Consider the following 72,089-nt stretch of genomic DNA (forward strand, 5'->3'; position numbering starts at 1 on the left):
GAGACACGGCGGAAAGAGGCAGATTAAAGGTCAAAAAGGAGCAAGAAGAGGCAAAATAAAGGTCAGAAACTAGCAAAAAGAGGCAGAATAACGGTCAGAAGGGAGCAGAAAAGCAGAATAAAGGTAATAAATGAGCAGAAAGGCAACATAGAGGTCAGAACCGAGCCACAAGAGGAATAATATAGGTCAGAAGCTAGCAGAAAGAGGCAAAAAAAGGTTAGGAGTGAGCAGAAAGAGGCAAAATAAAGGGCAGAAGGAGTAGAAAGAGGAAAAATAGAGGGCAGGTGTGAGCATCAAGAGGCAAAACAGAGGTTAGAAATGAGCAGCAAGAGGTAGAATAAAGGTCAGGAGTGAGCAGAAAGCGACAAAATAACAGGCAGAACGAGCAGAAAGAGGCAAACTAGAGGGCAGAACAAGCAGAAAGAGGCAAAATAGAGGTCAGGAGCGAGCAGCAAAGAGGGAGAAAAAAGAGCACAAAATGAGCAGGGGGGCACAAACCAGAAGTCAGCAGAGGGTAGTGAACTGCATGCAAGCTGGACAGGAGGGGGAGCTGGCATGAGGACCTGCTCCCGTTTGCCCCCTACTTTTTATGCCATACACCCACTGACAGACCCACTCATACACCAACTCACAGAGCAACTCACACACTCAGGTACACACTCAGAGACTCATGCACCCACTGACAGACACACTCAGGCATTCATGAACCCACTGAATTTCCCTCTGTGAATCAGCTTTGCTGTCACTTCCAAGGCTAGACCCGAACCTAGATGTTGACGATTTCACCTCCCAATGCCTCTCAGTCCTTGCAGTCGAAATCAATAATGTTGCTCCTCTCCAAAGCAAAAAGAAAAGGCCCATTCCCTCAGAACCTTGGTTCAGCAAATCCCTCTATGAAGAAAGGAAGCACGTAAGACTCCTGGAGAAACAATAGAGGCAAGCGCCCTCCACCGATAATTTGGCCACGCTTCGTTGAGCAAGATCCAAGTACCACAAGCACATCTTCCTTGGGAAAGCTTCACGCTTCAGAACCCTCCTTGACTCAGCCAAAAATAGACCCAAAAAACTATTTGATCTCATCAAGAACACTAACTGCTCTCCCCCAACCTCCAAGTTGGAGGATTCTACAAAGAAAGCAGCGGATTTCGCTGTATTCTTTGACGAAAAAGTGAAATCACTTGTGGATCAGGTCGCTCATCCTACCCCTCCAGAAGAGCGCAAATCACTAGCCATTTGGCAGAACTTTGACCCCATCTCTGAAGATGTCCTCCTCAAGTGCATCCTCGAAACAAAGCCCTCCAACCATTCTCTTGACCCCATCCCTAGTGCCATTGCCATTGACTTCTATACCCATTCTCTTCCCTATTGGACCACTCTGGTCAACCTCTCCCTCTGTCAGGGCTCCCTTCCTGTTCCCTTCAAAACTGGGCAGGCCACCCCTCTGCTTAAAAAACCCACTGCTGATGCAAATGACCTCAACAACTTCCACCCCATCACTAACCTACCCTTTCTTGCGAAGATCACAGAAAGATGTGTTGCGAAACAACTCTCTCGTCATATCAAGGACAATGATCTTCTTGACAATTTTCAGTCTGGCTTCATTGCCTACATAATATTTGTTCTTGTGTTTGAGTGTCCTCCATTTATTGCAGTATTATACCTCTACTTGTACTTTGTACTGTTTTGTAACCTGCACACATGTCACTTTTTCCTCCTGTAATGCACCGTTTGCTACCTCTTGTATTTTGTTTGCTCACGATTGTCACTTTTGCCTCATGTAATGTAATGTTTGCTTTTGTAATTTGTTCACTTGTAATGATCTCATGTATCAGTTCTGTTCCTATTGTGAAGCGCTCTGACACCTTCGGGTAAAGTCTGCGCTATATAAAAACGCATAAATAAATAAATAAATTCAAGCAATTATTCACACACTCACAGACCCATTGAGAGGCTTGCACACATATTCACATATGCATTTAGAGACTCACACACTCATGTACCTACTCACAGACCCACACAGAGGCTCATACACCCACTCATAGACCCACTCAAAAACTCTTACATGCTCTCACAAATCTACTCATTCACCCACTCACAGACCCAGTCAGATACTCAAGCATCCACACACAGATCTACTCAGAGAATCATGCACCTACTGGCAGACATACTCAGACACTAAGGAACCCACCCAAAGATCCATTCAAGCAATCATTCATACACCCACAGACCCACGTAGAGACTCACACACACACAGATTCATTCATAGACTCACACACTCATGTACCTACTCACAGACCCACTCACACACTCATGTACCCACTCACAGACCCACTCAGAGACTCACACACCCACTCAGAGACCCACTCAAAGACTCTTACTTGGTCTCACAGATCCACTCATCCACCCACTCACAGACCCACTGAGACACTCGTGTTTCCATTCACAGACCCATTCAGAGACTCATGCACCCACTCACAGATCTACTCAGAAAATGATGAACCCACTCAGTGATCTACTCAGACACTAACCACCCACTCAGAGACTCACACAACCACTCACAGAAGAAACCCTCCACCGACCAGAGCAAACTACAGAACTACCTCCCTATCTCGCTTCTCCTTTTCCCCGCCAAAGTTCTGGAGAGGGCAATCAACCAGCAGCTGTTCACCAAACACCTGGAGAGAAACAACCTGCTACACACCTCCCAATCTGTTTTCCGCACAAACCAAGACTAACCAAGACCACCCTGATCATCGCCACTGACGACAGCCACACCCTACTCGACAGCTGAGAATCGGCAGCCCTGATCCTCCTCGACCTACCCGCAGCATTCTACACCACATCCTATCACACCCTCATCAAGAGACTATGCCAGATTGGTATCCAGGTAGACGCACTCAAAATGATTGCACCATTGCTCACGGGACAAAGGGAGAAAAACCACCTACCCCCTTCTCCTTGGAACCCAAAAGCACCATCTGCAGTGTCCCTCAAACTTCATCCCTCATCCTCTTCAACACCTCCATGACACTACTAGCCGCCATCGTCAGAAACCACGATCTCGACATTAAATCCTGAGCCAACGATCCCCAGCTCATCCACTGTCTCTAAGCAGACCCCACCACCTCAAAGACCAACTTCCACAACTACATGAAGAATGTTGCAGACTGGATGAAGGCAAACTGTCTGAAGCTCAACACCGACAAGACCGAAGTGATGATCTTTGGCAACAATGCCTTCCCCCAAAAAGACACCTAGTGGACTGCTGACCTGGGACCCACTCCCACACTGACAAACTACACCTGCAACCTCGGCATCATCCTGGACAGCAAACTCACCATGAAATGAAAGATTAACACAGTGTCCTTCCCCAATGCTTCCACATGCTACAAAGTCTCTTCACATGGCTCCCCATCGGCATGAAAAAAACGGACATGCACGCCTAAAGTAATGCACTGTAAGCGGGTACCATCACAGAACTCAAGAGAAGACTTTAGACAATACATATCACAGCGGCTATACTTATTCTCAATTTGCCCAAATGGACCCTATCATCACACAACTTAGGAACCTCCACTGGCTCCTTGTTCAGAAGAGATGCCAGTTCAAGATATTAACAAACGCCTACAAAGCCCTCCACGACCAATGACCAGTATACATGAACCACCACTTAAATGTCCACCAACCATCCAGTAACCTTTGCTGCTCCTCCCTCGGATGGACACTGCACATCCACCGAAACCACAAAGGAATCCATTCCTTCTCCTACCTCATCGTGAAGTCCTTGATTGGCCTTCCCCTCCACCCCCGAACATCACCCTTGCTGTCAAATTTCAGGAAGAGACTCAAAGCCTGGCTTTTCAACAGCCCAGAAACAGAGCACCTGGATACCCTTATGGGTGATAAGCTGATCTCTACAACTACTGATTGGTTGATCTGAGAATGAGGGGAACTAGTTCTGGAAGGTGGAGCAATCTCCAAAATCTCCTAAATGTCTTGAGCCTCCTGGGTGAATGACCAGTCGGTGCTGGAAGGCCAAGTTTAGGAATCTAGTTAGCTGGCAGAATAAGATCTTGATGTGGTTAATCTGGTCTCTGTTTCCCCCCACAGAGTGTTTTAAAATGGGATCTTTGCTTTAATAGGAGTGAGTGCAGGGACCTCATGGACAGGCTTATGAGTCCAGTGAAGACTGTGCAAGCCATGTGGTTCTGGGACCCCTGAAGTTTGTTCGCAGACTTCGGAGATAGACCTGGATGAATGGAATTGCAATGACAATGGCATTACAATGGTCTAAGCAGGGAATCAGCAGTGTTAGGATCAAGACAGTATTATGAAGGGTGGTCAGCAGCTAGAGCAAGTTTTCAAGAAGTGACGGAACACTGATTTGGGGTAAGAAGTACAGCTAGGAGTCGAAGAGGATTCCGAGGTCCTGCACTTTCATGTCAGAAATGGGGTTTAACATGTCCCCTCAGACGTACTCTAATCAAAGGCAAATTTAGGGTTTTCCTAGTGTTCGTTGCTTATTTGATTTATTTCCAACTAACGGAGGCAGAAACTATTGGGTATCTGCCGCTGATTGCTTCCTAAGACCAAGTGTAGTCAGTGAGGTCATGAAAGAATTTCGTCATCTTTCTGCATAAAATGAGTCATTTTGATTGGTTGGAGTTGTAAGAGGAATCATTTAATAGCATCCCTTTCAAGCATTGTGCTTCTAACATAGCTACCTACAGGAACTCTTTTATCTGTTCCGTGGGTGCCCCCTGTGATGAGCTAACATTTTGTTAGCCAGCGAGTCGTGCCTGTTGTTGTAGAGGAGATCCTGAGGCTCATCTAAATGTCCTAATTTTACCATGTCCACAGAGTTTGCTCCACAGACATGCAGCTTCAACAGAGACACTGCAGAGACCTGACCTCCTTAAGCCATCAGCATGGCAGGTGGGGGCAATATGGTCAAGGCACACCTAGGTCTCCTACTTGTGCAACCAAGAGCCCTGTTTAGAAATTTGGGACTCCAGAAAGGATGCACAAGACAGACAGTGCTGTAAGACCTTCTCTTTGGTATCTGGCTCTCTGTACTGCTTACAAATCCCTTGACGCTTACAAACTAGAGGGTGATAATGGGACAAAAAAGTTGAGAGAGGGTATTTTACAGTACTTGATCAAAGTTATGAAAGCCTACCAATTTTGTCAAGTTCAAAAGCTGAGCCCACTATTAATGGCCCTGTGGCGAAGTCATGTCCTTGCCTCGTCTCTGCAGAGCTAATCTGCTCTCAACCATGCCCTCTCAATATAATTCTCTCTTGACTAATAGCCCTTCCAATTGGACCGTATCCTGACGATCAAGTTTTGGGTAGATTAAAATCTCCTCAACTACACCATGTCTGTGGAGCTAACTCCCACCCCAAAAACACAATTGTTTTATTATATGATGGCATTTGTAGAGCACTGGTTTACTAGAGTTTCTCTCTGTTATCAATTACAAAACTAATAACAAATACTAAAGTTACAGATATTAACTAAGAGTTAAAAAGGAAAGTTATCAAGGATGTATGAAAACTTGGCAGTGTGGGGGTGCAATGAAGCTTTTTCCACTCCTTTGCTGCTGCCACTAAAAAGGCTCTGTCCCCTTATGCTGCCTGTGGCTTCCATCACAAAGAGCTGTGGCTGAATGGAGCCTGGTCTAGAGTTCTAGCTGTAACATCTCAGGGGATTTCATAATGTTTTTGAGGTTTGGATTGTGGCAGTTGCTGTAGACTATGGCTTAAGTGCCAAATAAAGGAGCTGAAGACCCACCATACCCTCTTGTGTGAGTATTTATCTTGCATATCACACTGGCGACGAGGATGGGATACAAACACATGCATACTTGGATTTTTGGGGATACCTAAAAGGAACTCAACACATGAGCGCAGATGGTGTTTTGAACAGTGTAGATGAAATCTGGAGGTGATGAAGTGGGGAGCAGTACCATAGATAGCCCTGTCAGTTCACAATCGTAAGGTGTCTAAAAAGAACCCTGTTTCTAATGGGCATCCAGGGGAGGCACACAAATATGGATGTAATGTGTTCTAATTGGTTTTGGTTGTCAGAAGCCCCAGGAAAGAGGGGTTACTATAGTTTAGGCAAGACTCAAGAAAAGTAATAACCACTGGGATTCGATGAGTAGTATCAATACATGGTAAAATTTTCTTGAAACGTTTAAGCTGCCGAAAACAAGTACAGGTTACTTTGGAAGTCTAGTATTGCAAAGAGAGATCAACATCTAGATAGATACCTAGATTATGAACTGCTCCATGGCGCAGAAATAGAACTCATTACGTCCTGCCAGTTCAATTTTTTGTTTCTGTTTTTGGGTGATGAGCAGCTCTGTTTTGGAAGAGTTCACCGTTAAAAAGTTTTAAATAATCAAGTGTCGTACTGTTGTTAAAATGAGGAAAAGTAGAATGGGGTGGGAGGTCTGAGAGGTAGACAGGCGAAACATCAACTATGTATCTGCTTATAGCTTAAAAAGGATTCCCATTGAGAGAAGGAGATGAACCAAAGGTTTCATATAGATGTTCTGTGGGCAAAGGGGCTATCCCCTGGGGCCTAGACTTCTTAGACAAGGCTTGAATTTAATGCATGTCTGCCAATTCCGGCTTGTGGTTACATGTTCCAAGCTCATTAAACTCAGAGTTCGTTATTGAAAAGTACAGGAAAAGTCAGTAAATTTTGTATATTATAGGAGTATTAGTGAATTATCACAGAAGGTAATAAAAAACACAAAGATAAAAGTTGATCTTGATTTTTTTTTATTTTGCTTTTCTTTTCTAGTATTTTATTTGTGTTGTGTTAGAAATTGGGTGATTGGTGGACTAGGGGGTGTGCCCTAGTCAAGCAGCAACCACGATCCTAGTCAGGGTAAGGCACAAGCAAACCCCAAATTCACCTGTGCTCAACCCCATTGTAGCTTGGCACAGAGTAGTCCAACTTAACTTAAAGTCAAAATGTAAAGTATTTGTGCAACACCCCAAACAGTAAAAAGAGTGAAAACACCACACAAAATGATCCCAAGCCAGGTTTAGAAGAATAGAGTACTCTTTCATTTATAAAGCAAGATCAAAAAGGCAAAAGTTCAATTAGTAGAACCGGAGATATAAAATGTTAAATTTTTTAGTGGAAATAGCGCCAACAAGCACCAAGCCCCAACTGAGGATATCTGGTCGTACTGGACTTGGATTAGGTCAAAAGTTCAATCTGACTGCTATGGGGAGCAGGCCGGCTAGAGGGACCCAGTTAGTCCCACTGAAAAAGGTACCTTAAATCACAGTTGCAGAGCGTTTCGTAGATCCATGTCGAAGATGTGCCATGCAGCTGAAGCGAAGCGTAGGTTCCAAAATGCGGCATGACTGCGGAGCGAGATCCTGTTGTGTCATTGTCGAGGATCCTAACGGTGGTATGCAAAGTCCGGCATTAGGGATGCGGGGAGCAGCTGGCTATGCGTCAGTTACGAGGAGTCGCGAGGCTGTGATGCATAGTCCATCGTCGTCGAGGCTTCTGTTGATTAGAGGTGTGTGGTCCTGGGATGTGGATGATCTCTACCATCAGAAGATACGTCAGTTCCGAGGACTTTAGGGGAGATCCGAGTCTTTGCAACCAGTCCAATACACGCAGCAGCAGCAATGTGTCAGTTCTGTTCGGGAATGCGCCACTCAGCCAAGGAGATGTGTTGTTTCCGTTGGCAAGCACCTTAGGTCCACTTCCCCAATATATCCCCAATAGGTCCCTCAGGTCCTTGTCCGACTTCCTAATGAACATACCAAGGATAAAGAGATCAAGATGGGGTGGGAGATCCTTCTCACACCTGGTCCCAAAGCTTTGGAACTCAATGACCACAAAACCGAGGCTGGCTAAAGATGAACAGAGTTTCAGGAAAAAACTTAAAACTTGGTTGTTCCCATGATTCCCTACCTCTACCCACTGCCTCCTTTCGGTAGCACTGGGAAGCCCTTGGGTAGCCACGCACTTTATAAATCCCATAAACATAAACGTAAACAAGGGTTCGGGACTGCGGTGGCACCACTTGGCAGGGTAGACTCACAGATGGCAGAGTACAGGTGTAGGTGCAAGGTTGTTGGCAGCTTGCTATGTCCCTGAGACTTTAGATCAAAAGCCTGCCAACTAGCCCTTGGAGTCTCTTTGGGTCTTGGGTTCAAGAGACGCAGGTCCAAACCTTCTCACCCAGGCAAGAGAACAGCAGGCAGAAAGTCAGCACAGCAAAGCAGGAGTCAAGCAGAGTTCAGGCCAGCAGAGTGGCAGTCCTTCAGCTGCACAGTGGTAGAGTTTCCACAGGTCCAGAAGAGTACTGTAGTGGTGATATATTTTATACACAGTGCCTTTGAAGTGCGAATAAGCATCTAAGCATGTCTTTGAAGTGCACAGATGCCCTGCATTGGCTCCAGACAAACTACAGGGGCTTTGCAGCCCTTTGTGTGGAGACCGGACATAGCCTATTTAGGAGTAAGTGGGGCTGGATCTGTTTCTCCTTCTAATCCTGGCAGTGACGGCCCATTTAGTCAAACCTAAGCTTCCATAGTCTTTGACTGTCTAGGAAGAATACACAAAGCCCAAGTGCCAACTATACCTAGTCATGTGACCAGAGAAAGGTTGCAGGCACCAAATGGCTAAGGCAAGAAAATGCCAACTTTTAAAAATAGCATTATCGGAATTGCAATTTAAATTATTATTTTATAATTATTTGCAGCTTATAAAGCACCTGGTTACTCCAATTTGGAGTGTCCCCGCGCTGGACACAGACTAAGCCAGAGTAGGAGAGACTGGGCAATTGGGCAGAGCCTACTATTGGTTAAGTGTTTTCTGACATAGCCAGGTTTTGATGCGTTTACGGAAGGCCAGATCAGAAGGCTCTAATCTGAGATCTACAAAAACTGAAGGATGTGCTGCCAAAGCATTTCCTGTTGTATGAGAGGACCTTAGCCAATCCAGTGCCAGCTGATCTCAGCAGCGCCCAGGATGGTAAGGTTGGATCATCAGGAGCAAGTAATGTTGGCCTTTGTCCTGCAGTATTTTGTGAGCATAACATAGGGCTTTGAAAGATATCCTTTCCTCCATGAGTAGCCAATGGAGAGTTTCCAAGGCCCGTCCTATGGGGGCAAATTTAGGGATATTCAGCAGCATACGAGCTGCTGTTTTTTGTACCCAATGTAACTTGTGTATACACTTCCTGTACGCCACCCGGTACAGGACGTTGCAATAATCTAATCTAGAAGTCACAAGGGCGTCGGTTGGCCTGTGCTCATGACGGAACCGTCCCGTCATGAGTCCATAAGCCCAATAGAACGTTCAGCACAGCGCAGGAATTTGCGCCGCGCTGAAGAGGTTAATAAGATAGAGGATCTTTCTGGTCATTTTTAGGGTCCCAAAGCATGAACCTGTGAGGGTGGAGATTTGGTCCATGAGGGATAAAGTAGAGTCAAGCCAGACTCCCAAGTTTTTTACTTTGCACCTTGGAGTTAGGGGAGATCCCAGATCACTGGGCCACCAGCTTGAGGACCAGACGGATGGTTGTTTGACTACAGCTAAGATGTCAGTTTTGCTGGCATTTAATCTAAGGCAGCTGTTTGTTAGCCAGGTCGGTCAGGCATAGCCTCAAGTCCTCTGTTGCTTGACCATTGTCCTGGGCCAAAGTAATGATCATCTGTGTGTCATCTGCGTATGACAAAGTCTGCACTCTATTCTTTACCACAAGGTCGGTGAGCAGACGCATGTAGAGGTCGAATAGGGTCGGGCTCAAGGCTGATCCTTGAGGTACGACCTGTTTCAACAGTTGAGTGAAAGAAACAAAAGATTGAAGAGTAATTTGGAAAGTACAGTCCTTTAAAAAAATTGGCTAGCCAGCCCAGAGCAGAACCTCCTACCCCTGCATGGTATAACCTATCTAGTAGTAGGCCATGACAAACCATGTCGAAGGCAGCACTCAGGCCGAGCAGAATTAGAGCCACAGTGTGACCATCGTCTGGTGTTTTCTGGATATGCTCAGTTGTGAATAACAGAGCTGACTCTGTGCTAAAGGAGGGTCTAAAGCCTGACTGTGTCTCGTGAAGGAGATTCTACTCCTACACAAACTGCATAAGTTGTTAATTCACACATTTCTCTGCAATTTTAGCAAAAAAAGGCAATTAGCATAATGGGTTTGAGATTTTCCAGTAGAGATGGATCTAGAGAAGGCTTTTTAAAAAATGGAGTCACCATAGTATGTTTCTCTTCGTTGGGAACTAATCCTGTGCAAAAAGATAAGTTTAGTAGCTCTGTAAGTTCTGGTGCAATGACTTCTCTTCCCCGTATTAAGATATACGGGGGACCTGGATCTAGCGGGGATCCTGATTTGCCTTTCAGCATAAGGCTGTTGGTTTCATCCTCCGAGATTGGTCTCAAATAAAAGAGTATGCCTGGAGCATCTACGGGAGAACAGGCAGGACTCGTCCTTCTGAAAGTCCTAATGCTCTCCGGGAACGAGGAGTAGATGGTGGTAATCTTATCAGAAAATGCTAGTGCAATCTGATTGCAGTGATCAACTGATGCTAGAATAAACACTGCTGTGCGCTCTAAGGCGGTTATAGATTTAATAATCTGGAAGAGCTCCCTGGACGAGTGTTTGGATTGCATGATTTTTTTAGCATAAAAATTTGCCCGAGCTCGCCTAAGCTCCTTTTGATCATTTTTTAAGGCGGAAAGATAGACAATTTTGTGGCGCTCATCGTAATTTGTGCACCACATACTTTCTAGCCTTTTACAAGATTTTTTTGTTTCCTGGAGGGCCACAGAGAACCATGGTGCGGAGGAGTTTATCCGCCTACTGGAAGCGGACCTCAGCGGAGCTAGGGAATCTAAGGCTTAGTTGATCCACCCCTTTAGTTGGGTATTTGCAGAAGATGGACAGACTGTAAGTGAAGGTTTTTTTGGTGTAAAACCGCTGGAAATGCTGTAGGAGTAAAACAGGCCCATTTACACGAGCAGCATTTTTGAGATGGTAGCACTGGTTGAGAGGGTTCTGAGATCCCAAACGGGATCAGGTGGTGGTCTGACCAAGCTACTGTTGTGGACGCAGCCATCATTAAAAAATGAAAGTTAATAAAGATAGGGTCCAGTTTATGGCCTAAAGCATGAGTAGGTGCCTCAACCATTTGGGTGAGTTGAAGAAAGCCAAGGTCTTCCACTAAGTCTTTAGCAATAGAACAATACACATTGTCTATATGGTTGTTAGGATCTCCTAATACTAAAACATTTGCATATCGAATTGCATAGTCTGGAATTACATCCATTAGATGTTTTACAAAAGTGGCAGCTGGGCCTGGGGGTCAGAAAATTAAAAAGTCTGCTAGTGTAAGCTGATTGTTCAGGACAAGACTAAAAAAGGTTGCTTCAGAATCAGCAATACTTGTCGGTTTCAGCTTTCATTGCAGGTGGCACATATAAATTATCAACAAATCGATGTGTACAGACTCTGTCACATGCATCAAGGTGCACTATTCTTGCCCATATGGTGCAATGATATTTCACAAGATTTCTAAATCTATTGTTATACGATGTTATCCTTCTAGCTCATTAGCCAGTGCATCAGCAGTAAAGCGATGTGCTCAATAATAATGATAACAATAACAACAGTAACCAAGTTCGTATTGACACATTTCTCGTGTCTTCTGTACTGTACAAGTTATTAATACACTCATAACATTATGAATTTCACATGATGTTTTTCTGTGCCGTGTTCCCAATGCAGTTTGCGAATCCCTTCATCAGGGGCACTCTACAATAACAAATAATACATGATTTTAACTATACTGTGTAAAAAAATATGTCAATTAGTATTGGGTTTGAACACCAAAATCACTTCACAAAACCGTAAAAATAAAAAATAAAAACCTAAAAGACACTTACTTCAAATGTCATAAACAAAGCGCCTAATTATGGTGTCGGGCAGACTTACGTGCACCCACGCACCGTTGCAGGAAAGGAATTGCCCGACCTTAGGTTGGCAGTTCTTATCGCCGTATTACAATATGACCACCCTAACCTTCATTTGTCATTTGGAGCTTCTGCGGCGGGCGGAAAAGGCCCACACCCAAAGCTTCCGTTGACAAATAGAGGTTTGTAAACATCCCTGAACCGTGTGGCACATGGTGCTGAGATGTTGTGGGGGGGCCCCATTGCGGAGGGCCAGGGGAAGTGGGCCCTGCTAAGGGCTCCCAATATCGCTTTCCGACAGCCTTTCCATGCCAGAAAGGACAACATGGATGGCTGGCAGAAACCGAAATCATAATCCCGATGGCGCAGGTGTTGTCAATAACAGATTACGCTGTCTGTTCAACGCATTGACGGGCTCCTTGAGCCGGTCGGAACCATGTTGGAATCCCCCACAGGTTTACCTTCGCCTGCCCTCATCCTAATACGGTGGTAGGATTTTAAACCTACCATGTCAGGTGGAAAGTCTCCGACAGCTGGTTGGAGGCTTTCCGCCCGGCATCATAATTAGACTTAATATTTTTGTAAACAATATTAATGACTCTGATAGCTTGAAAATCAATATTACTTACCTTAAAATCAATATTCTTGACAATGATATTCTTGCAGATATTATTTCCATATCATGATATTTTAGAGACAATATTTTAATTTGGATATTTTGTCTGCATACTGATCTGCTTGCATGCAGAAAATATGTCAAGGGTAGTAAAAAAGTAGCTCCATTAATATTGCCAACATTTCTTTGATATTGGGTAGTGGGTGACGATCCACCCACATAGTCCTCTTTAGAACTATCAAACCAACGCATACTCTTAAGTTGTCATTTGTCTTGTGAATCACAACTGTCTACAACCCTTCTGGTGATTTAGTTTCTTCAATTACACCCTCCCTAACCAAATGTTCCAATTCACTCTTCAAATCATTCCTTACAGACAAAGGAACACTCCTCACCTTGTGTGCCAGAGGAACAGCATTCATTTTCAAAATAATTTTGGGCTCAAAGCCTTTCAACAGACCAAGAGAGCCAGTGAAAAATGTTGGGAATAATTGTTACCATTTGTCAGATTCATATGCATCTGTGATGTCCTCATACCCAATTGCCTGGTTGGGATGATTGGGATCTAATTTCACAAAAAGCTCTCTTTGTTGAGGTCATCCAAGCAAACATGAACATTTCATAATGGCATTAACTGTTGTTTGAATATGCATATCTTTAATTCTAAAGTGGTGATAAAATAGCCAACCACTTCAATAGGTTATTACCATGACCCACCAGTTTGATACCGATGGCTTAAAAAACATACCCCAAAAGGGTACTGGAAATCATCCCTATAAACATGTACTTGGTATCCAAATCTGCTGAAACTTAGTCCCCCCCCAATAAGACAAAGTGGTCCATCTTTCTTAACTTGTCCTACCTCATGCATCTATAACACAAAATGATCAGAACTCGCTCTTTCTTCCACTTCCCTCATTTGTGCACACAATTTAATTTTTCTTTATGTCATGGTGCCTTACCTTTGCACACTCTTACAAAATGTCCTCTTGCTTTTCCATTTATGACATACGTGGCTGATGAATGGCGGGAACATTTTTATTTGTTGCCTCATGCCTATTACGCCCACAACAGAAGCATACATACACATCATTTTTAGTCTGATTCAGACTCCTTGGCACTATCAAATTCACATTCACACTTTCTTGCATTTGGCAACTACCTTTCTTCACACAATCAATAAAACTATTATCCTTGGGAAGGTGCTTGAAACCTTTTAGTAATTTTATTTGCTTTCTTCATAGTTAAATTTGCCTACATTTTAGCACTGTGCCCATGTTTTCATCACACCTGCTTCACATTTAGGTCGCAGGGAATCCACCCCGCGTGCTGCTCCTTATCAAGCACAAATATCGGGAATCCTACAGCATGTGACTTGTTCCACCTCCTCTTGGGGCCCACTCATTGCCACTCAAAATACCTTCAGACCAGGAGGGCAAGAAATGTAACCATATATTTACTGAGCATAGAAAAAGATACATCTTAAAGAGTAGGGAAGCTACCCTTGGATTTATGTCCCCATCATCCCATGACCTAGTAATGCCATCTTACACATGTTGAGTACCACAATTGGACAAATGCCATTAAACATTGGACCTTTGGAACTGCAACGCACATCACTTTCAGAAACGAAAAAAAATTGCACCTCTAGCACACATGTGTACTGCACATAGTACCATCAGCTGAAAGCATTGCATTTTTAATCCTAAACCACAATTCATATGCAAAGTCTTTATCAACGAACTTCAGTATTCCACAGTAAATGATTGACAGTTAGAAATCTACTGACAGTGTACAATATACTCTTCAGCAGACACAGTGCATACAACAAGCAACATCCAGAATATAAAACGCTCAGTGTATAACACACCGCACATAGCTCAATAAAACTTTACTGTGACCGCTTACAAAAGGAGTGATGACAGACACTCCATAATCACACCTTTTAGGAACAGCTTGTCGCCAAATATATGGGGCATGTTCTAATTATAGAGATAGATTAGGGCCCAATTTAGTAAGCATGGTCATGCAGGATTTAACTGAATGCACCTTTGCTGGGGGAGGGGCTTATACCGGAAAGGAAGGAGTCCAAGTTTAAGAGTCCCCATGGTTGGCCCTGGCTCTTGTCATTTTTGAGTTTGATTAAAAATATGTTTCCTCTACTTAACTGTGGTGCAGTGTAAAGATGCCCACTCTTTACATGTTACAAAAACCTAAATACTACTGATACCTGACACATAAAATGAACGTGCACTTTGCACATGAATACTGTTTGTCATTGTGATTTTGACACAGCGTACACTCGATACTGCTGATGCAGTGAGCCTTCACTTAGAGTTTAGGTTTTACATTGAATGTCTTACTAATGTTGAGAGATATGCATTTGATTAACATAAAACTTGCATTTATTAATAAAAGATGTCTCTAAAAGAAAATAATGTTTTTAATAAAGTGACTGAAATGTATTAAAGCATTTACATAATTGTTGCTACTAAAAGAGATTTATGAATAATTACACGTATTATACTGAATAATGAGACGTTTGCAATGTGTAACTCACCTTTTAGACCATCCTTTCATTTCATTGCTGAAGCCTTTCACTTGAATCATAAGTGTGTGTAATTTAGTCTTTATAACTGCTAGAAAGGTCCTCCTTAGCTTCAAATGATCCTTACATTTGAAAGATGTCAGAATAATTTAAATGATAAAGTTTCATCAACGTATACATTATCTTTACATGTATAAACTCTTGAATTCTGTTCTCAAGTACATTTACTGTCAAGCACTTTCATTGCTTGCTCCATGCTTTAATGATCTAAAAATACTAAAGAAATATTTTATACGTATATGTTTAAACGTGCACATGCATGTAAATTGTGCATTATAGAAGTTATAGTCTTAACTTAGCTGCATTACAATAACGGCCTAATTTGTGGTCCCATGAGAATTCATTTCATTCTGCATTTTGCTGACTTGCTTACTTTTCAGGAGTTCCCAACAACTTTTAGTTTGATTTGATACATTTTTGTAACACGTAAAAGATACATGTCTGGCAACTGATTCCTACAACTGGCACATGTAAATACTTTGGGCCAGATGTAGGTCGGTCGGTAACGGCCCAAAATCGGTATTTTCGTCCGTTACCAATCGGTAAATAGGTGATCGCTATGTAGGGGGCATTATTTTATCGAATCGGTAAAATTACCGAATCTGTAATTTTACCGATTCGGTAAAATAAAAAATCGGTAAATTTACCGAATGTGAGCCACCCAGATGTAGGTGGGACTCTTCAGAGTCCCAAAGGCCTTACCGAATCGGTATTTTACCATCAAATCCAATTTGATGGTAAAATACCGATTCTGGTGTGCATGCACATTTGTGCATGCACACCTATGCCATGTGACAGGCAGACCTGCCCTTAGGGCATGTATGCCTGCCACATAGCACCGAGTCTGTTTTGGGGGTGCCAGAGGGTGTCAAAGTGACACCCCCTGCACCCTTGTGAAATTCGGTATTTACCGATTCGGTAAATACCAAAATCCTCCGATTCGGTATTCCAGCACATCTGGAATACCTACATGTCCAACCCATAGATTTACCGATTTTTAATTACCGAATCGGTAAAATTCGGTAATTGAAAATCGGTAAATCTATTTCACCTACATCGGGCCCTTTGTTTTTATTCATGATTGTGGGACCGAAGTGATGTTCCCATGTTTAGTGTGTGAATTTCTTACGATGTTTCAGTCTAAATACCATGTGCAACTATATGGACTTTTGCAACAAATACAATGGATAACTATTGATGACGTATAAAAAGGGGCGTGACAAAGAAATTTGGGGACTATAATTTATCGGTTGCCTAGGATGATGCACACAAATGAAGGGAGATGTGGACGAGAGATGATGAGGGCAGATGATTTCGGACTTTCTTTCTAGACCGCAAGCTGAACTTCTTTAATGAACTCTTTCTGTAAGGTCTTTGCAGAGCCTTCCATTTGGGCTCCAACCCGAACCATTTTCCCCAATGGCCCCAAATTACATGCCTCCTTAAATGGACTCTTAGACACATTTCCCTATGTCATATTAATTAACTGAAGTGTGGATTAGACCAGCACTTCTCGACCCTTTGAAGACTCCTGATTGAGCTTCTGCAATGCTGTTGCTAATACTCCTTGAGCTCTTTTGCCTAATCCCTATTGTCTTGCAGATTTGTGCTAAAAGCAGTTACGTGCCTTAGTTTTTATTAAAGGGGATTAAATTGCTTATACCTAAGATAGACCAAGCTAGATTGTATTCTGAGAATCAGATATCAATGTTGTTATTTTGTATAATGCTAGAGCTGCTTGTTTGTCTGATTCTAGTTCGCTTGAATTTTTTCAGGGGGCTAGGCCTCCCTGTTGCTATACAATATCCATACAGCCTGATTTAGAAAGTAATCAACTTAAACATGATCTCTAATTTGTAATAAACACTATTACATTTGGCTACAAATTACTGGTCCTCACTGTGTGGCCAAGCTGGTTGCACTGTTATTTGGATTTGATTGGACAAGTGATGCTAACTCTCTCTCGCCTCAGTGCGACATCAAAAAAATCCATCTGAGGACCAAGTTAGCAAGTAAGTAAAGAAGTTGTGAATGATCCAGCTGGAAGAATAAAATTCCCTCAAGTAAATTAAAGGGAGTTTTGTGTCCAGTACCACGAGATTGAATTTGCTGGATCAACCGCAAGTATAATCGATTTATATGGCTGCCTAAGTCTCACCAAGGGAGATAGTTGCTGGGCAGCAGTGTAACACTGCATTTCCATGCCAGCAATAGCCCCCAGTCTTCACCTCCTCAAGGTTAGAATGTGAAGAGGTTGCAGAAAACTGGGAATTGCACCATTTGGGCCCCCTTAACTCTTCCTTTTGGTTAGGGTACTTCGGAGATAGGCGCCTGGAGGCTTAATGTCCAGCTGAGATCTTAGTTTAGCCTCTTTGCCGGGTTGCAGCAAAATCCATCCTATCATTTACCCACATTAGGATATGATTAATGTGCATTTTCTTTGTAAATCTTGATGTTCTCAGATGTGTGTACAGTGTTATGAGTTGCAGGCAGAGTTGCAGGGTGATCCAACAGTTTTGGTATTCAATATCTACCAAGAAAATCTCTCCAGAAAAGTGGACTTCCTGACAATACTTCATAAATCGTGTGTCAGGGCCTTGTTGAAAGTGACGGTGTCCCTGTATTCCCTGGGACTGTTGCAATACTGAGCAGTGGGTGGGCTGGCATGTGATATTTCAACCTTCTGTGGGAGCTATGTCCTTCATGATTATGGTATCTAGATGAGGGCTAAGCCCATTTGAAGCCATTTGTACTGCATCAGTTGTATGTAGCCATGATGCTTGTTGGTTACACAGACTGGAAGACAGCTTAGGTTGTATTGTCACTGGCTACTTATGGATTGCTTATTAGTTAACACATTACCTTCTTCAACAAGCCTGCAGCACAATTATCCTTCAACTAAAACTGTCTCTAATTGAATTTGATCTGCATATGTTTTAAGAATTCATGTACTTGTGTTCATGAGTTTGGGTTGGTTGCTTGGCATTGGGATATTAGAGCTATGCTCTTCAATTTGTGTGCTTGAGGTCAAAATCCCATATGTATATACCCTTCAGTTTGAGATGCTTTGGATTTGTCCACACAGAGAACAATTGGTATTCTGACCGGATACCTCTCAGGTAATCAATCAGACTTTAGTGTATTCTCAGAATCACTAAGCATGGAGAACGCAGACCCAGGATGTGGAGTGGTTGACACAAATGAAAAGCAAAACAAAAATCAAGTACCCAGGTTAAAAAAACATTCCTTTGCAATGTAGTTTTGTGTTGGAGGGTTCTACCTGCCACTATGTTAAAATGGGCCAAATGCCCCGTCTTAAATATCATTAATACTGCAACACTGGTCAGTGTAGGTTTTACAGGCCGCTTTATAGGGTCTATCACAAATATTGTTTGGAAAATGTAATGGTATACGGTGTAGCTGAAGTGCACTGATACACTGTCATTTGTGGACATCTGAAGGGATTAAAACGTTTTCGAAGACAGTCTTGCAGGTTCCCGTTGTCACTTATTTTGCCTTATGCCCCTATTTCTCTTTTAACTTCCAAAGAGAACATCTGCTGACTTGAGCAGGATGTTTGCCAAACTAGCTTTCCGTTAGCCTCACTCCACCTGACTGAAGAAATTGTTCATGAAATTGCAAAGCTTGATAGAATGTAAATTGTTCTTGGGTGTGGTAAAGAATTAAGATCCGGTGTTTGGATAGCTTCACACATCAAGAGTCCCTTCAATTTTATGACATAGAACGGGTAGGACAGCGTTGATGCTCAATGGGTCATTTCTGATTTCTCGGAAGGAGTAAAATCAAATGGGGAGGAACCACTTGTATCCCAGAGTCACACCCACTGTTGTTAATTTTTACACCTGTCTTCTCTCCTCCTTATGTGGCAATCCCCCCAAAGAGGTCTGCAGCCCAGGACAATAAACAAGCCACTGGGCTTGAGAAAAAAAGTGACAGTGTTGCAGCCCACCCCCTATTCCTGATCTGCGACTCAGATGCCCCCTTTGTCCAGAGTCACTAGCATCCATTGGGCTTCCACCTTCTGTGAGCCATCACCAGTCCACAAGCTGCACCATTCTTCTGAGCCATGACTGCCTCTGATCACATGTTCATGTTCAAAGCCATCCAGGGGCAGCCGGCACGGATCGGGCGTGGCGGGGAGCGGGATTATGACAAAATAAAAAAACACTGACCTTATCACCCTGTCTCTCCTACACGTTGGCCAGAACAGGAAGCATCCAGGCTCCCCTAAGCCAAACACAATGCTGCAATGCAGCATTGTGATTGGTTTTGAGCATGGTCTGAGCAGGTAAACCACCTTCACCCCACATCTGTGAACCCGGATGCTGTCAGAACGCATTGTTACAACTACCGCGTTGTGACAACGCATTCCATTACTCCGCAAGTTGTTATAACGACTTGCGGAGGGGGGGAGTAGGTGTTGGATTTAAAATCCAACACCTTCCCTAAAGTCCGCACAGACTTGAGTTGGAACAGTAAATTTTACTATTCCAACATCCAGCACCCCCCTCGCAAGTCGTTGTAACGACTTGCGGAGTAATGTGATGCGTTGTCACAATGCGGTCATTGTTACGGCCGAGTTGTGACAGCATGCGGATAATGGTATGCGGAGTGAAGAGGCATATTCGTCTGAGCAACGTGGTTTGGAACTCAGACAGGGGCTGGAAGCCTGGGCATGTTCTCCACTGAGGCTGTAATGCAGCCTGGGTGGACAACATGTAAGGCTCAAGACAGCCAGCCTAAAATTCATGCCCACTCTACAGAGTGTCCACCACTCCTCCCCAGCTCCTTGAGTAGACCAGTCCCACCCCCCCAAGCTCTGCAGCAGGAAAAAACAAAATTATAACATCGAGTAATTATTTTATTTTTCCTTTATTTACACTGCTGCAAAGCAGTGGGGCGACACTCTGCCCCTGAAGTCATCACTGTTATCTCCCCAGAACTGTTCTCATCATACCGGCCCCCTCAAAGCATCCTCTTCCCCAAACAAATCCTTTGCATGACCTGATATCTCACCAGGGTTATATGAAGCATCAAGTCATAATGATCCAGAATCAAAATTGGCCATTACTCAGTGATGGAACCGTGAAAAGGCATTCTTCAGGCAATATTAGGCATGGCCTTTCATCATCCATAGATTTGAAAGAGTCACACATAAACCATGGCAAGTAGGTGTTTTCCTTTGGAAGTGGAGGGGTACAGTCTATATAGACTAGTGTGTATAGGTTTTGGTGGGCTGTCCCCAGGCAGTCGTGTTGCTCTAAATAGAAAGGGAAGATTCCATTAGGGACATCTCGTAAGTGGAAAACCTTCAGCAAAAGAGAAGTTTAAGGTTAATTTTTAAAATCGACAAGACAGACAGTGCTGATCTGGGGGTCCAGGGAGTTCCATGAACCACTGCTTTGCACCTCTATAAATTTGGTGGCATATTTGGTGCATCTCCAATCAAAGCAATTGATTTATTTGGAGGTGCTGGATCCGAGAGAGTGGGAGGAGATATAAAAGTACTCTGCTAGTGCACTCCTGTGTGCCTTTCGCACAGTACTGCAGAATCTTGAATTGGGTTCTCTGCACCACTGGTATCCAGCAAAGTGTTTTCACAGCACTGTGGTGAAGTTTCTTCTAATAAAGGCAGCATCTAGTGAACAAGCTCTGAATACAAACTTCTCTTAGAGGAGGAACATTGAGTTGGGTAACAATTAACATCTGTTATTCAGCGCCAAGATACGCCGTTAGAGGTGTGGTGCACTTTACAAATATACATGTTAAGTTATGTTATGTTATGTTAGGACCAGGTGGACCCTGTAGCAGTTTTTCAAATGAGGGAACGCTAATGCCATGGTCATCCCTTGGGCTGGTCAGGGAAGACGGACTACGCATTTTAGCATCATTCACAGGGAACTGGAATCCCTATTAATGGGTTTGGTTTGGGGTAGGGTAGGATAGGTCTGATTCAAAAATACCCTTGAGATCTTTATTTCGCTGTGATGTGGGTAATTGAACCGAGTTTAGTTTCTAGGATAAATCACTAGGTTCTCGGATTTTGATTTGTTAAAGCAGTGGTATTTCTTCATATAAATCAGATGTCTTTTGGACAGTGGGTGATGCTTATGTGATAGGCTTGATCTTGCCGTAGGTGGATTTGTCGCCCATCAATGTATCTTTGGAATAAGACTTCTTGTAAAGATTTCACCTCTGCCAAGGGTCATATGTATGCACTTAACAGAGCTGGCGACAACAGCGACACTAGGATACTAGAACATGTTTAAGTTAATTCTAGCTTGCTGATGTGGTGGGTGAAAGATGAAAAGTTCTCAACTAATGCCTGATGGATTATTAGCATCAGTTCCTCCTGTTAGTCTGGGAATGTTGCCTTGGTCTCTTGTGTCACAGGACACTGATGAATCCAGATGGATTGAGACTTCTAGGATATCATTCGCTAGTGATACCTGAAGATCCTCTCAGCTTTCGATGAATTTCACCAAGAATGAATCAATACATCAGGCAAAGTCCCACCTTCACTCTATCAGACCCTAAGTTCCTTCTTCCCTTAGGGATGGATTTTATTTAGTTTTTTTTCTCCAAAAATCCTCCATTCTCAGAAGTAACAGTAATATGTTGCATTGCACTTCGGAAAACGAAGAAAAAAGTATGCAAGACCCTCTTTGCTTCTGAAGAAGGGGGCCTCTGTGGAATTTGGAAATGCCTGAAACTTGAATTTTGGTCACACAGTAAGCTCCTGGAATTCCATGAATACTTATAATTGGCTATTAACATCACCGCCCTGGACCTTACTAGGGAAGTAGAAGTTGTGAATGGATATCTGATGAGAGAAAGCATTTCGACTATCCATTGCCTTCTGAAGGGGCGGCATTATGATTATAGGTTGTTGCTAGAGAGTGATACCTATTCGCAGGGATCATTCAGATCTTGGTATCGTCTGGATGCAGAGCTCTAATATAGTATTAATCGAGGATTGTATTACTGAATGGCTCAATGCTTTGACTCTACCTGCTGGCTGAATTTCTTGCTTTAGCTCATGGGTTTGAGGCAGTGTGAGGATTCTTGATGTGAAGGGGGTTTATATATAAGAGCATAGGGTGTTATTGCCGTGTCAGCCAGCAGTGCACGTCTGATTGTTGTTATGTTGTTGAAGAAGAAGAACAGATATTCTTTGTGTTCAGGAGTGGCACAGGGTGTGTACCTTGTGAAAGCAGAATTGCCAACTAATAAGGCTACATCGTTTGTTACACAGTATCAGCCCTCTTCACACAGGCACACCATGAAGAGGCTTCATCACATGGTGGACACCAAGGTGAGATAGCTTGGCTTACAGGGCAGGTTTCCAGCTTATCTGTGCCGGTTCTGCATTGTCCGAAGACATTGCAGGATTTAAAAACTCACCAGGGCATAGCAGATGGGTTTCGATACTTTTGTTTGTGTTGTGCAGTTAGGGAGGATATTTGTTGCTGGTTAGGAAGTGCTGGTGCGGCAAAGCCCTGCCCTTTCCCGTGCCACAAGGACACCCCTCCTTCTCCATCGTAGCATCACACTGTGAAAATAATTACAAGGCTGCCAGTTCTGTAAAGGTCCCTCGTGTGAGCGTCTCAAAAAAGTGCCTATTTGGTGGGTTGCCTTCCTGATACTTGCTGTACACTATTATACATGCCAATAGGCCCGATTCAGGCGGGACACTACCGATTTTTTAAGCCACATATGGCTTTATTTTAGCTGTCTCCCGTCTGAAATTGCAGTTTCTACAATAGAAATCAATGGGGAATTTTCAGTCTCCTAATTTTTTATTTTAAATCTCCCATGTCCCTGTCCTCAAATGTTGGCATGAATGCAGTGTGCTTTTGTGACCTACGTGTTTGCTCTATGGTAGGTACCCATGTGCACCTGGCAGCCAGTTGTGTTCCCCTAAGTCTGTTGTTCTTCCAGTGGCGGCATTCTTAGCTATTTTAATCTCTACAGGTCCACGTGACATTGTGTTTGATGCTCATTGGAGGTGAGAAACGAAAGTGTAAGGAAAGGGGCCTTATTTATGAAGGCCTTGCGTCAGTTTTGCGCCGCCGGTGCGTCACTTTTTGTGACACACCAGCGGTGTAAAAAATGTGCCCTGTTGCGCCATATATAAAAAGTGACGCATCTAGGTAGATTCAGAAAAGGGGGTGGTGATGAACAGAGTGTCTGAATTAAGCAGACCACTCTTACCCAGTCCAAAGATCAGGGCTTGATCCATCACCGTTTTTTAGCTCACTGCCCATCCCAGCTCAGAACTTGGCTATATGCAAATTAGTCTGACCCTGGCCCAGTGCATCATGGGAACAGGGCAGACCAAACTACCAAGCCAATTCTTATACTGGGAAGGAAACAAGCTACCAGGGACCGGTTTCTGGCATTTCAGCCGTCTTCGGCCCGGCTTGCTTGAATCCTGATGGTGCAATGAGCTAGGGACTCACATCTGAGTATACCCTTCCACGCTTATGGTGGACAAAAATGATTCAGAAAAGGGGGTGGTGATGAACAGAGTGTCTGAATTAAGCAGACCACTCTTACCCAGTCCAAAGATCAGGGCTTGATCCATCACCGTTTTTTAGCTCACTGCACCATCCCAGCTCAGAACTTGGCTATATGCAAATTAGTCTGACCCTGGCCCAGTGCATCATGGGAACAGGGCAGACCAAACTACCAAGCCAATTCTTATACTGGGAAGGAAACAAGCTACCGGGGACCGGTTTCTGGCATTTCAGCCGTCTTCAGCCCGGCTTGTCTCCTTTCTGGTGAAGAATTGGCTTGGTAGTTTGGTCTGCCCTGTTCCCATGATGCACTGGGCCAGGGACAGACTAATTTGCATATAGCCAGGTTCTGAGCTGGAATGGTGCAGTGAGCTAAATAACGGTGATGGATCAAGCCCTGATCTTTGGACTGGGTAAGAGTGGTCTGCTTAATTCAGACACTCTGTTCATCACCACCCCCTTTTCTGAATCGTTTTTGGCCACTATAGGTGTGGCAGGGTATACTCAGACATGAGTCCCTTGCTCGCTGCACCATCAGGATTCAAGCAAGCCGGGCCGACGACGGCTGAAATGCCAGAAACCGGTCCCAGGAAGCTTGTCTCCTTTCTGGTGAAGAATTGGCTTGGTAGTTTGGTCTGCCCTGTTCCCATGATGCACTGGGCCAGGGACAGACTAATTTGCATATAGCCAGGTTCTGAGCTGGGATGGTGCAGTGAGCTAAATAACGGTGATGGATCAAGCCCTGATCTTTGGACTGGGTAAGAGTGGTCTGCTTAATTCAGACACTCTGTTCATCACCACCCCCTTTCCTGAATAGCATCTAGGTAGATGCGTCACTTTTTAAAGCCCTGCGCCAAATTATACCTGAGCCGGTAGAATGTATGCACAGGGGGCGTTCCCCCGCAAAAAGCCTCGTAATAGTGACGCAGTGAAATCTATGAGATTTCACTGCGTCACTTTTAGGATGCTGTTGCGTCAAAATCTGGCACCTGCCTCACAGCAGGCGTAAGACTGACACAAGCACTTTCACATGGGGCTTTCCCCATGTAAAAGGATCATTGCTGGAGTTGCGTTACTTTTGTGACACACTCCAGCAATGCGTCACTTTTGCACTTACAGCTACGTCAGAAATACTGACGTATCTGTAACTCCTTGCGACATGATGCGTCATACATTAAATATGACGCATCAGGAATGTCGCAAGGGGTGCGCAGTGAAAAGTGACGGATCGCTGTTTTCACGCAGCGATGCGTCACTTTTCATAAATGAGGCCCAAGAATTTACTGACAGACGCTGCATCTCACCTGCTTTATTTAAAGTTATCTTGGCATGATTTATTTGTGTGTAACAACCTCGAGTTACTTCCAAGCACTTTGTAGTTCTTGTTCACCCTGTCTGTTTCTGTTCTTTCAACCAGAGATTTGAGAGGGAAACATTTATATTTTGCTTTAAGTAACATCAGTGGCCATTAGGAGCTCAAACAATCTTTAAATATTCCTCCTTGATTACAATGCGGTCTGCAGATTATTCTCTCAGACAGGCTCCGAAAAGCCAAGTGATTAATAATTCATGCTTGTACTGGAATCTATCTCAGATAGTGTTTAACAGCAAAGAGAATAATCCTCATGCAATTATGGAATCACGTTCATTTGAGAATTCTAGAGATACAATCATTTCAAAAACCCGTTCAAACGCTAAAATGTGGAAATACTAAACTGTTATCAAGGCAAGATAACTGCCAACGTCTTGAATCAATGCCGGCACTGAAACACTGGTCTGCACGGAAAAGACCAGCAGTCAGTTTCTAAGACATATGTTGCTTAACCCCTTCGATGCTATTGACGGAACGGTTCCGTCATGAGCTTCGGTTGGCCTGTGCTCATGACGGAACCGTTCCGTCATGAGCTCGTTGGCTCATTAGAACGTTCAGCACAGCACAGGAATCTGCGCCGCGCTGAAGGTGTTAAAATTACAGTGCCAAAATATGCTGTTTGAGGGCGCATCATAACCACCAATACCACCAATCAGCCTTCGGGTGCTTGTTGACCTGGTCACCCTTTGTGAATGCCTTGCCGGCACAGACCTGGCCATTTCTGCTTATGTTATATTGATGCGTATATCACACTAATTACTCGAGAGGGTATTAAAGCCTTGGGCAGGTGTGTAAGTATGTGGTCCTCAAGGTGCTTACACAAAGAGCCAAGTCTTCAGCTTCTTGTGGAGCTCAAGACTTGAGGAAGAGACTCTGATGTGTTGAGGGAGGTCATTCCATTTCTTGGGTGCAATATAGGAAAATGAGCAACCTCCAGTTATGCTTTTGCAGATGCTGGGGATGTGTGGGGTAGAGTGTAGGTGTCTGGTGGGTTGATGAAAGTGTATTCGGCTGTTTAGGCATTCTGGCCCTCTATTGTGTAGGGCTTTGCGTGTGCTTGAGAGGTTTGAATTGGCTGCGCTTGTGAATGGGGAGCCAAGGAAGCTTTTTGAGGTGCGATGTGATGTGGGTGCAGCATGGGAGATTGAGTATGAATCTTGCAGTGGTGTTCTGAAAGGTCTGCAGTCTGTGTAGGAGTTGTTTAGGGATTCCGCAGTAGAAAGTGTCGCCATATTCCAGTTGGCTAGTGATGGGTGCTTATGGGGTCTGGTGTTCTGAAGCAACCATTCGAAGATCTTTCATAGAATGCATAGGATATGGACGCAGGAGGTGCACAGTGCCTTGACTTGAGCCATCATGTTGAGTTTGTCATCTGGGATTATCTTAGATTTATTGCGTGGTCTGTGGGTGTGGGTGTTGGTCTAGCTCCGAGGTCCACTAGGTACAGTCCCATATGGAGGTATTGTTGCCGAAGACCAGTACTTCTGTCTTGTTGAAGTTGAGCTGCAGGCAGTTGGTTCATATCCAATCTGCTACCATGGTCATGCAGTTGGTGAAATTGGTCTTGGTGGCTGTTGTCTTGTCTGTCAGGGAGAGGAGGGGTTGGGTGTCATTGATGTAGGATATGGTGGTAATGTCTTTGGTTCGGATGCTGTTGGCGAGTGGCATCATGTATATGTTGAAAAGGGTGGGTGTGGGGGAGGATGCCTGTGGGATTCCACATATCAATCTCTTGGTTTTGGATGTGAAGGGTGGCATCCTGACCCTTTGGTTTCTTCCAGTGAGAAAGGAACAGATCCATTTGAGAACAGATCCTTGTATGCCAATCTTTTGGAGTCTTCTAATGAGTATGTTATGGGAGACAGTGTTGAACATCACAGAGAGGTCAAGCAGAATGAGGGCTGTTGTTTCTCTTCCATCCAGGATGATTCAAAAGTCCTCAGTGGCCGAGATGAGTGATGTTTCTGTACTGTGGTTCTTTCTGAATTGTAATTGGCAAAGAAGATGGCAAAGTTCGAAATGAGTTGCTTGTTGATGCCAGTCCAGGTCATTCAGTCCGGATACTTATACAGTTATGCTGTGTCTGAAGGGTGTCTGTAATAGTTGTATAATACCTGCTGTCTGTCTGTAGTGTCTCTGTTGAACAACCCAAATCTGTGATTAGAGAGTTTTTGAGGTTGTCTGGGCTGTCTGCAAAAGGTTTAAGGCATATTCTTACTACTGATTTTGAGTGGGTTGCCAACAGGTTTTACACCCATTGAGCAGAATGTACTCAGTCAATGTAACAATTCCTCCGACAGCCTGGAGGAGTAGGATCCGTTGGATATAAGCCATCCAACCATCCACCCTGTTTGAACAAATGGTCGGATGCTTTTTTACATCTTGCCTAGAGTCAGCACACATTTGCTGCTCTGCGAGACATTCTGTATTTGTTATGAGGAGTTTGGCCACGCCCACCACTTTTAATTGGTTGCTTTCTGTGCCTTCTAACTACTTTTCTTTTAGTATGGTGAATGGTACCATTTGTCCCTCCTTAAGGTGTGTTTGTGATGCCCATGGTGACTGGCCCTCTTACATGGGTCATTTGGTTTCAGGCCATTTCATACTTGCGGTGCACTCTTTCTCAGCATGTGCTTTTTGGATAGAACACTAGCGATCATGTTTTCAGTCGCTGCATGCCTGTTTGGGTACTGAGTTCCCAAAGAGACCAACACCACCCCTCTCACTCATGACACGCCTCGCGCTCCGCCAACACACCATCCCTTCCCGGCAGCTTGCCCCATGGGCACTCTGTTTTGATACCCAAAACAGCGATCTTTCTCTTCATTCTGCTCTGAAGTCTCTGTGCCATGGCGGTGATGGTTTGAGTGGAGAGCCTGCAGTAGAATTGCGGGCAGCCATGCACAAGCTCCTCTGCAGCTCTGGCCCTCGGAAACATGCATGCCCCTCATCTCAATTTGGTGACAGTTCTCCAACACCACACTGTCCCTGCAGGGCAATGCCAAAACAGACTGTTACAACCCGTGGTTCACTTCCACCTTAGTTCCTATTTTGCACTGTACCTTTTCTGGGTTAACTTTGATACGTATATTCTACCCTGTCCATTTACCTTACTTTCGGGTCTTTTTTTCCTTTTTCTTTCCTTCCTGGTGATTGGTGCTATTTTTGATTTCTGGTTCTGCTTGCAGGGATGTTTTGGGCGCAGCCGCAGTGATGTTCCCCTACGTGGGTAGCGAGTGTTTTGGAGTCACCTACCTGCTCCTCGTTGCTTGGTTTTGTTTCCAGTTCCTGCCCCGGAAGGACTCTTGCCTTCAGCAATCGGCTGATTAAACATTGTTTCTTGCCAGCACCTCCTTGGATTCCTTTTCATTTGATTTGCGGGCAGTTCTTCAATTTCCTTCATGTGCTGTTTTTGGATGTATTTTATCCTTCCTAGGACATGGAAATGGAAGCGGGTGTCGGAGAACACCTGATTTATTGTATTCCTTTTTGTTTTCTTTTGTGTGTTGCAATTATCTACTCAGTGCACTTGATTCTTTTGGATAACCAAAACTAATGACAAATCTGTATTCCTGATTTCTAAATACATTGTCTTTTTTTTTGCCATTGTGTTTTTTCCCGCTCTCCCCCTAATTTTTAACTTCAGCTTTCAAGTCTTGTCTTATGGAACGACTCTGATTCTTTTCACTCCTGGGACAAGAATATTGTGGAATTCTCATCTGGATTTTCCTATGGGACCCGCCTATATTTGTTAAGGGGTGAGCTGAGTGTATACTGATGTCAACAACTGTCTCTATGATTTATGTGTAGATATTTCCTTGACTATATCTGTTCAGGTACTAATCTTTACTCTTCTTTCTTTTTATCCTTAAAACACTTGTGGTTTTGCCTGGCTCCCAAGATACCCCCGGAGAGTGATATCAAGAACCGGCCCGTACCTTTTCCTTGTTCCCTTGTTTACCCGCCTTCCCCCGGTGCATTTTCCGCTCATGTCTGTCTTAGTCCTGGGCATGAAGGATTAAGGCACAGAATGAGTGGTGAGACATTCTTCGTTCCTACAGTACCTGGTTTTCAGGTGATTGGAAGCAGAACAGAAAACCAAGCCCACAAAATTTATACTGCCTGAGTGAAGATGGATCAAGAGGGACCTCTCCCTTTGTCCTTGGCGAAGTGGGGCATGGGGGTGGGACCTACATTCCAGGATCGTGCTATAGCTTTATCCACTATTCAAGCTGAAGTGCAGGACTTAAGGCTGGAGAAACAGGCTTTACCACATGAATTTATTTATAAAGCCAGAGATAATCCCTGGGGGTGGGCTCCTGGTACGAGACTCACGTGTATCTTAAAAAACCTGTGACCTTTCACTATGACAAGACATCTAGTACTGGCAGTGGTTCACCAGTTGCTCTTACAGTCCTGACACCGGTACCAGTACCTTTAGCTGTTCCAGAAAGGTTTTCTGGTGACCGCAATAAATTCAGCATCTTTATGATTCAGTGCCATCTTCATTTTATGTGTAGACCAGCAGCTTTTCAGGATGACTCTGCAAAGGTAGCATTCGTAATCTCATTCCTAGCCGGTACAGCCGTGATGTGGTTGGATCCCTTAGTGGACAACGACGATCCCTTCTCTACAATTTTCCAGCATTTAATGAACAGATGCGTCACTTGTTTGCTAAGCACACATTAATGCATACAGGGTGAAGTAGAGCTTCTTAAACTAAAACAAGGAATGAAGGAGCTGTTGGTGTATATTTCAACCTTCAATCGACTGGTCTCAGAAATCCAGTAGCCCCCAGAAAAGATGACCTCATTATTTTTATCAAGGTCTCTGTGAGGAACTTAAAGACATCCTGTCACAGGTGGTGAATCCTCCTGAAGAGTGTAGGAAGTTTATTGACCTGGTAGTGCAATTGAATCATAGATTGGTTGAGTGCAAGGGTGAAAAAAGCCAGATACACGCTCCTCTGCTGTATATGTTGTCTGGGATCAGAAGGAGGATTTGGGTTCTAAAACTCTACCGGAACCTATGCAAACAGGTGGTGTGCAGGGTCCTTTATCTAAGGAAGAAAAGAATAGGAGATGGATACAGAATCTTTGTTTATATTGTGAGAAAAGCGGACATTATGCCTGCGAATGTCCAGTCAGAACTTCAACTATACCAGCAAGAAAGACGGTGGCTTTCATAGAGCATGGAGATGTAGTGTAGTTCCTATTTTCCCAATAGGCCCTGCGCATTGGAATAACATAAACAGTAGTATCGACGTAGAAGTGCGAATCTTCCAGGCCTCCACTGACTATGCTAAACTTAATTGGGTTTGTTACCAACTAGCTCAGAGGTCACTGGAAACTTTCTTGACTGAATAGGAAGTGATCAGCTTCCCTGGCACAGCCAAGAAGGGATTCAGTTTTCCAACAACCGTGCAACATGACAACTTTGCTCCTCAGATCAGAGTCAATCTCTAGGGTCATGTGAAACAATAGACAGTTATTTTACTCAGTCAGTGGTTGTGCAGTTTAATTTCACAATATGTAGAGAATAGAGAGACGGGTGTTTGTCAATAAAGGGTAACATTTATTGAACAGTCTTTCTTCTCGTACAAGAGAAATGAATTGCCACAATTGCAAGACTTGTTCTTATAAAAAGTACGTACAGTAAGATGAGTATTGCTAAATAATACTGTAAAAGCATTGATATGGTTTCTTAGCCATACAATGGTTTAAAATGAATAAAACATATATACATTCATATATACATTCGGCTAAAATACTCAACTGGTGCTTCTAACTACGCCTACCCCAGTGTACCTGACCTAAGCCTAATACTTGGGAGGGGAGTAAGTAAGTAGCTTTAAGTTAAGTTGGTTTTGCCAAGGTTTGCTTCAAGAATTCTCTCTCAGGGTTTAGTCAACACCATACCTATGGAATAGAATGATGGAGGTCTGGTATCTCCTTCAGGGAACTTGATATCCCAGTCACTCGCAAGAGTGGCTTGGAAACGCCGGAGCTGGATTTCTCTGCAGGAGAAAAGACAGCGTCTCTCTCAGCGCGTCGAGGAGGAGGAGGGGCAGCGTCCGCGGGCAGCTTGCATCTGCTGGGCTCTTGCAGGGGACGGCTGTTCAGCTCCTAGGTTCACCACACCATCGTTCGCTAGTTAGCAGCGATAGCAGTAGCGATAGCAGCTATGGTATCATCAGCATAACAGCAACTTCTTCAGCAGCGAGACAGCGTTTGCTTAAGGCAACGTTGGTAATATTTATACCTGAAAGGTGCCTTGTTTGACGTAAGTTTTTGGACATAAGACGTCAATAAAGATGTCACTAGGAAGTGATCGTCTATCAGTGCTCATTAGAGTTCTATTACTAATCAAAACATAGCAAGTGGGGATTTCCAGGTTGCTGAGTTTTTATCTTGTTGAAGAACTCGGAGTGTTAATCTAGGAATCTTAGATAGTAACTTCTGCTATGTCATTGCACTAATTGGTTGCAAAGGAAGTGGCAGAGAAAGCGATTCTGAAATGTGGCTCTGTTCGTGTGAGGCCAGAGACCAGTTTCTGAATATTGCACTTGAACGGTTATGCCAATATAGGGAATAAATGGATTTATAGCCGAATAGGGGCATAAGGTCACAGTATCGATCAGGGTCCTAGATTAGAACGCTACACCCACTCCACGAATTCATGTCCATCAAATTACTAAAACTAGAGCAATAAGATGCATGTGTAACATTGCCCACCCCATAATACATATATGCATTTGAAATAGGCGTATTTGTAATACGTGAAAATTTAGGTCCTGTACGTTTTTGAAGCATAGTAATCATTCAAAAATTATAGCATATGAAATCAATGAACGATTATGCAAAAAGAATTACACATGAAATATCTCTGAATACAGAAGAAGGGCGAGATAATTTCATCAGATATAAAGGCATTGCAGTAAAATGTGCTAGAGGCTGGTGTAAAGTTATTATGTCTCCAGATGTATCTAAAAATAGAAGTAAAGGCTTCTGTTCTCTAAGAATAGTTCTACTTTAAGCAAAGAATATTTTGTGCCAAAAAAAGGTGAATATTAAAAAGTGTTCAATTCAAAAGAATTCTTGCTGAACGGGGAAAATAGAGTTCCAACGCTTTTAGCAGTTTTTGTTGTTCAAAACTGAAGGCCGAATTCAGAGTTCATGGGAACGCTGTGTGTCGGAATGCTTCTCTAAAGTTATTGTTTCTGTTCGGGTGAGAACATCATATCAGACAGGCTCTCAAAGAATTGGTCTACAAAATCAGGTGACAGTTCGACCAAATTCGATAGTGCTGTAACTTGGCAGGTGTGAGAATGATTGCTGTCATCAAAGGCTGAATCAGCAATGCTCACAGAAGGTCGTACCTGGGTGATGTTGCTTTTGTCACTCGCTCCACTGTTACCACCTGGTCGTAGCACAGGAGTCTCAACGAATGCCGTCATCAGGATTGGTAGCCGCTGGGGACAACACAATGCGTGAGCCGTTATCGGACTTAGCAAGGTATCGATATCCATTGGTACTGCTGATGGAAGTGAAAGACAGGTGTCCAACACGCACTCATCTCCGCATAGCATACATCGTAGTACAGGTAAGATGCAATTTTGCCATATCGGTCTGAATGAAAGGAACCAGGTCATGTTTAGATCTCTCAGCCTGGCCAATTCAAGGACTCTAGTTATTCTGTCCCGGTAGCGCACTGCTAGGATTGTTTCTTCCATTCCCATAGGAGTCATGTCTGAGCTGTGGCTTGCCATAACGAAGCAGGAGGGTCAAAAATAAAATCCCTGCTACAAGTCCCAAAAATAGGGGTATGCCGCCAAAAACAGAGTGGACAAAATTTGGAACGATTCCCAGAATTGCTTGAAATGGTGTAAGCAGTCCCGTAAAAATCGTCTTAAATATGCCTGGGATGCCTGTGGCACTAGACATGTTAAGGAGTTGGCTCAACATTTCTACGAAATGCACGGGCAATTTGTTGATAAAAGGTCATGAACCTCCGTAGCTGTCCTTGCAACTAGGAGATCATACGTCTCTTTTGATGACATGATGGGCACTGTTGTCTGCAAAAGCACAGACTTCATTTTGCTTAAAGTATCAATTCGGATAGAAGAGAAATGCAGACGAGGCCAGATGGGAGTCTCTATGTCTCCAGGCCCGCTCGGGAACAATGCTTGCATACAGCATTTGACCATGGAAGTTACGCTTACGAGATAACTTTTCCCTGGAACAAGGCCACAACATCTGTGATCCGTTCTTAGAATGTAACTCCCATTCGCGAGTTGCATAAAGAAAGGCTCTATCTGCGTTGCAGGTGTGACAAGCAGGTGGCATGAAAGGTTGTTGGAATTACCTTCACAGGCTCCGTGTAAATTAATACCCTGGCACAAAAGTATACCGCTTAGTGAACGTTTACAGTTCTCACCACTAAGAAATACATTTTTGTCGCTGTCACTGTAGCATGAATGTGTGTATGGTAATTTCCATGCTGACTTAACATATCCTTTACCCAATCGTTCATACTGGCCAGTAGGTATGTATTCAAGGCACTTCTTAAATCGGAAAGTTGTTATCGGAATAGTGATAATTCCGTGTATTATCCATTCAATGACAGGACTTTCTGACATTGTCAATGATAATCTCTCAAGTTTTTCGATGCTCAGGATTGTATAGTCTGCTCCTTTTTGTGCCAAGCTGATTTGTTTATCAGTAAGGTTAAAATTGGAAAATAATGACGTTGTGTTGATTAAACGCCAAGGCACATAGCCTGAACGAAGATTTTGCAGCGTCCAGCCTAATTGTACAATAGAACGTAATTGCGACTGGCCATGCTGTAACATTAGCAAGTCTCTGTCTATTATATCAAAGGCGGAGGATACAATATTGTCCAACGAATATATTCTGGAGGACAGAGTCATTAACCCATTGTCCACTACAGAAAGTGATTTTTCCAAATTAATACGATCAATTTCTCGTATTTTTTTTGCTGTTTCAATTTGTGTGACTTTCCAAGCCTCGTTGTACGCAGCATAGATACTGGTCGCTATGAAACGCTTTTGACGCTGTTTGCGTGTTCCCATAATAAAATCGCGCAAATCAGCACCATCTTTAAGTAAAGATAAGTGTTGCTTAATTTCAGCCAGTGTGGATGATCCTAGCCATTCGAGGCAGAGTTTCCCTACACTGTATGTTGTTACTATCCCTGGATGTTGTCTCTGGGAGTATCTAGGGTCTTGTCTGGTCATTTTTAACCCCTGTGTTTTATTCAGGAATCTATCTTGACAGTTGTTTGTGTCAGTAGGCCAGATTAACCACTTTTTCCAATCAGGATGTGTTCCGTTAAAATGTAAAATTTTAGTTACGTCTATCTCAATATCTGTTGTTGCATTTTCAGTTATTGGCTTTGGAATAGACGGTTTGTTTAGGTCTATGATCTTAGCTAGGCCAAGACAGGATGTTTGGTGAATTGTGTCATTTAAAAACATCATTTGTTCTGGTATCAATCAGGTTCTGAATAGTGCTTCTAGGCCTTGTACCTGCCAATCTTTCGTACCCCAAATGGTTTTTGTTTCAATGTTATTTTTCCAATAATCAAAACCAAATGTCATCATTTTTTCATAAAGTGCTTCTGAATATATTAATTTAGTGTTTGCCAGCATTGTTTTCATTCCTGTTTTATCTAACAGTTTGTAATAAAACGTTTCTGCATCACTGGTGTTAAACCCTGAGAAGTACTTGAATTTCTCAAAGAATGTTTTAGAACTGCTTTTAGGTGGTGTAGCACAATGTTCCTATTGATTATGCTTAAAAACATTTCTAGGCTGTGCAGATTTATGCAAATAATGATCGCCATAATGTGTATAACAGAACAACTGTTCATAACTAGACGAACCTTGTAAATAATCATGTTCTGTGAATCTAGCTGACATTACTAAATCAGACATCATGTCATTAATACTGTTAAAGTCCCAATCATCAGAGAATGTACTAGGTTTTACAAAGTCACTCAAGGAAACCTTCAGTTGATGAGGATACTTCAGGATCTCGACCGGACCATAGATCTCATAGTCAGTTTTCTCCCATACTACCCCACCGGGTATTGGAATGGCTGTGACATTTACTGTTGACAGTTCTCTTTTCTTCACGTGGGATGATCTGTGGTTATATCTTTTCTCAGAGGGCTCCCTCTGGGGAGACTGGTGTTCTCGAGTCGGAGTTCTTTCCCTCCGTTGAGGAGACCTTCCTCTGGACTGGAAAACTTTTTCCTTGGGAGTGGATTGTTTATTTCCATCCCAGCTCTTTTTAGGAGTGTTTGAATTATTTTTAATAAATAATTTTTCAGGATTTTCGAGCAGTTGGGGCTTTACTGGTTTCCCACCCAAGCTGTCTCTACCTAATTCTTCATAGCACTTTTCTATGATTCTGGCAAGCTCAACTGGCTGATCTGTTACATCTGTTTCCTTCAACTTCTGGCGGATCGCCACAGATGCTGCTTCTCCTTTTATGTTGGCTAATAATATAGCCGAGACCTGCTTGAAGTCTTTCAGTAATTTCATACCAAGAGTTAAAGCAGGTTCAGGACCGTATTCATTTTGAATCTGTCTTAGTACATCTGGTATTACCGCCATAGACGGAACACCATGTGTTTTTGTGTAAATGGAAGCAAAGACTGTACCCCAAGTGTCACAGTCCTCCACGTGTGGTGCGATTCCCATAGGAAGGCAGATTGTCAAGATTCTGTGTTTCTCAATAGGGGTAGTATCCGAAAATACTGCCTCTATTTGAGTGATTTTTTGTGCTAACCAGAAAGGAATTTGTTCCCGTTTTACGGGTGTTTTACCAAGACATGACTGTATGTTCTGTGGTGTAATTTTATTAGTGTTCCCCTGATGAGGGGTCAGCTGTGGTACATTAACAGCTGGTTGGACTGTTGCAGTCCGCATTACATATTGGACTAATTGCCTATGTATTTTAATTAATGTTTTTAGCTGTACTAACAGCTCTTCTCTAGACATTTTTGCAATGTCCGGATGTGGTGTGTAGCTGGCTAGAACCGGCCACGTTGCTCCTGGTCTACCTAGTGGACCGAGCCTGGTAATATGATCATTATGTTTTAGGGCGCCATTAAACCAGAGCAGGTGCTCTTGGAATTTTAGTGGGATTTCAGTTTCCTCGAAAGGAGCGTACTCTTCCGGTGGTTTTTCTATTTTGTAATAGTGAAACTCTTTTGTTCTAGCGTTTGCCGCTGGAAAGTTTATCCATGAATAAAATACCTCTGTCTGCCGATATTCGTGTGCCTCTATCATGAAAATTACTGTACCACCTTGTGGTGTCAGTCCGTTTTCTATAAGTTTTAACGGTATAGATTTTCTTAAATGTGCCGGGATGATTATTGCACCCGGTACCGTGTCGTCGGGACCCTGCTGAGTCGCATCTGCTGCGGCCCCAGTGGTTCCGTTTTCTAAGTCTGACATTTTATAAATGCAGGGTTTGCAGAGCAGGTCTCCAAGGAGACAAAGATTAGGTGCACAATATTTTGGAACACTGTATCCTTCAACGTTGAATAACCCAGAGCTTTACATAGGAATCTCTTCCTACTGAGTTCGGGCGGATTTTAACCTTTCACTCACTCCAGACGTCTGTTGGAGTATTTACGGGAGAAAGGGGTCTGTGTGAAATATGCACGACTGAGTTACTCTAACGTCTTGCGTTCGTTTATCGCCTTACCAAACGTTTGGGCGCCATGTAGTGTAGTTCCTATTTTCCCAATAGGCCCTGCGCATTGGAATAACATAAACAGTAGTATCGACGTAGAAGTGCGGATCTTCCAGGCCTCCACTGACTATGCTAAACTTAATTGGGTTTGTTACCAACTAGCTCAGAGGTCACTGGAAACTTTCTTGACTGAATAGGAAGTGATCAGCTTCCCTGGCACAGCCAAGAAGGGATTCAGTTTTCCAACAACCGTGCAACATGACAACTTTGCTCCTCAGATCAGAGTCAATCTCTAGGGTCGTGTGAAACAATAGACAGTTATTTTACTCAGTCAGTGGTTGTGCAGTTTACTTTTACAATATGTAGAGAATAGAGAGACGGGCGTTTGTCAATAAAGGGTAACATTTATTGAACAGTCTTTCTTCTCGTACAAGAGAAATGAATTGCCACAATTGCAAGACTTGTTATTATAAAAAGTACGTACAGTAAGATGAGTATTGCGAAATAATACTGTAAAAGCATTGATATGGTTTCTTAGCCATACAATGGTTTAAAATGAATAAAACATATATACATTCATATATACATTCTGCTAAAATACTCAACTGGTGCTTCTAACTACGCCTACCCCAGTGTACCTGACCTAAGCCTAATACTTGGGAGGGGAGTAAGTAAGTAGCTTTAAGTTAAGTTGGTTTTGCCAAGGTTTGCTTCAAGAATTCTCTCTAAGGGTTTATTCAACACCATTCCTCTGGAATAGAATGATGGAGGTCTGGTATCTCCTTCAGGGAACTTGATATCCCAGTCACTCGCAAGAGTGGCTTGGAAACGCCGGAGCTGGATTTCTCTGCAGGAGAAAAGACAGAGTCTCTCTCAGCGCGTCGAGGAGGAGGAGGGGCAGCGTCCGCGGGCAGCTTGCATCTGCTGGGCTCTTGCAGGGGACGGCTGTTCAGCTCCTAGGTTCACCACACCATCGTTCGCTAGTTAGCAGCGATAGCAGTAGCGATAACAGCTATGGTATCATCAGCATAACAGCAACTTCTTCAGCAGCGAGACAGCGTTTGCTTAAGGCAACGTTGGTAATATTTATACCTGAAAGGTGCCTTGTTTGACGTAAGTTTTTGGGCATAAGACGTCAATAAAGATGTCACTAGGAAGTGATCGTCTATCAGTGCTCATTAGAGTTCTATTACTAATCAAAACATAGCAGGCGGGGATTTCCAGGTTGCTGAGTTTTTATCTTGTTGAAGAACTCGGAGTGTTAATCTAGGAATCTTAGATAGTAACTTCTGCCATGTCATTGCACTAATTGGTTGCAAAGGAAGTGGCAGAGAAAGCGATTCTGAAATGTGGCTCTGTTCGTGTGAGGCCAGAGATGAGTTTCTGAATATTGCACATGAACGGTTATGCCAATATAGGGAATAAATGGATTTATAGCCGAATAGGGGCATAAGATCACAGTATCGATCAGGGTCCTAGATTAGAACGTTACAGAGATACATCATCATACCAGGAATCAGTTGTTAATACTAATGCTTATGATGTAGCTGGTTCTGTTTTAAGAGTACTATCACTATAACAGTATCCTTGGTGATTACTAATAGTAAAATAACTAACTTCCCATATTGCTGGATTCTGGAGTAACGGGAAATTGTATGGACATTCAATTGCCTGTGAAGCATGACATTCCTTGTATTTACAAGAAGCAACCTGAACCAGTCAGGGCAATTGATGGTACTGACCTTTCATCAGGGTTGATAACTAAGCAAACTGAACCATCTCACATTGATTTGTGATAATGGTCATTCAGAAACTGTTAGTTTTAACTTACTTGATACTCCTACCTTTGGAGTTATCCTTGGGGTACCATGGTTACAGTTTCATAATCTCAAGATAGACTGGGCGAGACATACTGTCACTTTAGACTCCAAATATTGTTTACAACATTGTTATTAGGATTCCATTGATTGGACCTCTACTTTGGTATGTGCTTCAGGTATCACTTCTGAATCTCCTTGTGTTCCTTCTCAGTATATTCAGTTTTCTGCTGTTTTCAAAAAATCTAAAGCCATCAAATTACCACCACACCATAATTGTAGTTGCTGCATAGATCTGGTCCCTTGTGTCACCTTGCCCTGTAGTCAGATCTATGCTCTTTCTGAACCGGAAACACTGCATTTACGGGACATTAGACAGTCTTCTTCTCCAGTATCATCTCCCTTGTTTTTTGTGCCAAAAAAGGCAGAATTTTTGCCCCTGCATTGATTACAAAGCCCTTAATAAGGTAAAGATCAAAAACAAGTACCCTACGCCTTTAATCCCTGAGTGTTAGATCAGCTGCGACATGCTACAGTGTTTACTAAACTGGACTTGCGTGGGGCATACCATCTCATTCGAGTGCGAGAAGGAGTTGAGTGGAAGACCGCTTTTTGGTAAGCCTGGGCATAGCAGGCGTAGTGGGGCTTCGCAGAGCTACGCGAAGTGGGCGAGAAACTATGCCCACCTCCGCACTCCACGTAGCCCCACTGCGTGCTTCCCTCCCGCCTTCCCCTACTACTTAATTTTTGTTACAGAGCCATAATAAAGTAAATAAAACGCACTAACCTTGTCCGTGGGTCCGGGGCTCCCTCTTCTAATCGCGGGCCGCCGTCTTGGATCCCAATGTGCATGCGCGGGCGGCCGCGCATGCGCTTTGGGATTCAAGATGTTTTATTTACTTTATTATGGCTCTGGTGACAAAAATAAAGTAGTAGGGGAAGGTGGGAGGGAGGCGGGTGGCGGCCAACTCCGCTGCGCCCATGGAGTGGGCATAGTGCTGCCGGCTACGCCTACTTTGCAAAGGGCGGAGTAGGCAGCACTACGCCCACTCCGTGGGCGTAGCGGAGTCCTCCGCCCAGGGTTACTTTTTGGACGACATTTGGTTTGTTCAAATATTGTGTCATGCCTTTCGGTCTATGTAATGCCCCTGCTGCTTTTCAGTTTTTTTTATCAATCAGGTACTTCGGGAGTTTCCTGATTTACGTGTTACTGTGTATAGAGACGATATCTTAATATTCTCAAAAAACAACACAGAACACAAATGCCATGTAAAACGGGTATTGCAGAAACCATGAGAAAACCATTTGTTCATGAAATTAGAGAAGTGTAAGTTTCAGGTTTCTCGAGTTGATTATCTGGGTTTCATTATTTCTTCAGAAGGAATCCAGAAGGATCTTAAGAAGACTGACGCTATAACTCTGTGGCCAGTTCTGACTTGTGTGAGGGATATACAGGTCTTATTGGGTTTTGCCAATTTTTCTCTGCAGTTTATTACCCAGTTTTCGGATATCGCTACTCCCATTACTGCATTATTACGTAAAGGAGTTTCTTTTCTGTGGACTACTGCTGCCCAACTTCCTCTGGAAACATTAGAGGATGATGCCTCTCAGTATGCTGTGGGCGGGGTATTGTCTCAACAGGATATTGAGACGGGTCTTATGCATCCCATCGCTTATTTTTTTTAAAAAGCTACTACCCGCCGAACAGAATTATACTGTAGCTGAAAAAGAGTTATTGGCAATCATACTCGCTTTCCAGGAATGGAGACATCATTTATGTGGAGCCAGACATTCCATAATGATTTAAATCGATCATAAAAATCTGGAATTCTTTCGCTCTGCAAGAACCTTGACCCCACAGCAAATGAGATGGGTGTTGTTCTTTAATGAATATGTTTTACAATCATGTACAGACCCGCTGCTCAACAAGTGAAATCTGACACCCTGACCAGTACACATGTTGCCCTTTTACATAATGCCAAATTCCTGGAGGAGACGCCTATGATATCCAAGGATAGGATCAAAGGATGTTGCTCCTCTGATGAATTTCTTTTTGAAGTCAAGGAACATCTGGCATCTATAGATATGGCTCCTTGGTTGCTGAACCCTATGTTTCAATTGAGGGATCTGGTTTTATATCACAGCACTCAGCTATTCATTCCCCCAGAGCTCAGGGATAAAGTTCTAACCTGGTGTCATTCCTCCTCATTGGTAGGTCACCCTAGCATAACCGAGACAAGAGATGTATGCCTTGTATTGGTTCTGGTGGGATACTTTGGGTTGGGTCATGATCTACAGATGTTTGTGTCTTCATGTCTGGTTTGTGTCATCAATAAGGCCTCACATAACCTTCCTGCAGGTCTTCTACATCTTCTTTCAGTTCCTCCTACTCCCTGGCAAACTTTCAGTATGGACTTTGTTACGGATCTCCCCAAGGAGGGAGGGTTTACCACCATTCTTGTGGTTGTTGTAGGTCTGTTTACTAAATCCGCCCATTTTGTCCCTTTGCCTAAAATACCTAGTGCAAGAGAATTAGCAGACACATTTATACTACACGTGTTACGATTACATGGCATACCAACAGCTATTGCAACACACCGGGGGCACAGTTCATTTCCCAAATTCTGGAACGAATTATGTCCTTGATTGCATATGGAACTCTGGTTGCCCTCCGCTCACCATCCTCAATCTGATGGGCAAACAGAATGAATAAATCAAGCCATGAAACAGTATATCCATTGTCTTCTGACCTCACTTACTTGTAGCTGGGTAAAAGCACTTCCTATTGCAGAGTTTGCCTACAACAATATTCTTCATTCGGCTTTAGGTATGTCTATTTATTTATTGATTTAAGTGTTTATATAGCGCACTGCTACCCAAGGGCGTCTAGGTCCTTGCAGAATGGGCACACAAAATACACTAGATGTTATATTTCCAGTCCTTGCACATAGTTACAGAGTAAAGAGCCATGTCTTAAGTCCCTTCCTAAAGGACAGTTGCTCAGAAGCATTCTTTAAAAAGAATGGTAGCTTATTTCACCATCTTATAGTGATACTGAAAAAGCTTATACCACCCCATCTCTGAAGACAGAAAGTAGGCTCTATTACTAGCTTCAGTGAGGTCGACCGAAGTGTATGTGCTGGAATATGCCATTTGAAGCGCTTTATCAGGAAACTAGGGCCTGAATATTGTAATGCTTTAAAGACAGTACATAAGGCTTTAAACTAACCCTGGGCGTAGTGGGCGTAGTGGGGCTTCGCGGAGCTACGTGAAGTGGGCGAGAAACTACGCCCACCTCCGCACTCTGCGTAGCCCCACTACGCAACTCAGGCCTCCCTCCCGCCCTCCCTAAATACTTTAAATTAAATGTATAAAAGAATTAAAAGGCACTTACCTTGCCCGCCGCTGCCCGCCGCGTCTCCGGGGCACCCTCTCTTCATCGCCGCCGTCTTGTGTACTAATGCGCATGCGCGGGCGGCCGCGCATGCGCATTTCTCACGAGAAATGCGCATGCGCGGCCGCCCACGCATGCGCATTAGTACACAAGACGGGAGCAATGAAGAGAGCGAGCCCCGGCGACGCGGCGGGCAAGGTAAGTGCCTTTTAATTCTTTTATACATTTGAATTAAAGTATTTACGGAGGGCGGGAGGGAGGCGGGTGGCGGCCAGCTACGCTCCGTCTGCGGAGCATGCGTAGTGCCGAATTCTACGCCTGCTACGCAAAATGCGTAGAAGCCGGCACTACGCACACTCCGTGCACGGAGCGTAGCTGCCCGCCTACCCCTACTTTAAACCTTATGCGCTTCTCCATAGGTAGCCAGTGCAGAGTGCTGAGGGCCTGTTTAGCTGATGAGTATTTGGCTAATCCAAAGAGCAGTCTCGTGGCGGAGTTCTGAAGTACCTGTAGCTTTGCTACAACCGATTTGTTTACTCTGACCAGCAACCCATTGCAGTAATCGAGTTTCGATAACACTAAGGCTGACACCACAGTTTTCTGTAGGTTTGTTGGCATAAATTGGAGTGCTTTCCCCAGGATTTTCGAAGTTTATTAAGTAGATGCAGTCTTTATTCGGCTTTAGTTATGTCCCCTTTTGTTTTGTTGAATGGGTTTTCATCATAGAGCCATACCTATTCAGCCCACCGATAAAGTACCTGCAGTAGATACCTTATGTCTTACCCTGACTGATATCTGGAAAAAGGCTCAAGGACATTTGTTGGCAGCTAAGAGGAGTATGAAGGAAAGGGCAGATAGGCATCGACATCCTGCACCCTCCCATGCTCCGGGTGATATGGTTTGGTTGGCGTCAAAAAAACTATGTTTACGGGGACCCAGAAAGTTGCAACCTCATTATGTAGGGCCATTCAGGATTTATCAGGTGATGACTCGCACACACCCCTCTCATGGTGTTTACCCCCCCAAGACTCTCTTCTACACTCACCCTTGGACCCACTCCTTTGCCTATGCGATCCAACATTTGGAGGGAGGATGGCTCTGGACATTCATGTTTTTTCCCTGACCCCTATCTTGTTCGATGACTCTTCATCTCTGTTCTTTTTTTTGTACCTTGTTTCTCCCTGAACCTCTATCTTCCATTGCTGGTCCACTCTGATCTGATCATTTTTTCCACTCCCTTGATTCCAGAGAGTGAAATCAAGATCCGACCCATATATTTTCCTTTTTCCCTTGCTTACCCGCCTTCCCACGGTGTGTTTTCCACTCATGTCTGTCTTAGGGTTGGGCATGAAGGGATAAGTCATAGGGTGAGTGGTGGGAAATTCTTCGTTCCTGCAGTACCTGGTTTTCAGGTGAGTGGGGGTGGAACACAGACATGCCTGACAGCAGGGGTGAACCCGCTCTGCAGCACGCCAACTGCTGTCAATCTGGCAATAATATACAATTAATTCTGGGTTTTCTAAATGCTTGTAATGTTGCTATTACCCCAAATGAGGACGCTACAGCAGTAGTATGGTTAACCAATATTTAATAAGCAATCTTCCCTAAAGAGCGCTGAGCCGCTAGCTATCAGTTCTCGGCTTTCGCCCCACTGAATGCTCGATGCGCGCGCAGCCCCAAACATGGCCGCTAGCACGTCACGTCGGCACGTGACGTGCAACCACTAGACCGCGCCACCACATAGCTCCCTTTTTTCCCAACAAAGAAACTCTTAACTCACAGTCCGCCGTTCATGTCAAAGTCTCGGAACCTTGCTGGTTTGACCACCGCTCTACCCCTCCGGGTCAGTCTCACCGGGGTAGTTGGGGTCTCCCCTTCCTTAGTCCCTTCGTTCCTTCCTCCACTTCCAAGCGCAGCCGTGCTTCCATCTCGTCTGCTCATGTCCCCTTCACTCACCAACTCCTGGTTGCCGTTGTCAGTCCTCTCTCCTTGCTGTTCTCCTCTTCTCACGTCCAGTTCCACCTCTGATTGTTCTTGCTTCCTCCTCGTCTCCTAGGTCTGCTCCGCCTTGGTCCCATCGTAGGACTCTGTTGCATCTTGCCATGCGGTCCTGTGACCACACGTTTCCATCGCTCAGCAGGGCCGCTCTGCCCAGCACTTCCTTGACCTGCATGGGCTTACTGTACTTACTGTCTCCTTTCCTTTGTAGCGTGGCCACCTTTACTCGTAGCCATTCACCTTTTTTCCAATTCTGTCTCTTTCACGTTTTTTCTGTTGTTGTAGTGTCTCGAGTAAATGGCTTGTGCCTTTTCCAAATTGGCTTGCACCACTGCAGGGGACCACTCGCTCGTTATGGTTTTCTCCTTCCATACTCTATTGTCTCGTGTGAATGGTTCGTGGCCCCTCAATATTTGGAAGGGGCTGTAACCAGTCCCTGTGGGGGTAATCCTGTACGCCCACACCATGTGCCATATCTCCCTTTCCCAGTCCTTGTTGTTGGAGATAGCAGCCTGGACCGATCCCATCACCACTCTGTTAAATCGCTCTGCTAGTCCGTTTCCAGCGGGATGGGATATGGATGTGTGCTTGGCTAGTATACCATTCCTCTGCATGAAGTTGCTCCATTTCTCTGATCTGAATTGGGGGCCATTGTCGCTTAGGATGGACTTTGGGATACCTTCCCCCACAAAAGTGTCCGCCAGGAACTTTATAATGGTCTCTGTGTCCATCGCCTCATCTACCTTCAACTCTGGCCATTTCGAGTACCTATCCATGAGGACACACAAGTACTTTTGGACTCCGTGTATATCTAGGATCGGGCCCAGAATATCCACTGACAACTCCTCCCACGGATTCCTCGGGGGGTCAAATTTGCCGAGAGCTGGGCGCAGTGGTTTGAGTGTTTTATCTGCCCCTTGGCACTGTGAGCAGTCCCTGACGTGCCTCTGGGCCCTTACATCCATCCCTGGCCACCAGTAGTTTTGCTTGGCCCTCAGCTTCAATTTTCCTATTCCCAAGTGTCCTTCGTGGAGCATGTCTAATAGTTTGGGGATGATGCCTGCCGGGGGATGACCTCCCCCCCCCTGTACACAAATACTCCTTGGTCGTCCATCGACAACTCTTCCCTGACTTCATAGAATGGTTTGAGGTCCCCACGGGTCTGTCTTTTGTCTGGCCATCCCTTTGCGATATATGATTTCACTTCCTCTAGGGTCTGGTCTTCATCGTACGCCTCCTTCCATTCTTGATCACCCATTGCTTTTTCCTGGTCTTCCGTGAGTGCTACTGCTTGGTCTTCCCCGCTCGGCTCCATGGCCGCTGCTCTACTCAGATAGTCCGCCACTCTGTTCCTACTGCCTGGGATGTATTCTACATCATATCTGAATTCTAGCAGTTTCAGAGTCATTTTGGAGATCCTGGGCGTTGCATTGGCATGTCCACTGGATGTTAGCACTTTCAGTAGGGGCTTATGATCCGTTCTCAATTGGAACTGTGTGCCCCATCGGAACTGCCTGAATCTGGTCATAGCCCACACGACTGCCAGCATTTCTTTTTCTATTACACTGTACTTCGTTTCTGTTTCACTCAGTGTGCGGGATGCGAAGCTGAGCGTCTCCATCCTTCCTTGTCCTCGGTCTTGCATCAGGACGGCACACAGCCCCTTGTCGCTGGCATCAGTGGTAAGCACTGTCTTTCTTTGGGGGTCATATCCTTGGAGTGGTACTGCCCCTGCTACTTCTTTCTTGATGACTTCAAATTCACCTTGTGCTTCCTCCGTCCAGCGGAATTCCGTGCTGTCTCTCGTCAGCTGCCTCATGTGATGGGTCTTGGAGGCGAAGTGCTGCACAAACTTGCTATAATATTCCGCCATACCAATAAATGATCTGACTTCTTCTTTGTTAGTGGGCAGTGGCGCTTCACAAATCTCTTTCGCGTTCTCTGCTTTCGAGGTCACCCCTCGCACCCCTACTTCGTGTCCCAAGTAGGTCACCGACTCCATTCCTATCCGGCACTTGGTCCATTCGGCTGTGAGGCCCTTACCCTCTAGGATCTTCAGTACCTTGCCGAGTTTCACATCATGATCTGGTCTGTCTCGCCCCATTACCAGGATGTCGTCCTGGAAGTATTGGACGCCGTCCGTGTCTTTAAACAGTTGGTGCATCAGGTTCTGGAACACCGCAGCCGCCGAGGCCAGCCCGAACGGCATGCAGTGGAACTGATAGCACCCAAATGGGGTGATGAACGATGTTAGTTTGCGGCTCTCCGGGTGTAGTGCAATCTGGTGGTAGGCAGAGGTCAAGTCTATAGTGGAGTACCACTTGATTCCCCTGGTGCTGGCCAGCATCTCCTCAATTCTAGGCAAGGGGAACTTCTCCACCACAATGTTCTTGTTCAGTTCGCGCAGGTCGACACACAGCCTGACCTTCCCGCTTGGTTTCATTACTACCACCAGGGGCGCCAGCCACTCCGCACACGTAATCGGTTCAATGATCCCTTTCATCTCGAAGTCCTGTAGTTCTACTTGTACTGCTTCTTTCACTGCCAAAGGCACATTTCTCACTTTGTGGGCGACCGGTACGGCATCTTCCTTCAAGATAATCTTGTGTGAGAATTTCTCCATCCTTCCTACTGTGCCTCCAAATACTTTGGGGTACTCACTTCTCCATTTGTCGAGGTCTGGCCAGGTTTCCGGCTCCGTAGGTAGTATTTGTTCTTTTCCTCCAGGATCCAACTTGATGCCCAGGTCACCTTGGTCCAGCCATCCTAGGACCGAGGGTCCTCTCTCCGATATGTAGAGTTTGCAGAAAGCGGACCGGCCTCTAAACTCGAATTTTAATGGTCTGAATCCTGCCATGGGTATGCGGTCCCCATTGTACATGACTGGGCGGATATCCAGCTTTTCCAGTTCTGGGCCTAGATGTGGTGCAAAGCTCTCCTCCCACACCGCTCTCTGTACGATGGTGTAGGGCGAACCCGTGTCAGCTACCACGCTTATCAGAATTCCCCCTATCGACATTTCCAGGACAGGCTTTGTCGTTCTTCTACCATCCACGCTCAGCACTTGGCCATCCACGCTCAGCACCTGATCGTAGATGCAGAGTACCGTGACAACATCCTCCTCTGCGCCTTCTTCTTGTTCTTCGCTTTCTTGACCGATATATTTCACCATGCCTTTAGAAGCCTTCCTCCGACATACCTTCTCATAGTGGCCCACTATGCCGCAGTACATACATTTGGCGCGGAATGCTGGGCACTTCCTGTCATGCGCTTCCTGGGACCAGCTCCCACACCTGTAGCATGACTTCTTGTTGCTTCCCACCTGTTTTCCTGGGGGGCCTGGATTGCCTTGCCATTTGTTGGGTCCCTTCACCGACGACCCCTTGTACTTGTAGTCCCTGCGGGGCTCCTCATCGTCTACTCTGTTTACCATGGCGCTGGGCGCTGTTTCCTTCTTCCTTGCCTCCGCACACCTGCGTTCCAGCTCTGCTCTTTTGACGATTACCATCACCTCCTTTAGTGTGGTGTCCCAGCTGGCCCATAGCTTGTCCTGCACTGCTGTGCTCGTGGAGTGCATCACCACCTGATCTTTAATGAACTCCTCTTCCCAACTGTCATATCTGCACGTGGACGCCAGTCTCTTCAGGGCAGCCACATATTCCTCTACCGTCTTCCCTGGGCGTTGTTTTCTTTGCTGGAAATTGAACCTGTCCACAGATACACACACCGCCGGTCTGTAGTGTTCATTCAGGTCATCGATGGCGTGGGCATACACATCATCGTCAGTGCTTCCTCTTTGTTTTGGCACCAGGCTCTTGTAGATTCTCAGACCTTCCGGGCCTAGGTTGAGCAACAGGATGCGTTTTTTTCTCTTGGGGTTGAACTGTTCCTCATTCTCGTCTTCCAAGACTCCTATGAAATTATCAATATACTCTCTCCAGTCCTCCCACTTCATTAGTGGTTCCCCTGGTCTGGGCAGAAATTGCACTGGCGCCATTGCGTATCCTGCTTGCGCACTCATCTTCTCACTCTTGATCGTGGGTTGTGTGTTCCCTTGGCTTCTGGGACTCCCCGGTGTGTTGTCCTGCTCTTCTTTACTTGCGTGGGCCTGGGGACTACCTGCGTCAGCCCCCTCGCTCTTTTGTGAGGTATCCAGCGCGGTTCTCCCTGTCTTGTGGATTGTTGCATGATCTGGCGCGCTTTGCTTTGTGCCTCTGGGGTCTATCCACCCCCCTTAGCTTAGTTGATCTGCCCTCCTGGGTGATTCTGGGCTCTGCCACGCTCTTTAGGGTGAGGTACCTGTGTGGTAGCTGTTGGTCTCTTCTTGACCACTTGTTCCTCTGGCCACCTGGCTCCGTGGTCCTGCTCGCTGCTGAGTGTCTTCTGTCCACCGGTATGGTTGATGTTTCCCTCGGTGACTTCTTGCAGTGGGGGTTGGTTCTCTGTGGTGGGTAGGGATCTATCATCCCACCCTCGTCGCCATTGTAATGTTGCTATTAACCCAAATGAGGACGCTACAGCAGTAGTATGGTTAACCAATATTTAATAAGCAATCTTCCCTAAAGAGCGCCGAGCCGCTAGCTATCGGTTCTCGGCTTTCGCGCCACTGAATGCTCGATGCGCGCGCAGCCCCAAACATGGCCGCTAGCACGTCACGTCGGCGCGTGACGTGCAACCACTAGACCGCGCCACCACTATGCTTCAAACAACTGACCACAGGAAAGCTCAGGATCTCCCCCGCATGTCTCCTCTCCTCTCCATTTGCTCACTCTCCCCTTCTCCCAGCCCGCACATTTGTGCTCCAGGGCCTCCACATCCCCCTCATCTCTTCTCCTACTTCACCACGCTCCGCTTCCAGTGTCTGCCTTCCCACAGTAACACCTTCAGCCATAAATCCTTTGATGCATGGGCAATTACTTCCTATGAGGGTCTTGTTGTTTTTGCATTGACCTTGGTCCTGCCACTATAAACCTGATGACCTGCCCCTTCGTTCCTTTTATACAATCATGGTCATATGCATACATCACTGCTTGGGCGTGTCAGCACTTCTAAGGCCCGCCCCATACCATTTTGCCCTTTATTGTTTGAGGCTCACCCCCCTACTTTCTTATTTAATACTTTCCTGCAACTTCTACGACTACTACTGACCACCACGTGACGCCATGTCTGCTCTTAGTGCTCAGATCCATCGGCCACTAGTCAGCTTTTCGTCGCTGAACCAGTCCTTTCCCATTCACAAACATTTGTTTGCATCGGGGATCCGCAGCAGTACGCCACCCCCAGCTAGTTCAAAGGTAAGTGAAAGGGAGAGTGTCTTTCTTGTGTTTATCTCGCAGCACCACGGCGGCGGCGTGCGTAAGAGGAACGGCACTTATGTGCGTTCAGCTAAAAGGTGCGAGAAAGCTACAACTTCACCTATTAATGCTCGATGATGTTTCTGCAAAGAAATATTTGCAAAGCCTAGGTATTAAGTAATGTAATTCTCCTAATTTCAATAAATACATGCAGTGACACTTTTTTAATCGAGACAAGCGCTAATCAAGACAAGCAATTGTAGTCAGATCAACTTGAAGGACCCACAAGGTCATCTTGCAACAAATTATATTTTGCCTAGCTTATTTTCTGACAATTAATAAAGTATGCAATAGTCAAAATATTTTGTAAGCAATACAGTTAAAATCTAAAAAAGGCTTGGTGGTCAGATGAATATCCTACTGGTAATTTTGATAAACTTGCCATAGTGGTACCTTTAATTTTCACACATGAAAATACTTAACATTTCAAACGCTCGAATGAACACTGTGTTCCCCTTTTGGAGCCCTTCACATCAGAGGAAGCTCTGATGTGAAGTGTGAGGCCATTCCACCCACGTTTTAGGAGTGGTGTACGAGAGGGCTCCACCACCGGTTCTGTTTCAGTGAATTTCTGGAATGTGTTTTAATAGGGGTTCGGCTGAGTGGTGTGGCACATTCAGTGGGGCAGGGAATGCTATAAATGAAAGCAGCACTGTGTCCTTGTATAGTTATGTAACTGCTTCTCATTAATAGTGTTCCGATACCCTTGGTTCAATTTCCCGCTATATAAATTTATAAACATGCTTTCTCGCGTGCAGGCAGCACCAAACATAGGGGCATATTCTCAAGGAGTTATTGCTGAGTTATCTGCACTTTATCGCAGCCAAAGTCGCAATAAATGTATCTCCCCATTCTCAAGCTGGTGCTAACAGCCCATAGCACCAGTTTACCTGCTGTAGCAGCCGCACAAAACATCGCCATAGATGACCCCCGCAACTATCGCTAATGAGATGCAAAGCAGGCCTTCCCGTGCAAAAAGCGGCAACCACACCAGGTCACAACATTCTCAATGACCGGCCAGATCGGCGATAAAGAGCACATAACATGCAATAAGGTGTGTTAGCAACAGGAAATTTACACCTGCTCTGACCTGGTGTAAAGTCGGACCACAGCCTGCCACAGAAAAAGGAGCCCAGCCCACAGCCACACCAGAAGTACAAAAGATGCCATGGAGCCACTGATAATGAAGGTGGGAGCCCCAACAGGGCCACAACACCCACAGCCACCACCCCGAGGACCCCCCTAACCTCCCCGCCCCCCTCAGGTCAAAGACATTCCACATCAACTACACAGAATCATGTACCAAATAATCAGCCTGATGTCACACAATCACATTTGGTGACATGCATGTGTGGTCATAAAACTTATCTTCACACATTCACCTTCGAATTACCAAATGAAAATGTATTCAAATAAACACAGAACAGAAATGAAGACAATGAGGACAATTTGTAGGTCACAGCCTGCAAGACAAAAATCATGCTGAGAAGGTGTGTCTTGCACACATCAAAGGACAGCGAGAGAGCGAAGGAGATAGAGAGAGACAGAGAGAGAGAGAAAGACGGAAAGAGAGGGAGTAAGACGGACAGAGAGGGGAGAGAGAGATAGACGGTTAAGAGAGGGGGAGAGTGAGAAAGACGGAAAGAGATGGAGAAAGACGGACAGAGAGGGCAAGAGAGAGATAGACGGAAAGAGAAGGAGAGAGAGAGAAAGAGAGGGAGGGAGAAAAACGGACAGAGAGGGGGAGAGAGAGATAGACCGAAAGAGAGGGGGAGAGAGAGAAAGACAGAAAGAGAGGGAGAAAGGCGTACAGAGAGGGAGAGAGAGAGAGAGATGGACAGAGAGGGGGAGAGAGATGGACGGAAAGAGAGAGAGAACGACATACAGAGAGGGAGAGAATGAGATAGTCGTACAGAGAGGGGGAGAGAGAGATAGAAGTACAGAGAGTGTGAATGAGACACAGAGAAAAGAGAGGGACAGGGAGAGAGAGTGCCGACACTGCACACCTAGGCCTCACTGCTCACTTGCTAACACCGGTGTGTCTCCAACCACGTGCCCGTATGTAGTACAGTTCACCAGGTCCCTCATCTGAACCAGATCCGTCATCTGAAACAGAGTCCAGATACATGAATGGCAGAGTACATACAATTGCACACAACATCATCACCTGTCCGCCCAGGCGCACCCAGGCAGCTGCAACCCTGCCCCTCCCACCGCCCAGAGGGACATGACCCCCCTGCGCACCCAGGCCTCACTGCTAACCTAGCGCCACCGGCGTGTCGCAAAGAGGGCTTACCACGTGCCGGTGCTAGCCCCAAGCCTGGGGCCCTCAAACATGGCACCCTCCACATCATGGAGCTCCGCTTGACAGGCTACCAGGTCTCACATTTGATTCTGGGTCTTGATTTCACCATGACAGAGGACATACCAGTGCACCCGGCATCATCGCAGGCTGCACACCCGCTCAGCCCTTGAGGTGCCACTAACTCTGTGATCCGGGAGGCAACGCCACGTGGGGTTAGGCCCGTGCTGCCCACTGATTCTAGCCTACACTGCAGTCCAGCAGGGCACACAAATCCTGAGCAGTCCGGACAGCCGGGACGGGGCATCATTGCAGGCTGCACACCCGCTCAGCACTTAAGGTGTCCCTACCTCAGTGCACCCAAAGTCACCGTCCTATGGCAGTGTGCCTGTGCCGGCCGCAGTGTATCCGGTGCCACCAAGTCTGTGCCCCAAAAGTCATGGACCCTGTATGATTGAGTATCGTGTTGTGGATGCCATCTTGTCACCTCCGGTCCTGGGGAGTGTGATGTTGCAGGGACCTAGGACCTCATGCCTACATGAACACCACACAGATACACCCAGATAGAGAGTGGAAATGGCATATTGCATGTGCACCCGGCCCTTTTTATTGTCAGGGTCACATGTCCTGTGACACGCATGCTGGATGGGTGTGGTGTGGGTGTACACCAGCCATGAGGAAGTGGCGGCTGTGGCATGCTGACAACTAGACCTGTGATCAGGAGATCACTACCATGAAGACCTGGGCCATGTTGCGTTGTTGCCCCCCCTGTGAGCGTAAACGGAGTGGCTACCCTGGTGTATGCTGGTCCAGTGTAAGGGTTTGAACAATAACCCCAGGGCTCCGGATGTGGTTCCATACTGGGCTGGACAAGGAAGTAACTAATGCGTGTATCCCTGTTGTTGTGTCAGCGCCACCCGGCAATTTGGCCATTTGGCAATGTGTCACCCTGTGACCCCAGTTGAACGGCGTGAGCCACATGGACGTAAGAGGAGTCCAGTGAGCCTACATTCATCCATTCTTTCACACTTGAAAGACCATAGACATTACACATCAGTGTGATTAGGAATATTTAATGCACATTCAGTGGAGTGTTGCATCTGGAGCAGTACAAGGCCATGCAAACCAAATATGACAATGTTGGCCCGTGGAAGGCCAGACAGAGTCCTTCAGGGAATGACAAGTCAAAAGGAAGAGGAAGAGGAAGAGTTCAGTCCGCAGTCTGATTGCTGTGTCATTGGCGATCAAACGATTCAGAAAAGGGGGTGGTGATGAACAGAGTGTCTGAATTAAGCAGACCACTCTTACCCAGTCCAAAGATCAGGGCTTGATCCATCACCGTTATTTATCTCACTGCACCATCCCAGCTCAGAACCTGGCTATATGCAAATCAGTCTGTCCCTGGCCCAGTGCTTCATGGGAACAGGGCAGACTAAACTACCAAGCCAATTCTTCACCAGAAAGGAGACAAGCTACCGGGGACCGGTTTCTGGCATTTCAGCTGTCTTCGGCCCGGCTTGCTTGAATCCTGATGGTGCAGTGAGAAAGGGACTCATGTCTGAGTATACCCTGCCACACCTATAGTGGCCAAAAACGATTCAGAAAAGGGGGTGGTGATGAACAGAGTGTCTGAATTAAGCATACCACTCTTACCCAGTCCAAAGATCAGGGCTTGATCCATCACTGTTATTTATCTCACTGCACCATCCCAGCTCAGAACCTGGCTATATGCAAATCAGTCTGTCCCTGGCCCAGTGCATCATCGGAACAGGGCAGACTAAACTACCAAGCCAATTCTTCACCAGAAAGGAGACAAGCTACCGGGGACCGGTTTCTGCCAGACACTCTGTTCATCACCACCCCCTTTTCTGAATCATTTTTGTCCACCATAAGCGTGGAAGGGTATACTCAGATGTGAGTCCCTTGCTCATTGCACCATCAGGATTCAAGCAAGCCGGGCCGAAGACGGCTGAAATGCCAGAAACCGGTCCCCGGTAGCTTGTTTCCTTCCCAGTATAAGAATTTGCTTGGTAGTTTGGTCTGCCCTGTTCCCATGATGCACTGGGCCAGGGTCAGACTAATTTGCATATAGCCAAGTTCTGAGCTGGGATGGTGCAGTGAGCTAAAAAACGGTGATGGATCAAGCCCTGATCTTTGGACTGGGTAAGAGTGGTCTGCTTATTTCAGACACTCTGTTTATCACCACCCCCTTTTCTGAATCATTTTTATCCACCATAAGCGTGGAAGGGTATACTCAGATGTGAGTCCCTTGCTCATTGCACCATCAGGATTCAAGCTAGCCGGGCCGAAGGCGGCTGAAATGCCAGAAACCGGTCCCCGGTAGCTTGTTTCCTTCCCAGTATAAGAATTGGCTTGGTAGTTTGGTCTGCCCTGTTCCCATGATGCACTGGGCCAGGGTCAGACTAATTTGCATATAGCCATGTTCTGAGCTGGGATGGTGCAGTGAGCTAAAAAACGGTGATGGATCAAGCCCTGATCTTTGGACTGGGTAAGAGTGGTCTGCTTAATTCAGACACTCTGTTCATCACCACCCCCTTTTCTGAATCATTTTTGTCCACCATAAGCGTGGAAGGGTATACTCAGATGTGAGTCCCTTGCTCATTGCACCATCAGGATTCAAGCAAGCCGGGCCGAAGACGGCTGAAAAACCAGAAACCGGTCCCCGGTAGCTTGTTTCCTTCCCAGTATAAGAATTGGCTTGGTAGTTTGGTCTGCCCTGTTCCCATGATGCACTGGGCCAGGGTCAGACTAATTTGCATATAGCCAAGTTCTGAGCTGGGATGGTGCTGTGAGCTAAAAAACGGTGATGGATCAAGCCCTGATCTTTGGACTGGGTAAGAGTGGTCTGCTTAATTCAGACACTCTGTTCATCACCACCCCCTTTTCTGAATCATTGGCGATCAAACAGCATATGGCAGTCCATTTCGGGGTCCAAGGTGTGTGTCGCAGAGTGCATCGGGGGACAGTAGAAGGTGATGATGCAGAGGGCAGGACAAAGAAGAAACAGGCCCTATGGCGGAGATTAATGCTACTGCCTCTTTCTTACCACAATGGCAGATTCATCTGCATCTTCGTCCTCTGCTGTTGCATGTGCCTCACGTGTGGGTGGTGGTGTTCTGTCTCCTGCACTGTGAGGCAGTGACACCTCAGGTGCCGGAGGTGGAATGTCAGCTGCACTGTGTGGCACTGACACTTCAGGGGGTGGAGATGTGGATGTATTAGTAGCAGCAGTATGCATCAGCACTAGGCCTTGCAGCAGCAATTCCATGAGGATGGTCTTGAGGTCATTGAGGAACCCATCTACCACTCGCTGGTGTGCAGCCATGGCAGCCACTCGTTTATTACCCTCCGCCTATTTCCCAACTCCTGTGTGACATCGCTAGAGCCACTCTGACTGGACAGTTGTTCTATTCTCTGAGTCAGGGCTCCAGCGATGTCAGCCATGGTCCGTTGGAGAGCATGGAGGGGACTATTGTTGTCTATTAGGGACTGTGAGTAGTCCCTGATGAGTGGTCCCTGACAACCACATATGGCATCTAGTTTGTATGCTATGCACTTGAAGTCCACCGCGCCTGTTCAGCCAGATTCTCTTGGCACCCCAACACAAGGAATTAGAAGGCCATGTGTTCTTCGTGGTTTTCTGGGAGGGAGCCTTGGTGGTGGGTGCTGCCTGCTGTGTGGTCTGTGCAAGGGGTGTGGTCTCCTCATAGTAGCTGGGCTGCCCAGCTCCGGGAAGTGGGTTGCGGAGGCTGTCCACAAGCTGCTGGAGAATGTCTGAGTCGAAGCTGTGGTGGTCATCCTCTTTATCAGAGAAGAGAGGTTCTGCCTGCTCTGCAGGAGGTGTTGATTGTCCCTCTGCAATGTGAAGGGGGTGCAGTTTAACAAGTGTCCACATGTATGTTGTCGCATTGTACATGTTTCAATACAGTCTGCATGACTGTGTACATTGTGGCTGTTTGGGAGGTGCTGCCTATTTCATGGGGACAGTGGACATTTCAACAGTATGGCGTTTGTGTGTTTGTACTTGTACATTGTCAACTCACATTTCCCTGCAATGCCAAATGTGACTGGCCAGTGTCTACACCCAGCCGGCACCAGTTGTGTCCTGTGTTCTGTTGAGGACGTGTTGCAGTTTGTACTACATCGTTGTCAGTGTTTATGTGGTCTGCATGTTATGTGTGTGTGCTGCATTTCGGGTGAGTCACCCCTGCAGCTCTTTATTTGCTGCCCCTGATCCCTTTCATGCAGTGTGCCTTTGACTTCTGTGCTTATACAGTGGCGAGATGTTGCATACATGGGTACATTGGTCTCTTGGTGGGAGTTGGGGACTGGGGCATGGTTTGTCCGCAGATGTTCTCAACTCAATTGTGCATGTGTGCATAGTGCCCATCTCCCCCGTCCCACCAGTCCCTGGTTGTTACTCACCCTGGTTCTGTTGTGTCGGTCATGTTGAGCAGTGTCCGGGCCCCCAACTCATGCCACCATCTCCCCACTGATGGCTGTGGACACCCCTCTCCATGTCGTCCAGCTCCTCCTATGGTGCTGGACACCCACCTGCAATCTGCATTGCTGCCTTCCGGTTGTTGGCGGGTTTCAGCTTGGTTTTGCGCTTGACCTAATTTGCGTGCCTCTTGACCTCTTCCATTGTACTCTTCAGCACTCCAACTGCATTCACCTTGTCCACGATGGACTGCCATAGTCCATGTTTGGTTGCCAATGACTTAGTGGAGGTAAAGAACAGTTGTTGATGGTGTTCTACCACCTCCATTAGCAGGATCCTTTTTTTCCTGCGGACTGAAACGCTTCTTCCTACTCTTCTTCTCCTTGGCCTTCCCTGACCCCGAGGTCCCAGGCAGGTCTTCCGGGGGGATTGTGAGGTTCTGGTTCTCCTCTGTACCTGCTTCGGCAACGTCAATTGTGCTTCACTGTTGTTTGGCATTTGTTTGTCTGTTTTTTTTCTACTACTATTGTGATTTTTACCGCCTGACTCGTGTGAATTGTAGGCCTGTCTCTGGTTTTTGCTGATTTTTGTATTGCGATTGGCCACATCGCAGCTTTTTTCGCATTCGTGTTTCGCAGTTTTGCAGCTTCTATTTGGTTTTAATGCGATCATTTGACGCGTTATCGTGAGACTATCCCATGGTACTGCTGTGTTGTGAATACTTAGTTAACACGGCGTAATTTTCCCGAGATAGACTGCAATATTGAAAGATGCGTTAACCTAATATTGTGATACTCATCACACGTTCTTGAGAATATCCCCATAGAACCAAAACATTCACCAATATACCAAATGCAATGTCCTTGGAATCCCCAACAATGGCGCCCTGTCTACCAAACAACTCCATATCTATACAAACAGCATGCAGATAACAAAAATTCTCAACTGGTCAGCCCACATGATAAAATCACATCTTAAACAAATACAAATGGCTACAATGTGCATTTTCGTTACAAATAAACAATAACTCCAACATCGGCCTCACTTCAACACCCGCAGCACCTCTCCAGGAGACCGCATCGGCCCCCTCGCTTCATTCGCCCAACAGCGTCCACATTAATCCATGCTGCCTCTCAAACAAAACAAAGCAAAGTCTGCGCCTCAAGACCTCCGATGAATGCCACACAACGGTGGCTTGGCTACGTTAAAACACCTCTCCTGTTCCCTTATGTCCCTCCTGGGTGAATAAATACACACTGTCCCTCCATACATTTTCGCTTCGCAAAGCAGCAAAACTTTGCGTGGTCTCACACTCTTCTTTTTTTGGTAGGACACAAACATCCATTGCCTTTCATATTCTCCCTGCCCCCCTCCCATCTAGGCCACACCACATGCACAGCTTCTGCAAAGGGAAGCATCTCCCCTAGCTTTGTTCACCCACACACCTTTGCAATTCTCATATCAGACACAGAGCACCAGTTTCAAAGCTGGACCCTGCCCGTGTTGCCAATTTTCCCATAAACTCCAGATGCCACAAAACTGCGTCTTTGCCCATGACAACATAATAACTCTATGCGTGTCGTGATGGAGCCTGGGCAGCACTTTTATTGCCTTTCTGTTATTCCAACAATCCAAAGTGACGCTGAAGACGGAAGCTGCATGATTTCACAATATATTACTTCATAGTACTTTGCAGTCACACACAGACTGTTATAGTACTGTTCACATGCATTGAGGTACTTTTCTTTCTGTCTGTGCGTTAAAAAGCCTTCAAATCTATCTATACATTTTCCTGAGGCAAGCAGGTATTCCTGCAGCAGACTGCATGGCCCAGTGTGTAGTAAATGCATAGCTCATCAATCCCTGACCACACAGCACCCAGGATAATGTGCTGCATAGCTAAACACTTATAAGGTCCCAATGGCAAGACCTATTGGCTATGTCAATGCCTTTCCGAATTGCCTGTTACAACAAATTGAGAAACAGTAAAAAAAAAAAGACCTGCAAACCATTGGAAAAAACATCAATGATGTGGGAGCCATTTGTTTTTTTATTATTAAAAAACAAACTCTTAATTTAGGAGGTTGTTTTGAAAAATAAAAAAAAAATGTACAAAAGTTTGATGTCATGTTTAACGGAGGTGTCCATCAAACTTTTCCTACATTGAGAGGAACTGCCATGACAGTGGTTCCTGCCAATGTATGGAGATGTCCCCTCCTCGCCACTTCAGCTTTTTCACTAACCCAGGAAGGTTGCTCAACCAGTCTTTTTCAACAATGTAGCTTCCCTCCAGGGTCGCAGCTGATATCGGGATGTACCAGGGATCGTGTGGTCCAGGAAGACTTCCTCAGGTGATATAACTTGGCCTTTCAAAGTATCCAAGAGGCCTCGATGGTTGGTAAGGGCAGCGCGCTCTACTAGGGTTGACGGCACCTCCTTGTAGGGGGTACTATGCACCCAGGGCTTTTTGTTGGTGACTTGAACTGCATTTCTAGTTGCGAGGAGGACAGTTTCCGGGCCACGCCACCTCGGTTTCAGGCTATTCAACCTCTGGTAGGCTTTCACCATGACCTGGTCAACAGGCCGCAGGTCATGGCCATCACCCTGGGATCTATCAGGAAGAGCTTCTCGAACCTGTTGATGAATAGAAAGCAAGCTGTCAGTTAACTGGGACAAATAGTCACTCATCAAAATGTAAGGTACATCATGTATAGGGCGTGGCTTAGGAGTCCCCCAAATATTCATGGGCCTTCAAAACACTATCTCATACAGTGTGAGGCCAGATTGTGTATGTGGTACGGATCTAATGGAAAGCAACGCTAAAGGTAATGCATCAGGCCACTTCAAAGATGTAGACGCCTGTATTTTCGATAACGTCTGTTTGAGTGTAGCATTATATCGCTCCACTAGTCCTGCTGATTGTGAATGAAAAGCAGCATGAAACTTCTGCTTAGTTCCCAACCCTTCAGAACATACTCAACAACTTGCCTAATAAAATGGGATCCATTGTCACTCCACAAAAATCTGCAAACACCATATAAAGGGAAGAATTCCTTCAGAAGCCCCTTGGCTGTAATAAGAGCTGTATTCTCTTTTGTAGGATATGCCTCTATCCATATACTGAAGGCACACACCACTACAAGGACATACTTTAAGTTATTACAGCATTCAAGCTGGATGTAATCCATTTGCAGAACCTAAAAAGGTGCAATCGGTGTAGCAAACCCTCCTGTGGGAGTTCGTGTTCCTTTCCCAGGATTGTATTGTAGGCAAATCAAACAGGACTGAACTATCTTTTTAGCTGTGCCGACAATTTCAGGATGATTCCAAACTTGCATAAGTAACTTTGTTACTGAGGATGCTCTAAAATGTGTCGGCCCATGTGCCTTATGAATCATAGGTTGTATATAGGCTGCGGGCAGTTTCCACCTAGTCATGTCCCTATCAGCCCTCATCATCTAATGTTCCCTCCTTGACCAATTGTTCTAATTCCTCTGCAGAAGCAGATCACTAGATGTCCAGCACTTCTTGTCTGGCATCATGCCAACGATCAAGCTGTTACTTCACCACATACATGGATGTAGTGCTTCGCTGCATTGCTGTTTCAGGAGCCGTGTAATCTACTAAGGCATTTCCTTGTCCTATCTTATCAGTCACTTTCTTGTGAGCACTACATTTAACAATCGCTACTTTCTTGGGGTATGTCAAGGCAGTTTGGAGAATATGCACTAATTCTCCATGCATTATCTGCATCCCATGCGATGTAAGGAAGCATCTTTCCTTTCAGAGTAGCCCAAAATCATGTGCCACTTTGAAATCATACCAGCTATCGGTGTAGATGTTAACAGACAAGTCAATGCTAAGTTTACACGCTCTCATTAATGCTATTAGCTCAGCTGCCTGAGCTGGATTTTGTGGAATGCAAACTGTCTCAACTACAGTCTGAAGTGTAGTAATTGCATATGCAGCTGATGTCGTGCCATCTGATAACTTCAAACAGGACCCATCGACCCATATTTACCCATCTACACTCGAAAGGGGCATACCTTGCAGGTTGATGCAACTCTTTGTCTTTTCCTCAGTAAGAAATATAGAATCATGAGGTTCCTGTGACTGAGAATTAGTAGCTGGGAATGGCAATAAAGTAGCTGGATTAAGAGTCAAACACCTTTTCAAAGTGATATGAGGGTCCAAAAGTGTCAATTCATATCCTGTCAAGCATGCACTAATTAAATGCTGTGTTTTGATATGGTTCAAAAGGGTATAAACTGCATGGGGCACTAACACCAGCAATCTATGTGACAAGACAATACCCTCACTCTGTCGTATAGACACAGCTTCCGCTGCCACAGAACGAAAACACCCAAGCAACGCACGAGCAACTGGATCAAGGACAGCTGAAAAATACGCACAAGGGCGCTGCTTATCACCATGTGTCTGTAATAAAACTGAAAGAGCGCAACCATCCCTTTTGTGTACATAAAGTGTGAAGGCTTTAGTGTAATCTTTAGTCCCTAACACTGGCGCAGAACATAACACTTGACATAACTGTTGGAAAGCATTCTGACATTTAGTAGTCCATGGAAGAGGCGTTGGAGTGTCTTTAGTCAAAAGAGCCAACAAAGGTTTAACAATGTGTGAAAAATTAGGAATCCACTGCCTACAGAAAGAGGTAAGACCAATCAATGCACGAACCTCCTTCTGAGTGCAGGAAACAGGCGTGTCTAAAATAGTATGTATGCGATCTGGTGTAAGAGCACGTCCCTCCTTAGACAGTAGGTGACCTAAATAGGTAAACTACTGTCTACAATATTGCAATTTCTTCCGAGAAACCTTGTGATTATGAGATGCAAGAAAATAAAGCAAGGACAGTGTTCTGGGGAACTGAAGTCTAAATTAGGCCTTAAGAGTAAGTCGTAAACACACGGTCACGGTTAGAAGTTAGCGTGATGTATCTATTTAGTTCAGTATAAGCACTCATGCATTAATAGGTATCACCTAAATCGATACCACGATATTTAGTTGTTGTTACTCGTACAAAATAAGTCTCTATCTTTTGACGGGTATTATAACTTTACCCGACAAGCGCCATTTTGTGGCCTAGCCTGACTGTAGCACTAGCAAAACCCATCACGCCTTAGTCAATAAGGGTTGCTCTTTTCCGAAATTTCATAACAGAGGTAACAAACTGCTGCTCCTGCATGTTAGGCCTGTCAAGGTTATAGGTGGGGGTAGACCGGATAAGACATTCCAGGAGGCGCTGTGCGAGCCCTCCTGAACGATAGGCAGAAGGGAGTCACCCTCATTGACCTTGCTATATATAATGAGCTGAGCCGAACTGAAGCTGCTTTGTGTGGCATATATGGTTCTTCCTTTCCAGCAACCTGTATCAACTTGTATTTTTCCTTCTAAGGTAACGGTTTCGAAATGTAACAGTATATATGTGATCTCTTGAGAATGTGCCAGCAGTCTTCTCGGCGGACCTTGAGGGGTTAGGTCATGAGAAGCTCCTCTGGCAAAGTCTTTGTATAATAAATGATTGAACCTTCTTCACTGCCAACTGACTGGTTATTGGTAATTGGTATTGGGGGCTATCAGTAAGTATAGCTCTATATGGCATTATTTATTTTCGGTACTTCAGTTGGCGACTCCGCCAGGACTCCGCGTTGGGGTCGTCCCTCCGTAATCTGAAAAGAACAGGACAAATGAAAAGGCGATCTTGGTCAAGGGGGTGGACTGACCTAAGTTTGGGAGTTACTCCGCTCTCCCGATCAGAGAGCCTCTGCTGCTAGTGGCCCCCCGCCGGAGTCCTACGGGTGTAACCCAGAAACAGACCGTGTTGGTCTTCAGGAGTTGGCAGTGGAGAAACTTGCAATCAAACCTGAGTGCACCAGGTGAGTGATTCTTCTTGTTTTGGGTTGGATACACTTTGATTTTGGTTGTCGGTATTTGGTGGTTTGAGACCACGGAGATCTTGATGGAGGTCTGACAGGGCAGTACTGAGACTGCACGGGCAGATGCTCCTGTTTTGAGCAATCTTGGTGAGTAATAGAGATATGAACCAGATGCCTAGGTGTGACTTGTGATAGTTCGCACCCGGCCGGACTGCTCTCAGAAATGCTGGCAGTTAAGATTGGGTAGCCCTTGGGCAGATCTGGAGCAGCGCTTAAACAGTGGGCTAAGCCAGAATAGTCCGGGACGTGAACCAGGAAAGCTGTCAGATGGTCCGTAGGTCGGTCTGTGGTTTGAAAACCTTTGTGGCTATCTCTGGGTAGACTGAGGATAAAGAATTGTAAAATACACAAGTTCTCCATGAGTCGACGGGCTCTGCCTTTTTGTTTGGTAAAGACATGTCAATTTGAACAGTTTCTCGTCTTTTATGCTGTCAGAAGATTGTTGTATGTTCATTGTATGTGAATAGTGGAAGTTGCTTGGACATGGCCATGTGTATGAGAGTGCTGTAATTAACTTTCTTTTTCTTCCAGACAGAAAAATTAGACCTGAAAAAGAGAAAAAATGCTGTGCTTCAGTAAGCTATGCTTCGGCTGTATTTGTCGTAAAGGCACAAGATTAGATGAGAGTCAGCCGGCCCCTCCGGAAGGGAGCTCTAGTCATGATATGTATTGCAAGCACGGGATTACCCCACTCCTGTTTAATACCTTGTGGCACAAATATACAAAGGACAATGGCCGTTGACAGGGTCTTTTGATGAGAAAAAGATTCAATATTTACAAGATCGTCTGTTCTCGAAGTGAAGCAGACAAGCCATGTTTGACACCCTTAATATGTGGCAGAAAGAAGCAAAGCGCAGGCGCATCAGAGCAGAGAAATTAGTAAAGATAAAAGCAGGACAGACTGTTACCCAGAAAGCTGTTGCTTATGATAAAAATCAGACTGAACCGAATACTGATTGCTTGAATAGACAGTTCAGATTGCAGACGGACAAGAGTTATGTTACTCGAAAAGATGCTGAAGACGAAAGAGAGGATTTATTGGACGTTCGACCTCCCCCACCGTATGCGCCGCAGCGCGTGTATCCCGCTGTTCCCCTCGAGGTGCCCACTGCTCCCCTAGCACCGGCCCCCGTTGTAGCCGTATCTCTAGCTACTGCTGGTACTTCGAGTCCCACACCTACCTCACTAAGAGATACAGCTACCCTAATTCCTGGTTTGCAGCCACCCATAGGAAGTTCTCATTTAATTTTAGCATCCCCAAGTCCTATATGGACTTCTCAGTCGCCTGGTGCAACACCTGAAGTAAGGGAACAGACTCCGATAGGGAACACAGGTGGACTAAACGCTAGGCGACCATTCACCAGGGCAACAGTTGGATATAGCGAAAAAGAAGCAATAGCAGAGCAGGCAGTTAAATGGATGCGGAACAATGTGTACACTCTTACTGACTTATGGAGTACCATTAGGGATCTTGAACCCGTCATGCAACAGCATGCATTATATCAAATGTCCCATTACCTTATTTAAATTTGGGAGCAATGTTTTCGAGACAGGTTGGCCCCTCAGATATTGTATGACATTCCGGACCAAACTCATAAGTTTGATCTAAGTCCAGAGGAAGTACAGGAATGTGGAGACATTGGTGAAATATCGAAGTAGGATGTTTCTGAATTGCCCCAATTGGGATTCTCAACATCCCATGAGGGAAGTGCATCCCATTTTCCATCCTGAAATACCCAAACTACGTAATGATCAGGATATAGTAACGAGAGACAGAGTAGAGGACCGGTTTCAGGAGCAATGGGTATACACTCCATGGAAGAGAAGTGAAGTCCTGGCCCTAAAATCACAGCTCCCCAATCCCCGTAAGAATCCCACAGCCTACTATAAGGAATTGACGGAAGCTGCGGCTTCAGCAGTAATGACTTTAGCCGATGTTGAATTGTTTTTCGGGCTGTTGGTCCCTGTGGATATATGGCGACAGGTGCATGACACTGATCATATTTCAGAATTAGGAGGAACATGGGAACAGTTGAAAGAATTGGATAAGGACCGCAAACCAGGGGACAAGCCAAAAACTGAAATTACTACCCGCCCAGCCAAAATTATCGCTTATATGCATTCTTTGATTCCCCCTCGCAAGGTTGATTGGGACAAATTGACAGCCTGTAAGCAAAAGAAAGATGAAAGTGTTTTGGATTTCTTTACCCGATTTGAAGGCACATTCATTGATTTTAGCGGACAGGACCTTGCTACGGAGGGTGGGATCCGGTTATTTGTAAATCGTTTTGTGACCAACTGGTTACCAGAAGTCTCTACCCGGCTACAAGCTGCAGAGAGCACTTGGACTACATCCACCCCTTCTGTTATATTAAGTATGGCCCAGTATTATGAGCATCGGGAAAATGAGAGTAAGGACAAAATAGAAAAGAAAGCTAAGGACCTCAAGACTCGGGTGTTAATGCAGCAAGTCGTTCGAGGACGAGCAGGAGGAAGGGGCGGCCGAGGGCCCGTGTCCAGAGGGGTGGAGACAGGAAGGGGGGGAGGCCCAGTCCCGTCTATAGGGATAAATCAATGTGCGTACTGTAAACAGGAAGGACATTGCAGAGCCCAGTGTCCGTTGTTGTTAGCATAAAACGGAGCTGTCCGAGGGCGTAGTTGTGGCAGAAGCGGTCCAGACCACAGTGATATGCGTAGAGGAGAAGCGGCGCAAGGACATTCTGAGCGAAATCATTTTGACAGTCCGCAAGGTAGGAAGTACTTTAACGAGGACTACGAGTTTAGGGACCAAGATGGGTATGCTTCTACGTAGGACAGCCAAGGACAGAGTGGGGGCCAAGTGTCTATACCTGTCAATCAACAAGGACCCTATGCTAAGGGGAAATTGATGGGGATTTCTGAAAAATTTCGGATTGACACAGGAGCAATGAACAGTTCTGTTGCGCGATCATTGGTCCCAGGGGCTGCTCTGTCTGGGCAAAATAAGGTTTCGGTGGGATTTTCAGGAGTTCCAGTGGTAAGCCCCATCTCCAGGCCGCTCCCATTCACTATTGGTCCAGTTACTGTTGACTCCCCCTTTCTGTTGACCTCGCATTGTGGCGAAAATTTATTGGGTCTGGATATGTTAAAGAAATTGAATGCGAAAATCCACTGTTCTCCGGACGGTGTCTATTTGACAATACAATCCCCCAACCAAGATATGAAACAGTACTTCGCTAAAAACGAACCCCTCCCACCTGAATTTGCCACTGTTCCCTCTATGCTGTGGGCTACGGGGGATGCGGATGTCTAAAGGTTAGACAGCCCTCCTGTACATATAACATTGAAACCTGGTGTGAAGCTACCACGGATACCTCAATATAAGATTTCGCCAGCTGGCGAGCGAGCTTTACTTTCCATTATACAGGATTTGATCGATAAAGGTGTGGTAGAAGAGACATCTGCTAATGTTTGTAACAGCCCTACTCTCCCGATTTTGAAAAAAGCTTCTGACCCTGGGAATTCAGAAAACATTGATACATATCGTTTTGTGATCGATTTACGAGAAGTTAATAAAATCGTGGTACCCCAGTATCCAATGGTGTCTGATATAACAACCATACTTACTATGATTCCCCCAACTGCAAAGTATTTTTCGGTCATTGAGCTGAAGAATGCCTTCTTTAGTATCCCAATCCATCCAGATAGCCGTCAGATTTTCGGCTTCTCGTTATCTGGCTTCAGTTTCAGATTTTGCCGCGCTCGTCAAGGCTACACCGAAAGTCCTAGCATCTATAGTCAGGCTCTTAAAGCTGTTCTAGATGATTTAATTTTGCCTACGGGAAATATGCTCCTTCAATATGTGGATGACTTGTTAGTGGCATCGGACATTGAAGAGGGTTGCAAAGACGCCACTGTTAAATTATTGCACCACTTGGCAGCGAAGGGTAATAAAGTGTCCCTGTCTAAATTCCAATATTGTCGACAGGAGGTGACCTACTTAGGTCATCTACTGTCGAAAGCAGGGAGTCGTTTGACTCCTGAACGTATTACTACCATTTCTAACATGTCAGTGCCTTGTACCCAGCGTGATGTTTGTGCTTTTCTTGGCATTACCTCCTACTGTCGCCAATGGATTCCTAACTTTTCTCTTCTTGTTAAACCTTTGGTATATTTAACCACTAAAGATGTGCATGAACCTCTTCCGTGGACCGATGAATGTCAACACTCTTTTGACTCTCTGAAATCTGCTCTTTGTTCTGCACCCGTCTTGGGTACCCCTGATTACCGTAAACCTTTTGTACTTTATGTGCATGAGGTCGACGGTTGCCAGCTTTCAGTGTTAACACAAGGATTTGGTGGTAAGCAAAGACCTTGTGCTTATTTTTCGGCCACATTGGATAATGTTGGCCAGAGGGCTTCCTAGCTGTCTGAGGGCCACTGCGACTGTTGCGGTGGCCATCCGACAGTCGGAGGGGCTCGTTCTAAATTCTAGCTTAATGGTGATGGTGCCTCATGCTGTGGATGCCTTGTTAAATGAAACCAAAACACAGCATCTTACGAGTGCACGCCTTACTGGTTATGAATTAACTCTGTTTGACCCGCATATCACGATTAAATTATGTGCTAATATGAATCCTGCCACATTACTACCTCTCCCTTCAGATGAAACTGAAAACGATGTGCGTGATTTTATATTTCGGACAGAAGAAGAGACGAAGGGGAGAGTTGACCTCACAGACATTCCTTTATCTGACCCCGAAGGGGAGTTGTATGTGGATGGTTCTTGTTTCAAGTTAGCAGATGGTACAACAACAGCTGCATATGCAGTCACAACGCTAAAAACAGTAGTTGAGACTTCTCGAGTACCCTATCGATCAGCCCAGGCTGCTGAGCTAGTGGCATTATTATGAGCTTGCGAATTAAGCGAGGGGTTGGAGGTTAACATCTATACTGACAGCCAATATGCCTTTGGCGTGGCCCACCGTTTCGGGCGGCTGTGGAAGGAAAGAGGTTTTCTTACCTCTCATGGTCAGAAAATACAGAATGGTCCCTTGGTGTTGCGATTGCTCACGGCCCTCACATTACCCAAAAGAGTCGCAATAATAAAATGCAGTGCACATAAGACAATAGTGGATGATATCGGGGAAGGGAATGCTTTTGCTGACCAAATCGCTAAACAAACTGTCCAGTCCACACTCACCTCTATGTTCGTAACCTCCTCTGCAAGGTGGGTGGAAGAATCTGATTTGTTTGATAGAACCATAGAAAGTGTGCAAGAAATACAGAAGGAGGCTACCCCAGTTGAGTTGGCTCGATGGGAGCAGGAGGTAGGCAGGTTGGATGAAAATAACTGTTGGGCTGATTTGACTGAAAGACAACAATGGTTATTGCCTAATGCTCTCGTACAGGCCGTTGTGACTATGGCTCATGGCCCAGCTCATTTTGGGGCAAAAGGCATTTGTGCCTTATTGGACCCAATATGGAATAACCCCAATATTCAGAAGACAGCCGTCCATTTAGTCCAATATTGTATGGCCTGTTTGCAACACAATCCGGGAAAAGGGGAAACTGTTCAGAGTAGGAACTTTGCACCCCGACTTTGCCTTTTGAAGTGATCCAGATGGATTATATCCATATGGAACGCGTCAACAACCTGAAATACGTCATAGTGGTGGTCTGTGCCTTCAGTAAATGGGTTGAGGCCAACCCGACTAAAGAAAACACTGCTTTGGCAACAGCAAAAGCTCTTCTCAAAGAGTTTTCCCCCAGATTTGGGTTGCCCCATTTGATCTGGTCAGACAATGGGGGACACTTTAATGGGGCCCTTGTAAAACATATCTGTAACGGTCTGCAGATAAGACAGAAATTCTATGCAGCTCGACATCCCCAGTCAGCAGGATTGGTTGAGAAATATAACGGAATCTTGAAACTGAAAATGGCAACAATCCAAGAGAGTACTAGCCTAAAATGTCCTGCCACCCTACCCTTGGCCCTAATGTCGTTACGAGTCACCCCTCATTCCTGTTGTGGCCTGTCGCCCTATGAGGTGGTTTTTGGATGGCCTGCTAATGTGTGGGGGGTGCCTAGACCGAGGTCATTTAAAGATGTTGAATATCCTATGTTGATAGACTATCTGTACGCTTTGACTAAAGATCTTCGTTCTATTCATCAGCAGGTAGCATCGATGTTGCAGCCACTGCCAGAGGGCCCCGGACACCGTTTGGAACTTGGCCAATGGGTGCTGGTCAAGAAATATCTACGAGATCAGCGGATTTTATGGCTTGCTCGCACTGTTCGCATGAGTTCGTGGCTTGTCAGTACAACTTCGCACCCCGCGAGTAAGTGCTAAATTGCAGAAATACGATCTTAGCAAAACTGAAACTACTTACCAGGTTCAAAAGTTCAGGCTCATCATTAGTAGCCATTTCCTGTAGTGCTTCCTGAGGGGCCCCTCCAGAGTTCAGTTGCCAGTTGCAACTATTATGTGACCCTGCTCTGAACCTCAGAATAGTTACACATATGCCACAAAGGTCCTGAATTACAGCTAAGGGAGACAAGCAGGAGCCAGGCTGGAAGTTAAAATCCATTAATCAGCCCCTAATTCATTATTGACAGTTGGGGCAGGGCAGGTGTTGTAACTAATTTTGCAACAATGAAAGCACTTAGCAAGTGCAAAAGATCACTAATCAGGAAGCACTAAGGAAGCAGGTGCCAGCTAAAAAAATATTCTGTGACACATTAATCAGCCCCAAATTAATTCAGGTCACTTGAGGCAGGGAAGGTGTGCTTTGCTTTGCCGAAAATAATGTACACTGGACAACCAGAGGGTGTGGTGATGAAACAGAGGGTGGCATGGGTGGGCCAGAGGGTGGCATGAGTAGTCAGAGAGTGGCAGTGGTGACAGAGAGTGGCAGTGATGAAGAAGTGTGTCCCAAACAGGCTGGACACGTAGAAACAACAAGTTCGCAAAACTTGCGACCCGACAGGTAAGTTCGCAAATTGCGAAATTGTAAAAACCCTCGCGAACTGGCAGAAACACGTGCGAACACAAAAAAAAAAAACCGCAAATTCGCGGGAATTCGCGGATTTTGCGGATTGCGAGTTCGCAAATCCGCAAAATTCGAGAACGCGAGATTCGCAAAATTCGCCCATGCTTAATTCTAGCATATATCGAGACACACCAAGGTTTTGATCCGGCAGGGAAGGATGGGGAGGGATCTTTAGATCCAAAAACCTGTATGAATCTATACACTACTCATGAAAACAGTACTTGGTTGAAAAATGAACTTTTTGATTTCACTAACTTCAATCATACACAGTATTTTCAGCAGTTTATTACCAGAAATGTTACTAGAGATCGGATTATGCCAGTACCCATTTTGAATACTTCCTCTGCTTTGTGTGTACAGGGTATGGGACATGTGCAGGTCGGGAATAGTCTATGTAACTATACCTACAGAATGAACATTTTCAGCAGCCCGCCGTTATTGACCCCTCCAAATGTTCATTTTGTATGCGGGAAAATGCCTATTCTTGGTTGCCTCGAAGATGGGCAGGTCGATTTTATTTGTCTTTCCTGTACCCCCCAGTGTATATAGCACCTTCAAACTATCACAAGACTCACCAATTATATGATTCTGATACAGTTCCTACTAGATGCAGGAGGCAACTTGAGATGTCTGAAGTTGATCAGACTGATACTTCATTGCAACAGTTTTATGATGTTGCCAAAGGATTATTTCCAATCTGGGGTCCAATATTCACAAGTAGAGAAGTTAGACGATTGTCCAGGGTGGTGGAGAGAGTCATTAATATTACTACGGATATTATGACAAATATAACAGAAGAACTTCAGGCCACGAGACTTGTCTCGCTTCAAAATCACATGGTTTTGGACGTCATCTTGGCTGATCGAGGAGGAGCATGCCGCGTGATCGGCAGCTCCTGCTGTGTTTATATTCCAGACTCCACCCCCACAGTTCATTTAGCCATCCAGAAGTTACATCTCTTAGCTTCAGAGATACATGCAGACAATGGGTCCTGGTCACTCTTTTGTTGGTTCTGGGGACTATTGTCAACATGGGGATGGAAACTGTTAATGATAGTGGCCGGGGCTGTAGGCATCCTATTCACTTGCTGTCATTGTATGCAATGTGTCCTGCCTGTTGCTCTTATTGTGCCACTAAACTTACAACTCTGATGGTCCCCTCTCCCGTCCCTCCCAAAACTCAGATGCTCCAACAGGAGATTAATGAGTTGATGGCCATTGATGAAGAGGTTTTCCAGGATTAGTCCTTGTTTAGTTAGCTACATCACGCTAAAAGGAGGGTTTGAGGAACTGAAGTCTAATTTAGGCCTTATGAGTAAGTCGTAAACAAACGGTCACGGTTAGAAGTTAGCGTGATGTATCTATTTAGTTCAGTATAAGCACCCATGCATTAATAGGTATCACCTCAATCGATACCTCGATATTTAGTTGTTGCTACTCGTACAAAATAAGTCTCTATCTTTTGACGGGTATTATAACTTTACCCGACCAGCGCCATTTTGTGGCCTAGCCTGACTGTAGCACTAGCAAAACCCATCACGCCTTAGTCAGTAAGGGTTGCTCTTTTCCGAAATAGCATAACAGATGTAACAAACCGCTGCTCCTGCATGTTAGGCCTGTCAAGGTTATAGGTGGGGGTAGGACGGATAAGACATTCCAGGAGGCGCTGTGCGAGCCCTCCTGAACGATAGGCAGAAGGGAGTCACCCTCATCGACCTTGCTATAATGAGCTGAGCTGAACTGAAGCTGCTTTGTGTGCCATATATGGTTCTTCCTTTCCAGCAACCTGTACCAACTTGTATTTTTCCTTCTTAGGTAACGGTTTCAAAATGTAACAGTATATATGTGATCTCTTGAGAATGTGCCAGCAGTCTTCTCGGCGGACCTCGAGGGGTTAGGTCGCGAGAAGCTCCTCTGGCAGAGTCTTTGTATAATAAATGATTGAACCATCTTCACTGCCAACTGACTAGTTATTGGTAATTGGTATTTGGGGGTATCAGTTAGTATAGCTCTATATGGTATTATTTATTTTCTGTACTTCAGTTCCTTCTTCACACTGTTGAGGGTTATTGGCTTCCAACAAGATGTCATCGACATATTGTATGCGAGCCACTCCTTTTGGTACAAGAAAAGAATCAAGTTGTTGTTTTAATGCCTGACTATAAATGCTAGGACTCTCTGTATACCCCTGAGGAGCTCTACAAAATCTAAAAGATCGATTATTGAAAATGAAGCCGAACAAATAACGCCTGTCAGGATGAATAGGTATAGTAATGAAAACATTTTTCAAGTCAGTTACATAGATGTGGTGGCAGTGGGCAGGACCATAGTCAAAAGTGTTGTGATGTCAGAGACTATTTGATATTGGGGTACTCCGCTTTTATTAACCTCTCGTAAATCAATGATAAATCTGTAGATTCTAGTTTCAGTATCTTTCTTCAAGGTAGGAAGGATTGGGCTATTACAAACATTGTAAAGGACTTCTTCCACAACTCCTACTGCAATCAAATCTTGAACAATGCATATCAGTGCCTCTTCGCCTTCTCGAGATATTTTTTATTGAGGCAATCGAGGCAATGAAGCGCCCACCTTCACTTGAATATGAACTGGGAGAATAACCATTTTCCCCACATCAGTGTCCGAAGTGGCCCACAAAGTATCAGGCAATGATGCTAGAGCAGTATCTTCTTTAAGAAGACAGGACCTCTCGTCCATAGGATAGTTATCATTTAAAATAACATGCACACCATCTGGAGAACAGCGTATCGTAGCACAAAAATAATTGAGCATATCGAGACCCACAATGTTATCCGGTGTGTTATGAGAAAGTAAAAATGGACATGCAGCAGAAAACTTATCAACATGAAATGCAAGTGGTTGTGACAGTGAGCTGAGGGAAGGTGTCCCATTGACTCCTATTGATATTATTTTTAAGCCAGACAGGGGAGCCCT

The sequence above is a fragment of the Lissotriton vulgaris genome, chromosome 2_1 (assembly GCF_964263255.1).
Source record: "Lissotriton vulgaris chromosome 2_1, aLisVul1.2, whole genome shotgun sequence".
Classification (NCBI taxonomy): domain Eukaryota; kingdom Metazoa; phylum Chordata; class Amphibia; order Caudata; family Salamandridae; genus Lissotriton; species Lissotriton vulgaris.